The sequence below is a fragment of the Oncorhynchus mykiss genome, chromosome 22, assembly GCF_013265735.2.
Source record: "Oncorhynchus mykiss isolate Arlee chromosome 22, USDA_OmykA_1.1, whole genome shotgun sequence".
NCBI classification, from domain to species: domain Eukaryota; kingdom Metazoa; phylum Chordata; class Actinopteri; order Salmoniformes; family Salmonidae; genus Oncorhynchus; species Oncorhynchus mykiss.
This window is the reverse complement of record NC_048586.1, coordinates 50,717,891-50,788,892: the sequence shown is the minus strand read 5'-3', so window position 1 is coordinate 50,788,892 and position 71,002 is coordinate 50,717,891. Positions and strand designations below refer to the sequence as shown.

Below are 71,002 nucleotides of genomic sequence, written 5' to 3'. Positions count from 1 at the left end.
CACCGGGGTCTAAGGTGGGTTCTGTTTCACCGGGGTGTAAGGTGGGTTCTGTTTCACCGGGGTCTAAGGTGGGTTCTGTTTCACCGGGGTCTAAGGTGGGTTCTGTTTCACCGGGGTCTAAGGTGGGTTCTGTTTCACCGGGGTCTAAGGTGGGTTCTGTTTACCGGGGTCTACGGTGGGCTCTGTTTCACCGGGGTCTAAGGTGGGCTCGGTTTCACCGGGGTCTAAGGTGGGTCCTGTTTCATCGGGGTCTACGGTGGGTCCTGTTTCACCGGGGTCTACAGTGGGTCCTGTTTCACCGGAGTCTACAGTGGGTTCTGTTTCACCGGTGTCTACGGTGGGCTCTGTTTCACCGGTGTCTACGGTGGGTTCTGTTTCACAAGGGTCTACGGTGGGTTCTGTTTCACCGGGGTCTACGGTGGGCTCTGTTTTACCGGGGTCTACTGTGGGTCCTGTTTCACCGGGGACTACGGTGGGTCCTGTTTCACCGGGGAATAAGGTGGGTCCTGTTTCACCGGGGAATAAGGTGGGTCCTGTTTCACCGGGGTCTACGGTGGGTCCTGTTTCACCGGGGTCTACTGTGGGTCCTGTTTCACCGGGTCTACGGTGGGTTCTCTTTCACCGGTGTCTACGGTTGGCTCTTTTGCCGGGGTCTACGGTGGGCTCTTTTACCGGGGTCTACGGTGGGCTCTGTTTCACCGGGGTCTACGGTGGGTTCTGTTTCACCAGGGTCTAAGGTGGGTTCTGTTTACCGGGGTCTACGGTGGGCTCTGTTTCACCAGGGAATAAGGTGGGTCCTGTTTCACCGGGGACTAAGGTGGGTCCTGTTTCGCCGGGGACTACGGTGGGTCCTGTTTAACCGGGGTCTAAGGTGGGTTCTGTTTCACCGGGGTCTACGGTGGGTCCTGTTTCACCGGGGTCTACGGTGGGCTCTGTTTCACCGGGGTCTACGGTGGGTTCTCTTTCACCGGTGTCTACGGTGGGCTCTGTTTCACCGGTGTCTACGGTGGGTTCTGTTTCACCAGGGTCTACGGTGGGTCCTGTTTCACCGGGGAATAAGGTGGGTCCTGTTTCACCGGGGTCTAAGGTGGGTCCTGTTTCACCGGGGACTACGGTGGGTCCAGTTTCACCGGGGTCTAAGGTGGGTCCTGTTTCACCGGGGACTACGGTGGGTTCTGTTTACCGGGGTCTACGGTGGGCTCTGTTTCACCGGGGTCTAAGGTGGGCTCTGTTTCACCGGGGTCTAAGGTGGGCTCGGTTTCACCGGGGAATAAGGAGGGCTCTGTTTCACCGGGGAATAAGGTGGGTCCTGTTTCACCGGGGACTAAGGTGGGTCCTGTTTCGCCGGGGACTACGGTGGGTCCTGTTTAACCGGGGTCTAAGGTGGGTTCTGTTTCACCGGGGTCTACGGTGGGTCCTGTTTCACCGGGGTCTACGGTGGGCTCTGTTTCACCGGGGTCTACGGTGGGTTCTCTTTCACCGGTGTCTACGGTGGGCTCTGTTTCACCGGTGTCTACGGTGGGTTCTGTTTCACCAGGGTCTACGGTGGGTCCTGTTTCACCGGGGAATAAGGTGGGTCCTGTTTCACCGGGGTCTAAGGTGGGTCCTGTTTCACCGGGGACTACGGTGGGTCCAGTTTCACCGGGGTCTAAGGTGGGTCCTGTTTCACCGGGGACTACGGTGGGTTCTGTTTACCGGGGTCTACGGTGGGCTCTGTTTCACCGGGGTCTAAGGTGGGCTCTGTTTCACCGGGGTCTAAGGTGGGCTCGGTTTCACCGGGGAATAAGGAGGGCTCTGTTTCACCGGGGTCTAAGGTGGGTCCTGTTTCACCTGGGTCTACGATGGGCTCTGTTTTATCAGGGTCTAAGGTGGGTCCTGTTTCACCGGGGTCTACGGTGGGCTCTGTTTTACCGGGGTCTACGATGGGCTCTGTTTTACCGGGGTCTACGGTGGGCTCTGTTTTACCGGGTTCTACGGTGGGTCCTGTTTCACCGGGGACTACGGTGGGTCCTGTTTCACCAGGGAATAAGGTGGGTCCTGTTTCACCGGGGTCTACGGTGGGCTCTGTTTCACCGGGGTCTAAGGTGGGTTCTGTTTCGCCGGGGTCTAAGATGGGCTCTGTTTTACCGGGGTCTAAGGTGGGTTCTGTTTCACCGGGGTCTAAGGTGGGTTCTGTTTCACCGGGGTCTCCGGTGGGTTCTGTTTTACCGGGGTCTACGGTGGGCTCTGTTTTACCGGGGTCTACGGTGGGCTCTGTTTTACCTGTGTCTACGGTGGGCTCTTTTACCGGGGTCTAAGGTGGGTTCTGCTTCACCGGGGTCTAAGGTGGGCTCGGTTTCACCAGGGAATAAGGAGGGCTCTGTTTCACCGGGGTCTAAGGTGGGTTCTGTTTTACCGGGGTCTACGGTGGGCTCTGTTTCACCAGGGTCTAAGGTGGGCTCTGTTTCACCGGGGAATAAGGTGGGTCCTGTTTCACCGGGGTCTACGGTGGGTCCTGTTTCACCGGGGTCTAAGGTGGGTCCTGTTTTACCGGGGTCTACGGTGGGCTCTGTTTTACCGGGGTCTACGGTGGGTCCTGTTTCACCGGGGACCACGGTGGGTCCTGTTTCACCGGGGAATAAGGTGGGTCCTGTTTCACCAGGGTCTACGGTGGGTCCTGTTTCACCGGGGTCTAAGGTGGGTTCTGTTTCACCGGGGTCTACGGTGGGTTCTGTTTCACCGGTGTCTACGGTGGGCTCTGTTTCACCGGTGTCTACGGTGGGTTCTGTTTCACCAGGGTCTACGGTGGGTTCTGTTTCACCGGGGTCTACGGTGGGCTCTGTTTTACCGGGGTCTACGGTGGGCTCTGTTTTACCGGGGTCTACGGTGGGCTCTGTTTTACCGGGGTCTAAGGTGGGTCCTGTTTCACCGGGGTCTACGGTGGGTCCTGTTTCACCGGGGTCTACGGTGGGTCCTGTTTCACCGGGGTCTACGGTGGGTTCTGTTTCACCGGTGTCTACGGTGGGCTCTGTTTCACCGGTGTCTACGGTGGGTTCTGTTTCACCAGGGTCTACTGTGGGTTCTGTTTCACCAGGGTCTACGGTGGACTCTGTTTTACCGGGGTCTACGGTGGGCTCTGTTTCACCGGGGAATAAGGTGGGTTCTGTTTCACCGGGGTCTAAGGTGGGCTCGGTTTCACCGGGGAATAAGGAGGGCTCTGTTTCACCGGGGTCTAAGGTGGGTCCTGTTTCACCTGGGTCTACGGTGGGCTCTGTTTTATCGGGGTCTAAGGTGGGTCCTGTTTCACCGGGGTCTACGGTGGGCTCTGTTTTACCGGGGTCTACGATGGGCTCTGTTTTACCGGGGTCTACGGTGGGCTCTGTTTTACCGGGTTCTACGGTGGGTCCTGTTTCACCGGGGACTACGGTGGGTCCTGTTTCACCAGGGAATAAGGTGGGTCCTGTTTCACCGGGGTCTACGGTGGGTCCTGTTTCACCGGGGTCTACGGTGGGTCCTGTTTCACCGGGGTCTACGGTGGGTTCTGTTTCACCGGTGTCTACGGTGGGCTCTGTTTCACCGGTGTCTAAGGTGGGTTCTGTTTCACCGGGGTCTACGGTGGGTTCTGTTTCACCGGGGTCTACGGTGGGCTCTGTTTTACCGGGGTCTACGGTGGGCTCTGTTTTACCGGGGTCTACGGTGGGCTCTGTTTTACCGGGGTCTATGGTGGGCTCTGTTTTACCGGGGTCTACGGTGGGTCCTGTTTCACCGGGGACTACGGTGGGTCCTGTTTCACCGCGGAATAAGGTGGGTCCTGTTTTACCGTGGTCTATGGTGGGCTCTGTTTTACCGGGGTCTACGGTGGGCTCTGTTTTACCGGGGTCTACGATGGGCTCTGTTTCACCGGGGTCTAAGGTGGGTTCTGTTTCACCGGGGTCTAAGGTGGGTTCTGTTTCGCCGGGGTCTAAGATGGGCTCTGTTTTACCGGGGTCTACGGTGGGCTCTGTTTTACCGGGGTCTACGGTGGGCTCTTTTACCGGGGTCTAACGTGGGTTCTGCTTCACCGGGGTCTAAGGTGGGCTCGGTTTCACCAGGGAATAAGGAGGGCTCTGTTTCACCGGGGTCTAAGGTGGGTTCTGTTTTACCGGGGTCTACGGTGGGCTCTGTTTCACCAGGGTCTAAGGTGGGCTCTGTTTTACCGGGGTCTGAGGTGGGTCCTGTTTCACCGGGGAATAAGGTGGGTCCTGTTTCACCGGGGTCTACGGTGGGTCCTGTTTCACCGGTGTCTACTGTGGGTCCTATTTCACCGGGTCTACGGTGGGTTCTCTTTCACCGGTGTCTACGGTTGGCTCTTTTGCCGGGGTCTACGGTGGGCTCTTTTACCGGGGTCTACGGTGGGCTCTGTTTCACCGGGGTCTACGGTGGGTTCTGTTTCACCAGGGTCTAAGGTGGGTTCTGTTTACCGGGGTCTACGGTGGGCTCTGTTTCACCGGGGTCTAAGGTGGGCTCTGTTTCACCGGGGAATAAGGTGGGTTCTGTTTCACCGGGGTCTAAGGTGGGCTCGGTTTCACCGGGGAATAAGGAGGGCTCTGTTTCACCGGGGTCTAAGGTGGGTCCTGTTTCACCGGGGTCTACGGTGGGCTCTGTTTTACCGGGGTCTGAGGTGGGCTCTGTTTTACCGGGGTCTACGATGGGCTCTGTTTTACCGGGGTCTACGGTGGGCTCTGTTTTACCGGGTTCTACGGTGGGTCCTGTTTCACCGGGGACTACGGTGGGTCCTGTTTCACCAGGGAATAAGGTGGGTCCTGTTTCACCGGGGTCTACGGTGGGTCCTGTTTCACCGGGGTCTACGGTGGGTCCTGTTTCACCGGGGTCTACGGTGGGTTCTGTTTCACCGGTGTCTACGGTGGGCTCTGTTTCACCGGTGTCTAAGGTGGGTTCTGTTTCACCGGGGTCTACGGTGGGTTCTGTTTCATCGGGGTCTACAGTGGGCTCTGTTTTACCGGGGTCTACGGTGGGCTCTGTTTTACCGGGGTCTACGGTGGGCTCTGTTTTACCGGGGTCTACGGTGGGTCCTGTTTCACCGGGGACTACGGTGGGTCCTGTTTCACCGGGTCTACGGTGGGTTCTCTTTCACCGGTGTCTACGGTGGGCTCTGTTTCAACGGTGTCTACGGTGGGTTCTGTTTCACCAGGGTCTACGGTGGGTCCTGTTTCACCGGGGACTACGGTGGGTCCTGTTTCAACGGGGTCTAAGGTGGGTCCTGTTTCACCGGGGACTAAGGTGGGTCCTGTTTCGCCGGGGACTACGGTGGGTCCTGTTTAACCGGGGTCTAAGGTGGGTTCTGTTTCACCGGGGTCTACGGTGGGTCCTGTTTCACCGGTGTCTACGGTGGGCTCTGTTTCACCGGTGTCTACGGTGGGTTCTGTTTCACCGGGGACTACGGTGGGTCCTGTTTCACCGGGTCTACGGTGGGTTCTCTTTCACCGGTGTCTACGGTGGGCTCTGTTTCACCGGTGTCTACGGTGGGTTCTGTTTCACCAGGGTCTACGGTGGGTCCTGTTTCACCGGGGAATAAGGTGGGTCCTGTTTCACCGGGGTCTAAGGTGGGTCCTGTTTCACCGGGGACTACGGTGGGCTCTGTTTCACCGGGGTCTAAGGTGGGCTCTGTTTCACCGGGGAATAAGGTGGTTTCTGTTTCACCGGGGTCTAAGGTGGGCTCGGTTTCACCGGGGAATAAGGAGGGCTCTGTTTCACCGGGGTCTAAGGTGGGTCCTGTTTCACCTGGGTCTACGGTGGGCTCTGTTTTATCAGGGTCTAAGGTGGGTCCTGTTTCACCGGGGTCTACGGTGGGCTCTGTTTTACCGGGGTCTACGATGGGCTCTGTTTTACCGGGGTCTACGGTGGGCTCTGTTTTACCGGGTTCTACGGTGGGTCCTGTTTCACCGGGGACTACGGTGGGTCCTGTTTCACCAGGGAATAAGGTGGGTCCTGTTTCACCGGGGTCTACGGTGGGCTCTGTTTCACCGGGGTCTAAGGTGGGCTCTGTTTCACCGGGGAATAAGGTGGTTTCTGTTTCACCGGGGTCTAAGGTGGGCTCGGTTTCACCGGGGAATAAGGAGGGCTCTGTTTCACCGGGGTCTAAGGTGGGTCCTGTTTCACCTGGGTCTACGGTGGGCTCTGTTTTATCAGGGTCTAAGGTGGGTCCTGTTTCACCGGGGTCTACGGTGGGCTCTGTTTTACCGGGGTCTACGATGGGCTCTGTTTTACCGGGGTCTACGGTGGGCTCTGTTTTACCGGGTTCTACGGTGGGTCCTGTTTCACCGGGGACTACGGTGGGTCCTGTTTCACCAGGGAATAAGGTGGGTCCTGTTTCACCGGGGTCTACGGTGGGCTCTGTTTTACCGGGGTCTACGATGGGCTCTGTTTCACCGGGGTCTAAGGTGGGTTCTGTTTCACCGGGGTCTAAGGTGGGTTCTGTTTCGCCGGGGTCTAAGATGGGCTCTGTTTTACCGGGGTCTAAGGTGGGTTCTGTTTCACCGGGGTCTAAGGTGGGTTCTGTTTCACCGGGGTCTCCGGTGGGTTCTGTTTTACCGGGGTCTACGGTGGGCTCTGTTTTACCGGGGTCTACGGTGGGCTCTGTTTCACCGGGGAATAAGGTGGGTTCTGTTTCACCGGGGTCTAAGGTGGGCTCGGTTTCACCGGGGAATAAGGAGGGCTCTGTTTCACCGGGGTCTAAGGTGGGTCCTGTTTCACCTGGGTCTACGGTGGGCTCTGTTTTATCGGGGTCTAAGGTGGGTCCTGTTTCACCGGGGTCTACGGTGGGCTCTGTTTTACCGGGGTCTACGATGGGCTCTGTTTTACCGGGGTCTACGGTGGGCTCTGTTTTACCGGGTTCTACGGTGGGTCCTGTTTCACCGGGGACTACGGTGGGTCCTGTTTCACCAGGGAATAAGGTGGGTCCTGTTTCACCGGGGTCTACGGTGGGTCCTGTTTCACCGGGGTCTACGGTGGGTCCTGTTTCACCGGGGTCTACGGTGGGTTCTGTTTCACCGGTGTCTACGGTGGGCTCTGTTTCACCGGTGTCTAAGGTGGGTTCTGTTTCACCGGGGTCTACGGTGGGTTCTGTTTCACCGGGGTCTACGGTGGGCTCTGTTTTACCGGGGTCTACGGTGGGCTCTGTTTTACCGGGGTCTACGGTGGGCTCTGTTTTACCGGGGTCTATGGTGGGCTCTGTTTTACCGGGGTCTACGGTGGGTCCTGTTTCACCGGGGACTACGGTGGGTCCTGTTTCACCGCGGAATAAGGTGGGTCCTTTTTTACCGTGGTCTATGGTGGGCTCTGTTTTACCGGGGTCTACGGTGGGCTCTGTTTTACCGGGGTCTACGGTGGGTCCTGTTTCACCGGGGACCACGGTGGGTCCTGTTTCACCGGGGACCACGGTGGGTCCTGTTTCACCGGGGAATAAGGTGGGTCCTGTTTCACCAGGGTCTACGGTGGGTCCTGTTTCACCGGGGTCTAAGGTGGGTTTAGTTTCACCGGGGTCTACGGTGGGTTCTGTTTCACCGGTGTCTACGGTGGGCTCTGTTTCACCGGTGTCTACGGTGGGTTCTGTTTCACCAGGGTCTACGGTGGGTTCTGTTTCACCGGGGTCTACGGTGGGCTCTGTTTTACCGGGGTCTACGGTGGGCTCTGTTTTACCGGGGTCTACGGTGGGCTCTGTTTTACCGGGGTCTAAGGTGGGTCCTGTTTCACCGGGGTCTACGGTGGGTCCTGTTTCACCGGGGTCTACGGTGAGTCCTGTTTCACCGGGGAATAAGGTGGGTCCTGTTTCACCGGGGTCTACGGTGGGTCCTGTTTCACCGGGGTCTAAGGTGGGTCCTGTTTTACCGGGGTCTACGGTGGGCTCTGTTTTACCGGGGTCTACGGTGGGCTCTGTTTTACCGGGGTCTACGGTGGGTCCTGTTTCACCGGGGAAGAAGGTGGGTCCTGTTTCACCAGGGTCTACGGTGGGTCCTGTTTCACCGGGGTCTACGGTGGGTCCTGTTTCACCGGGGTCTACGGTGGGTTCTGTTTCACCGGTGTCTACGGTGGGCTCTGTTTCACCGGTGTCTACGGTGGGTTCTGTTTCACCAGGGTCTACTGTGGGTTCTGTTTCACCAGGGTCTACGGTGGACTCTGTTTTACCGGGGTCTACGGTGGGCTCTGTTTCACCGGGGAATAAGGTGGGTCCTGTTTCACCGGGGTCTACGGTGGGTCCTGTTTCACCGGTGTCTACTGTGGGTCCTATTTCACCGGGTCTACGGTGGGTTCTCTTTCACCGGTGTCTACGGTTGGCTCTTTTGCCGGGGTCTACGGTGGGCTCTTTTACCGGGGTCTACGGTGGGCTCTGTTTCACCGGGGTCTACGGTGGGTTCTGTTTCACCAGGGTCTAAGGTGGGTTCTGTTTACCGGGGTCTACGGTGGGCTCTGTTTCACCGGGGTCTAAGGTGGGCTCTGTTTCACCGGGGAATAAGGTGGGTTCTGTTTCACCGGGGTCTAAGGTGGGCTCGGTTTCACCGGGGAATAAGGAGGGCTCTGTTTCACCGGGGTCTAAGGTGGGTCCTGTTTCACCGGGGTCTACGGTGGGCTCTGTTTTACCGGGGTCTGAGGTGGGTCCTGTTTCACCGGGGTATACGGTGGGCTCTGTTTTACCGGGGTCTACGATGGGCTCTGTTTTACCGGGGTCTACGGTGGGCTCTGTTTTACCGGGTTCTACGGTGGGTCCTGTTTCACCGGGGACTACGGTGGGTCCTGTTTCACCAGGGAATAAGGTGGGTCCTGTTTCACCGGGGTCTACGGTGGGTCCTGTTTCACCGGGGTCTACGGTGGGTCCTGTTTCACCGGGGTCTACGGTGGGTTCTGTTTCACCGGTGTCTACGGTGGGCTCTGTTTCACCGGTGTCTAAGGTGGGTTCTGTTTCACCGGGGTCTACGGTGGGTTCTGTTTCACCGGGGTCTACAGTGGGCTCTGTTTTACCGGGGTCTACGGTGGGCTCTGTTTTACCGGGGTCTACGGTGGGCTCTGTTTTACCGGGGTCTACGGTGGGTCCTGTTTCACCGGGGACTACGGTGGGTCCTGTTTCACCGGGTCTACGGTGGGTTCTCTTTCACCGGTGTCTACGGTGGGCTCTGTTTCAACGGTGTCTACGGTGGGTTCTGTTTCACCAGGGTCTACGGTGGGTCCTGTTTCACCGGGGACTACGGTGGGTCCTGTTTCAACGGGGTCTAAGGTGGGTCCTGTTTCACCGGGGACTAAGGTGGGTCCTGTTTCGCCGGGGACTACGGTGGGTCCTGTTTAACCGGGGTCTAAGGTGGGTTCTGTTTCACCGGGGTCTACGGTGGGTCCTGTTTCACCGGGGTCTACGGTGGGCTCTGTTTCACCGGTGTCTACGGTGGGCTCTGTTTCACCGGTGTCTACGGTGGGTTCTGTTTCACCGGGGACTACGGTGGGTCCTGTTTCACCGGGTCTACGGTGGGTTCTCTTTCACCGGTGTCTACGGTGGGCTCTGTTTCACCGGTGTCTACGGTGGGTTCTGTTTCACCAGGGTCTACGGTGGGTCCTGTTTCACCGGGGAATAAGGTGGGTCCTGTTTCACCGGGGTCTAAGGTGGGTCCTGTTTCACCGGGGACTACGGTGGGTCCAGTTTCACCGGGGTCTAAGGTGGGTCCTGTTTCACCGGGGACTACGGTAGGTTCTGTTTACCGGGGTCTACGGTGGGCTCTGTTTCACCGGGGTCTAAGGTGGGCTCTGTTTCACCGGGGAATAAGGTGGTTTCTGTTTCACCGGGGTCTAAGGTGGGCTCGGTTTCACCGGGGAATAAGGAGGGCTCTGTTTCACCGGGGTCTAAGGTGGGTCCTGTTTCACCTGGGTCTACGGTGGGCTCTGTTTTATCAGGGTCTAAGGTGGGTCCTGTTTCACCGGGGTCTACGGTGGGCTCTGTTTTACCGGGGTCTACGATGGGCTCTGTTTTACCGGGGTCTACGATGGGCTCTGTTTTACCGGGGTCTACGGTGGGCTCTGTTTTACCGGGTTCTACGGTGGGTCCTGTTTCACCGGGGACTACGGTGGGTCCTGTTTCACCAGGGAATAAGGTGGGTCCTGTTTCACCGGGGTCTACGGTGGGCTCTGTTTCACCGGGGTCTAAGGTGGGCTCTGTTTCACCGGGGAATAAGGTGGTTTCTGTTTCACCGGGGTCTAAGGTGGGCTCGGTTTCACCGGGGAATAAGGAGGGCTCTGTTTCACCGGGGTCTAAGGTGGGTCCTGTTTCACCTGGGTCTACGGTGGGCTCTGTTTTATCAGGGTCTAAGGTGGGTCCTGTTTCACCGGGGTCTACGGTGGGCTCTGTTTTACCGGGGTCTACGATGGGCTCTGTTTTACCGGGGTCTACGGTGGGCTCTGTTTTACCGGGTTCTACGGTGGGTCCTGTTTCACCGGGGACTACGGTGGGTCCTGTTTCACCAGGGAATAAGGTGGGTCCTGTTTCACCGGGGTCTACGGTGGGCTCTGTTTTACCGGGGTCTACGATGGGCTCTGTTTCACCGGGGTCTAAGGTGGGTTCTGTTTCACCGGGGTCTAAGGTGGGTTCTGTTTCGCCGGGGTCTAAGATGGGCTCTGTTTTACCGGGGTCTAAGGTGGGTTCTGTTTCACCGGGGTCTAAGGTGGGTTCTGTTTCACCGGGGTCTCCGGTGGGTTCTGTTTTACCGGGGTCTACGGTGGGCTCTGTTTTACCGGGGTCTACGGTGGGCTCTGTTTCACCGGGGAATAAGGTGGGTTCTGTTTCACCGGGGTCTAAGGTGGGCTCGGTTTCACCGGGGAATAAGGAGGGCTCTGTTTCACCGGGGTCTAAGGTGGGTCCTGTTTCACCTGGGTCTACGGTGGGCTCTGTTTTATCGGGGTCTAAGGTGGGTCCTGTTTCACCGGGGTCTACGGTGGGCTCTGTTTTACCGGGGTCTACGATGGGCTCTGTTTTACCGGGGTCTACGGTGGGCTCTGTTTTACCGGGTTCTATGGTGGGTCCTGTTTCACCGGGGACTACGGTGGGTCCTGTTTCACCAGGGAATAAGGTGGGTCCTGTTTCACCGGGGTCTACGGTGGGTCCTGTTTCACCGGGGTCTACGGTGGGTCCTGTTTCACCGGGGTCTACGGTGGGTTCTGTTTCACCGGTGTCTACGGTGGGCTCTGTTTCACCGGTGTCTAAGGTGGGTTCTGTTTCACCGGGGTCTACGGTGGGTTCTGTTTCACCGGGGTCTACGGTGGGCTCTGTTTTACCGGGGTCTACGGTGGGCTCTGTTTTACCGGGGTCTACGGTGGGCTCTGTTTTACCGGGGTCTATGGTGGGCTCTGTTTTACCGGGGTCTACGGTGGGTCCTGTTTCACCGGGGACTACGGTGGGTCCTGTTTCACCGCGGAATAAGGTGGGTCCTTTTTTACCGTGGTCTATGGTGGGCTCTGTTTTACCGGGGTCTACGGTGGGCTCTGTTTTACCGGGGTCTACGATGGGCTCCGTTTCACCAGGGTCTAAGGTGGGCTCTGTTTCACCGGGGAATAAGGTGGGTCCTGTTTCACCGGGGTCTACGGTGGGTCCTGTTTCACCGGGGTCTAAGGTGGGTCCTGTTTTACCGGGGTCTACGGTGGGCTCTGTTTTACCGGGGTCTACGGTGGGCTCTGTTTTACCGGGGTCTACGGTGGGTCCTGTTTCACCGGGGACCACGGTGGGTCCTGTTTCACCGGGGACCACGGTGGGTCCTGTTTCACCGGGGAATAAGGTGGGTCCTGTTTCACCAGGGTCTACGGTGGGTCCTGTTTCACCGGGGTCTAAGGTGGGTTTAGTTTCACCGGGGTCTACGGTGGGTTCTGTTTCACCGGTGTCTACGGTGGGCTCTGTTTCACCGGTGTCTACGGTGGGTTCTGTTTCACCAGGGTCTACGGTGGGTTCTGTTTCACCGGGGTCTACGGTGGGCTCTGTTTTACCGGGGTCTACGGTGGGCTCTGTTTTACCGGGGTCTACGGTGGGCTCTGTTTTACCGGGGTCTAAGGTGGGTCCTGTTTCACCGGGGTCTACGGTGGGTCCTGTTTCACCGGGGTCTACGGTGAGTCCTGTTTCACCGGGGAATAAGGTGGGTCCTGTTTCACCGGGGTCTACGGTGGGTCCTGTTTCACCGGGGTCTAAGGTGGGTCCTGTTTTACCGGGGTCTACGGTGGGCTCTGTTTTACCGGGGTCTACGGTGGGCTCTGTTTTACCGGGGTCTACGGTGGGTCCTGTTTCACCGGGGAAGAAGGTGGGTCCTGTTTCACCAGGGTCTACGGTGGGTCCTGTTTCACCGGGGTCTACGGTGGGTCCTGTTTCACCGGGGTCTACGGTGGGTTCTGTTTCACCGGTGTCTACGGTGGGCTCTGTTTCACCGGTGTCTACGGTGGGTTCTGTTTCACCAGGGTCTACTGTGGGTTCTGTTTCACCGGGGTCTACGGTGCACTCTGTTTTACCGGGGTCTACGGTGGGCTCTGTTTCACCGGGGAATAAGGTGGGTTCTGTTTCACCGGGGAATAAGGAGGGCTCTGTTTCACCGGGGTCTAAGGTGGGTCCTGTTTCACCTGGGTCTACGGTGGGCTCTGTTTTATCGGGGTCTAAGGTGGGTCCTGTTTCACCGGGGTCTACGGTGGGCTCTGTTTTACCGGGGTCTACGATGGGCTCTGTTTTACCGGGGTCTACGGTGGGCTCTGTTTTACCGGGTTCTACGGTGGGTCCTGTTTCACCGGGGTCTACGGTGGGCTCTGTTTCACCGGGGAATAAGGTGGGTTCTGTTTCACCGGGGAATAAGGAGGGCTCTGTTTCACCGGGGTCTAAGGTGGGTCCTGTTTCACCGGGGTCTACGGTGGGCTCTGTTTTACCGGGGTCTACGGTGGGCTCTGTTTTACCGGGGTCTATGGTGGGCTCTGTTTTACCGGGGTCTACGGTGGGTCCTGTTTCACCGGGGACTACGGTGGGTCCTGTTTCACCGCGGAATAAGGTGGGTCCTGTTTTACCGTTGTCTATGGTGGGCTCTGTTTTACCGGGGTCTACGGTGGGCTCTGTTTTACCGGGGTCTACGATGGGCTCTGTTTCACCGGGGTCTAAGGTGGGTTCTGTTTCACCGGGATCTAAGGTGGGTTCTGTTTCGCCGGGGTCTAAGATGGGCTCTGTTTTACCGGGGTCTAAGGTGGGTTCTGTTTCACCGGGGTCTAAGGTGGGTTCTGTTTCACCGGGGTCTCCGGTGGGTTCTGTTTTACCGGGGTCTACGGTGGGCTCTGTTTTACCGGGGTCTACGGTGGGCTATGTTTTACCGGGGTCTACGGTGGGCTCTTTTACCGGGGTCTAAGGTGGGTTCTGCTTCACCGGGGTCTAAGGTGGGCTCGGTTTCACCAGGGAATAAGGAGGGCTCTGTTTCACCGGGGTCTAAGGTGGGTTCTGTTTTACCGGGGTCTACGGTGGGCTCTGTTTCACCAGAGTCTAAGGTGGGCTCTGTTTCACCGGGGAATAAGGTGGGTCCTGTTTCACCAGGGTCTACGGTGGGTCCTGTTTCACCGGGGTCTAAGGTGGGTCCTGTTTTACCGGGGTCTACGGTGGGCTCTGTTTTACCGGGGTCTACGGTGGGCTCTGTTTTACCGGGGTCTACGGTGGGTCCTGTTTCACCGGGGACCACGGTGGGTCCTGTTTCACCGGGGAATAAGGTGGGTCCTGTTTCACCAGGGTCTACGGTGGGTCCTGTTTCACCGGGGTCTAAGGTGGGTTCTGTTTCACCGGGGTCTACGGTGGGTTCTGTTTCACCGGTGTCTACGGTGGGCTCTGTTTCACCGGTGTCTACGGTGGGTTCTGTTTCACCAGGGTCTACGGTGGGTTCTGTTTCACCGGGGTCTACGGTGGGCTCTGTTTTACCGGGGTCTACGGTGGGCTCTGTTTTACCGGGGTCTACGGTGGGCTCTGTTTTACCGGGGTCTAAGGTGGGTCCTGTTTCACCGGGGACTACGGTGGGTCCTGTTTAACCGGGGTCTAAGGTGGGTTCTGTTTCACCGGGGTCTACGGTGGGTCCTGTTTCACCGGGGTCTACGGTGGGTCCTGTTTCACCGGGGAATAAGGTGGGTCCTGTTTCACCGGGGTCTACGGTGGGTCCTGTTTCACCGGGGTCTAAGGTGGGTCCTGTTTTACCGGGGTCTACGGTGGGCTCTGTTTTACCGGGGTCTACGGTGTGCTCTGTTTTACCGGGGTCTACGGTGGGTCCTGTTTCACCGGGGACTACGGTGGGTCCTGTTTCACCGGGGAATAAGGTGGGTCCTGTTTCACCAGGGTCTACGGTGGGTCCTGTTTCACCGGGGTCTACGGTGGGTCCTGTTTCACCGGGGTCTACGGTGGGTTCTGTTTCACCGGTGTCTACGGTGGGCTCTGTTTCACCGGTGTCTACGGTGGGTTCTGTTTCACCAGGGTCTACTGTGGGTTCTGTTTTACCGGGGTCTACGGTGGGCTCTGTTTTACCGGGGTCTACGGTGGGCTCTGTTTTACCGGGGTCTACGGTGGGCTCTGTTTTACCGGGGTCTACGGTGGGCTCTGTTTTACCGGGGTCTAAGGTGGGTCCTGTTTCACCGGGGACTACGGTGGGTCCTGTTTAACCGGGGTCTACGGTGGGTCCTGTTTCACCGGGGTCTAAGGTGGGTTCTGTTTCACCAGGGTCTACGGTGGGTCCTGTTTCACCGGGGTCTACGGTGGGTCCTGTTTCACCGGGGTCTAAGGTGGGCTCTGTTTTACCGGGGTCTACGATGGGCTCTATTTCACCGGGGTCTAAGGTGGGTTCTGTATCACCGGGGTCTAAGGTGGGTTCTGTTTTGCCGGGGTCTAAGATGGGCTCTGTTTTACCGGGGTCTAAGGTGGGTTCTGTTTCACCGGGGTCTAAGGTGGGTTCTGTTTCACCGGGGTCTAAGGTGGGTTCTGCTTCACCGGGGTCTAAGGTGGGCTCGGTTTCACCGGGGAATAAGGAGGGCTCTGTTTCACCGGGGTCTAAGGTGGGTTCTGTTTTTACCGGGGTCTACGGTGGGCTCTGTTTCACCGGGGAATAAGGTGGGTCCTGTTTCACCGGGGTCTACGGTGGGTCCTGTTTCACCGGGGTCTAAGGTGGGTCCTGTTTTACCGGGGTCTACGGTGGGCTCTGTTTTACCGGGGTCTACGGTGGGCTCTGTTTTACCGGGGTCTAAGGTGGGTCCTGTTTCACCGGGGACTACGGTGGGTCCTGTTTAACCGGGGACTACGGTGGGTCCTGTTTAACCGGGGTCTAAGGTGGGTTCTGTTTCACCGGGGTCTACGGTGGGTTCTGTTTTACCGGGGTCTAAGGTGGGTTCTGTTTCACCGGGGTCTAAGGTGGGTTCTGTTTCACCGGGGTCTAAGGTGGGTTCTGTTTCACCGGGGTCCACGGTGGGCTCTTTTGCCGGGGTCTACGGTGGGCTATGTTTCACCGGGGTCTAAGGTGGGTTCTGTTTCACCGGGGTGTAAGGTGGGTTCTGTTTCACCGGGGTCTAAGGTGGGTTCTGTTTCACCGGGGTCTAAGGTGGGTTCTGTTTACCGGGGTCTACGGTGGGCTCTGTTTCACCGGGGTCTAAGGTGGGCTCTGTTTCACCGGGGAATAAGGTGGGTTCTGTTTCACCGGGGTCTAAGGTGGGCTCGGTTTCACCGGGGAATAAGGTGGGTCCTGTTTCACCGGGGTCTACGGTGGGTCCTGTTTCACCGGGGTCTAAGGTGGGTCCTGTTTTACCGGGGTCTACGGTGGGCTCTGTTTTACCGGGGTCTACGGTGGGCTCTGTTTTACCGGGGTCTAAGGTGGGTCCTGTTTCACCGGGGACTACGGTGGGTCCTGTTTAACCGGGGACTACGGTGGGTCCTGTTTAACCGGGGTCTAAGGTGGGTTCTGTTTCACCGGGGTCTACGGTGGGTTCTGTTTTACCGGGGTCTAAGGTGGGTTCTGTTTCACCGGGGTCTAAGGTGGGTTCTGTTTCACCGGGGTCTAAGGTGGGTTCTGTTTCACCGGGGTCCACGGTGGGCTCTTTTGCCGGGGTCTACGGTGGGCTATGTTTCACCGGGGTCTAAGGTGGGTTCTGTTTCACCGGGGTGTAAGGTGGGTTCTGTTTCACCGGGGTCTAAGGTGGGTTCTGTTTCACCGGGGTCTAAGGTGGGTTCTGTTTACCGGGGTCTACGGTGGGCTCTGTTTCACCGGGGTCTAAGGTGGGCTCTGTTTCACCGGGGAATAAGGTGGGTTCTGTTTCACCGGGGTCTAAGGTGGGCTCGGTTTCACCGGGGAATAAGGAGGGCTCTGTTTCACCGGTGTCTAAGGTGGGTCCTGTTTCACCGGGGTCTACGGTGGGTCCTGTTTCACCGGGGTCTACAGTGGGTCCTGTTTCACCGGGGTCTAAGGTGGGCTCTGTTTTACCGGGGTCTACGGTGGGCTCTGTTTTACCGGGGTCTAAGGTGGGTCCTGTTTCACCGGGGACTACGGTGGGTCCTGTTTAACCGGGGTCTAAGGTGGGTTCTGTTTCACCAGGGTCTACGGTGGGTCCTGTTTCACCGGGGTCTACGGTGGGTCCTGTTTCACCGGGGTCTAAGGTGGGCTCTGTTTTACCGGGGTCTACGGTGGGTCCTGTTTCACCGGGGTCTAAGGTGGGCTTTGTTTTACCGGGGTCTACGATGGGCTCTATTTCACCGGGGTCTAAGGTGGGTTCTGTATCACCGGGGTCTAAGGTGGGTTCTGTTTTGCCGGGGTCTAAGATGGGCTCTGTTTTACCGGGGTCTAAGGTGGGTTCTGTTTCACCGGGGTCTAAGGTGGGTTCTGTTTCACCGGGGTCTAAGGTGGGTTCTGCTTCACCGGGGTCTAAGGTGGGCTCGGTTTCACCGGGGAATAAGGAGGGCTCTGTTTCACCGGGGTCTAAGGTGGGTTCTGTTTTTACCGGGGTCTACGGTGGGCTCTGTTTCACCAGGGTCTAAGGTGGGCTCTGTTTCACCGGGGAATAAGGTGGGTCCTGTTTCACCGGGGTCTACGGTGGGTCCTGTTTCACCGGGGTCTAAGGTGGGTCCTGTTTTACCGGGGTCTACGGTGGGCTCTGTTTTACCGGGGTCTACGGTGGGCTCTGTTTTACCGGGGTCTAAGGTGGGTCCTGTTTCACCGGGGACTACGGTGGGTCCTGTTTAACCGGGGACTACGGTGGGTCCTGTTTAACCGGGGTCTAAGGTGGGTTCTGTTTCACCGGGGTCTACGGTGGGTTCTGTTTTACCGGGGTCTAAGGTGGGTTCTGTTTCACCGGGGTCTAAGGTGGGTTCTGTTTCACCGGGGTCTAAGGTGGGTTCTGTTTCACCGGGGTCCACGGTGGGCTCTTTTGCCGGGGTCTACGGTGGGCTATGTTTCACCGGGGTCTAAGGTGGGTTCTGTTTCACCGGGGTGTAAGGTGGGTTCTGTTTCACCGGGGTCTAAGGTGGGTTCTGTTTCACCGGGGTCTAAGGTGGGTTCTGTTTCACCGGGGTCTAAGGTGGGTTCTGTTTACCGGGGTCTACGGTGGGCTCTGTTTCACCGGGGTCTAAGGTGGGCTCTGTTTCACCGGGGTCTAAGGTGGGCTCTGTTTCACCGGGGAATAAGGTGGGTTCTGTTTCACCGGGGTCTAAGGTGGGCTCGGTTTCACCGGGGAATAAGGAGGGCTCTGTTTCACCGGGGTCTAAGGTGGGCTCTGTTTCACCGGGGTCTAAGGTGGGCTCTGTTTCACCGGGGAATAAGGTGGGTTCTGTTTCACCGGGGTCTAAGGTGGGCTCGGTTTCACCGGGGAATAAGGAGGGCTCTGTTTCACCGGTGTCTAAGGTGGGTCCTGTTTCACCGGGGTCTACGGTGGGTCCTGTTTCACCGGGGTCTACAGTGGGTCCTGTTTCACCGGGGTCTAAGGTGGGCTCTGTTTTACCGGGGTCTACGGTGGGCTCTGTTTTACCGGGGTCTAAGGTGGGTCCTGTTTCACCGGGGACTACGGTGGGTCCTGTTTAACCGGGGTCTAAGGTGGGTTCTGTTTCACCAGGGTCTACGGTGGGTCCTGTTTCACCGGGGTCTACGGTGGGTCCTGTTTCACCGGGGTCTAAGGTGGGCTCTGTTTTACCGGGGTCTACGATGGGCTCTATTTCACCGGGGTCTAAGGTGGGTTCTGTATCACCGGGGTCTAAGGTGGGTTCTGTTTTGCCGGGGTCTAAGATGGGCTCTGTTTTACCGGGGTCTAAGGTGGGTTCTGTTTCACCGGGGTCTAAGGTGGGTTCTGTTTCACCGGGGTCTAAGGTGGGCTCTGTTTTACCGGGGTCTACGATGGGCTCTATTTCACCGGGGTCTAAGGTGGGTTCTGTATCACCGGGGTCTAAGGTGGGTTCTGTTTTGCCGGGGTCTAAGATGGGCTCTGTTTTACCGGGGTCTAAGGTGGGTTCTGTTTCACCGGGGTCTAAGGTGGGTTCTGTTTCACCGGGGTCTAAGGTGGGTTCTGCTTCACCGGGGTCTAAGGTGGGCTCGGTTTCACCGGGGAATAAGGAGGGCTCTGTTTCACCGGGGTCTAAGGTGGGTTCTGTTTTTACCGGGGTCTACGGTGGGCTCTGTTTCACCAGGGTCTAAGGTGGGCTCTGTTTCACCGGGGAATAAGGTGGGTCCTGTTTCACCGGGGTCTACGGTGGGTCCTGTTTCACCGGGGTCTAAGGTGGGTCCTGTTTTACCGGGGTCTACGGTGGGCTCTGTTTTACCGGGGTCTACGGTGGGCTCTGTTTTACCGGGGTCTAAGGTGGGTCCTGTTTCACCGGGGACTACGGTGGGTCCTGTTTAACCGGGGACTACGGTGGGTCCTGTTTAACCGGGGTCTAAGGTGGGTTCTGTTTCACCGGGGTCTACGGTGGGTTCTGTTTTACCGGGGTCTAAGGTGGGTTCCCTTTCACCGGGGTCTAAGGTGGGTTCTGTTTCACCGGGGTCTAAGGTGGGTTCTGTTTCACCGGGGTCCACGGTGGGCTCTTTTGCCGGGGTCTACGGTGGGCTATGTTTCACCGGGGTCTAAGGTGGGTTCTGTTTCACCGGGGTGTAAGGTGGGTTCTGTTTCACCGGGGTCTAAGGTGGGTTCTGTTTCACCGGGGTCTAAGGTGGGTTCTGTTTCACCGGGGTCTAAGGTGGGTTCTGTTTACCGGGGTCTACGGTGGGCTCTGTTTCACCGGGGTCTAAGGTGGGCTCTGTTTCACCGGGGAATAAGGTGGGTTCTGTTTCACCGGGGTCTAAGGTGGGCTCGGTTTCACCGGGGAATAAGGAGGGCTCTGTTTCACCGGTGTCTAAGGTGGGTCCTGTTTCACCGGGGTCTACGGTGGGTCCTGTTTCACCGGGGTCTACAGTGGGTCCTGTTTCACAAGGGTCTACGGTGGGTTCTGTTTCACCGGGGTCTACGGTGGGCTCTGTTTTACCGGGGTCTATGGTGGGCTCTGTTTTACCGGGGTCTACGGTGGGCTCTGTTTTACCGGGGTCTACTGTGGGTCCTGTTTCACCGGGGACTACGGTGGGTCCTGTTTCACCGGGGAATAAGGTGGGTCCTGTTTCACCGGGGAATAAGGTGGGTCCTGTTTCACCGGGGTCTACGGTGGGTCCTGTTTCACCGGGGTCTACTGTGGGTCCTGTTTCACCGGGTCTACGGTGGGTTCTCTTTCACCGGTGTCTACGGTTGGATCTTTTGCCGGGGTCTACGGTGGGCTCTTTTACCGGGGTCTACGGTGGGCTCTGTTTCACCGGGGTCTACGGTGGGTTCTGTTTCACCAGGGTCTAAGGTGGGTTCTGTTTACCGGGGTCTACGGTGGGCTCTGTTTCACCGGGGTCTAAGGTGGGCTCTGTTTCACCGGGGAATAAGGTGGGTTCTGTTTCACCGGGGTCTAAGGTGGGCTCGGTTTCACCGGGGAATAAGGAGGGCTCTGTTTCACCGGGGTCTAAGGTGGGTCCTGTTTCACCGGGGTCTACGGTGGGCTCTGTTTTACCGGGGTCTGAGGTGGGTCCTGTTTCACCGGGGTCTACGGTGGGCTCTGTTTTACCGGGGTCTACGATGGGCTCTGTTTTACCGGGGTCTACGGTGGGCTCTGTTTTACCGGGTTCTACGGTGGGTCCTGTTTCACCGGGGACTACGGTGGGTCCTGTTTCACCAGGGAATAAGGTGGGTCCTGTTTCACCGGGGTCTACGGTGGGTCCTGTTTCACCGGGGTCTACGGTGGGTTCTGTTTCACCGGTGTCTACGGTGGGCTCTGTTTCACCGGTGTCTAAGGTGGGTTCTGTTTCACCGGGGTCTACGGTGGGTTCTGTTTCACCGGGGTCTACAGTGGGCTCTGTTTTACCGGGGTCTACGGTGGGCTCTGTTTTACCGGGGTCTACGGTGGGCTCTGTTTTACCGGGGTCTACGGTGGGTCCTGTTTCACCGGGGACTACGGTGGGTCCTGTTTCACCGGGTCTACGGTGGGTTCTCTTTCACCGGTGTCTACGGTGGGCTCTGTTTCAACGGTGTCTACGGTGGGTTCTGTTTCACCAGGGTCTACGGTGGGTCCTGTTTCAACGGGGTCTAAGGTGGGTCCTGTTTCACCGGGGACTAAGGTGGGTCCTGTTTCGCCGGGGACTACGGTGGGTCCTGTTTAACCGGGGTCTAAGGTGGGTTCTGTTTCACCGGGGTCTAAGGTGGGTCCTGTTTCACCGGGGACTACGGTGGGTTCTGTTTACCGGGGTCTACGGTGGGCTCTGTTTCACCGGGGTCTAAGGTGGGCTCTGTTTCACCGGGGAATAAGGTGGGTTCTGTTTCACCGGGGTCTAAGGTGGGCTCGGTTTCACCGGGGAATAAGGAGGGCTCTGTTTCACCGGGGTCTAAGGTGGGTCCTGTTTCACCTGGGTCTACGGTGGGCTCTGTTTTATCGGGGTCTAAGGTGGGTCCTGTTTCACCGGGGTCTACGGTGGGCTCTGTTTTACCGGGGTCTACGATGGGCTCTGTTTTACCGGGGTCTACGGTGGGCTATGTTTTACCGGGTTCTACGGTGGGTCCTGTTTCACCGGGGACTACGGTGGGTCCTGTTTCACCAGGGAATAAGGTGGGTCCTGTTTCACCGGGGTCTACGGTGGGTCCTGTTTCACCGGGGTCTACGGTGGGTCCTGTTTCACCGGGGTCTACGGTGGGTTCTGTTTCACCGGTGTCTACGGTGGGCTCTGTTTCACCGGTGTCTAAGGTGGGTTCTGTTTCACCGGGGTCTACGGTGGGCTCTGTTTTACCGGGGTCTACGGTGGGCTCTGTTTTATCGGGGTCTACGGTGGGCTCTGTTTTACCGGGGTCTACGGTGGGCTCTGTTTTACCGGGGTCTACGGTGGGTCCTGTTTCACCGGGGACTACGGTGGGTCCTGTTTCACCGCGGAATAAGGTGGGTCCTGTTTTACCGTGGTCTATGGTGCGCTCTGTTTTACCGGGGTCTACGGTGGGCTCTGTTTTACCGGGGTCTACGATGGGCTCTGTTTCACCGGGGTCTAAGGTGGGTTCTGTTTCACCGGGGTCTAAGATGGGTTCTGTTTTACCGGGGTCTACGGTGGGCTCTGTTTTACCGGGGTCTAAGGTGGGTTCTGTTTCACCGGGGTCTAAGGTGGGTTCTGTTTCACCGGGGTCTAAGGTGGGTTCTGTTTCACCGGGGTCCACGGTGGGCTCTTTTGCCGGGGTCTACGGTGGGCTATGTTTCACCGGGGTCTAAGGTGGGTTCTGTTTCACCGGGGTGTAAGGTGGGTTCTGTTTCACCGGGGTCTAAGGTGGGTTCTGTTTCACCGGGGTCTAAGGTGGGTTCTGTTTACCGGGGTCTACGGTGGGCTCTGTTTCACCGGGGTCTAAGGTGGGCTCTGTTTCACCGGGGAATAAGGTGGGTTCTGTTTCACCGGGGTCTAAGGTGGGCTCGGTTTCACCGGGGAATAAGGAGGGCTCTGTTTCACCGGGGTCTACGGTGGGTCCTGTTTCACCGGGGTCTACAGTGGGTCCTGTTTCACCGGGGTCTAAGGTGGGCTCTGTTTTACCGGGGTCTACGGTGGGCTCTGTTTTACCGGGGTCTAAGGTGGGTCCTGTTTCACCGGGGACTACGGTGGGTCCTGTTTAACCGGGGTCTAAGGTGGGTTCTGTTTCACCAGGGTCTACGGTGGGTCCTGTTTCACCGGGGTCTACGGTGGGTCCTGTTTCACCGGGGTCTAAGGTGGGCTCTGTTTTACCGGGGTCTACGATGGGCTCTATTTCACCGGGGTCTAAGGTGGGTTCTGTATCACCGGGGTCTAAGGTGGGTTCTGTTTTGCCGGGGTCTAAGATGGGCTCTGTTTTACCGGGGTCTAAGGTGGGTTCTGTTTCACCGGGGTCTAAGGTGGGTTCTGTTTCACCGGGGTCTACAGTGGGCTCTGTTTTACCGGGGTCTACGGTGGGCTCTGTTTTACCGGGGTCTACGGTGGGCTCTGTTTTACCGGGGTCTACGGTGGGTCCTGTTTCACCGGGGACTACGGTGGGTCCTGTTTCACCGGGTCTACGGTGGGTTCTCTTTCACCGGTGTCTACGGTGGGCTCTGTTTCACCGGTGTCTACGGTGGGTTCTGTTTCACCAGGGTCTACGGTGGGTCCTGTTTCACCGGGGACTACGGTGGGTCCTGTTTCAACGGGGTCTAAGGTGGGTCCTGTTTCACCGGGGACTAAGGTGGGTCCTGTTTCGCCGGGGACTACGGTGGGTCCTGTTTAACCGGGGTCTAAGGTGGGTTCTGTTTCTCCGGGGTCTACGGTGGGTCCTGTTTCACCGGGGTCTACGGTGGGCTCTGTTTTACCGGGGTCTATGGTGGGCTCTGTTTTACCAGGGTCTACGGTGGGTTCTGTTTCACCGGGGTCTACGGTGGGCTCTGTTTTACCGGGGTCTATGGTGGGCTCTGTTTTACCGGGGTCTACGGTGGGCTCTGTTTTACCGGGGTCTACTGTGGGTCTTGTTTCCCCGGTGTCTACGGTGGGTCCTGTTTCACCGGGGAATAAGGTGGGTCCTGTTTCACCGGGGAATAAGGTGGGTCCTGTTTCACCGGGGTCTACGGTGGGTCCTGTTTCACCGGGGTCTACTGTGGGTCCTGTTTCACCGGGTCTACGGTGGGTCCTGTTTAACCGGGGTCTAAGGTGGGTTCTGTTTCACCGGGGTCTACGGTGGGTCCTGTTTCACCGGGGTCTACGGTGGGCTCTGTTTTACCGGGGTCTATGGTGGGCTCTGTTTTACCGGGGTCTACGGTGGGTTCTGTTTCACCGGGGTCTACGGTGGGCTCTGTTTTACCGGGGTCTATGGTGGGCTCTGTTTTACCGGGGTCTACGGTGGGCTCTGTTTTACCGGGGTCTACTGTGGGTCTTGTTTCACCGGGGACTACGGTGGGTCCTGTTTCACCGGGGAATAAGGTGGGTCCTGTTTCACCGGGGAATAAGGTGGGTCCTGTTTCACCGGGGTCTACGGTGGGTCCTGTTTCACCGGGGTCTACTGTGGGTCCTGTTTCACCGGGTCTACGGTGGGTTCTCTTTCACCGGTGTCTACGGTTGGCTCTTTTGCCGGGGTCTACGGTGGGCTCTTTTACCGGGGTCTACGGTGGGCTCTGTTTCACCGGGGTCTACGGTGGGTTCTGTTTCACCAGGGTCTAAGGTGGGTTCTGTTTACCGGGGTCTACGGTGGGCTCTGTTTCACCGGGGTCTAAGGTGGGCTCTGTTTCACCGGGGAATAAGGTGGGTTCTGTTTCACCGGGGTCTAAGGTGGGCTCGGTTTCACCGGGGAATAAGGAGGGCTCTGTTTCACCGGGGTCTAAGGTGGGTCCTGTTTCACCGGGGTCTACGGTGGGCTCTGTTTTACCGGGGTCTGAGGTGGGTCCTGTTTCACCGGGGTCTACGGTGGGCTCTGTTTTACCGGGGTCTACGATGGGCTCTGTTTTACCGGGGTCTACGGTGGGCTCTGTTTTACCGGGGTCTACTGTGGGTCCTGTTTCACCGGGGACTACGGTGGGTCCTGTTTCACCGGGGAATAAGGTGGGTCCTGTTTCACCGGGGAATAAGGTGGGTCCTGTTTCACCGGGGTCTACGGTGGGTCCTGTTTCACCGGGGTCTACTGTGGGTCCTGTTTCACCGGGTCTACGGTGGGTTCTCTTTCACCGGTGTCTACGGTTGGCTCTTTTGCCGGGGTCTACGGTGGGCTCTTTTACCGGGGTCTACGGTGGGCTCTGTTTCACCGGGGTCTACGGTGGGTTCTGTTTCACCAGGGTCTAAGGTGGGTTCTGTTTACCGGGGTCTACGGTGGGCTCTGTTTCACCGGGGTCTAAGGTGGGCTCTGTTTCACCGGGGAATAAGGTGGGTTCTGTTTCACCGGGGTCTAAGGTGGGCTCGGTTTCACCGGGGAATAAGGAGGGCTCTGTTTCACCGGGGTCTAAGGTGGGTCCTGTTTCACCGGGGTCTACGGTGGGCTCTGTTTTACCGGGGTCTGAGGTGGGTCCTGTTTCACCGGGGTCTACGGTGGGCTCTGTTTTACCGGGGTCTACGATGGGCTCTGTTTTACCGGGGTCTACGGTGGGCTCTGTTTTACCGGGTTCTACAGTGGGTCCTGTTTCACCGGGGACTACGGTGGGTCCTGTTTCACCAGGGAATAAGGTGGGTCCTGTTTCACCGGGGTCTACGGTGGGTCCTGTTTCACCGGGGTCTACGGTGGGTTCTGTTTCACCGGTGTCTACGGTGGGCTCTGTTTCACCGGTGTCTAAGGTGGGTTCTGTTTCACCGGGGTCTACGGTGGGTTCTGTTTCACCGGGGTCTACAGTGGGCTCTGTTTTACCGGGGTCTACGATGGGCTCTGTTTTACCGGGGTCTACGGTGGGCTCTGTTTTACCGGGGTCTACGGTGGGTCCTGTTTCACCGGGGACTACGGTGGGTCCTGTTTCACCGGGTCTACGGTGGGTTCTCTTTCACCGGTGTCTACGGTGGGCTCTGTTTCACCGGTGTCTACGGTGGGTTCTGTTTCACCAGGGTCTACGGTGGGTCCTGTTTCACCGGGGACTACGGTGGGTCCTGTTTCAACGGGGTCTAAGGTGGGTCCTGTTTCACCGGGGACTAAGGTGGGTCCTGTTTCGCCGGGGACTACGGTGGGTCCTGTTTAACCGGGGTCTAAGGTGGGTTCTGTTTCACCGGGGTCTACGGTGGGTCCTGTTTCACCGGGGTCTACGGTGGGCTCTGTTTTACCGGGGTCTATGGTGGGCTCTGTTTTACCGGGGTCTACGGTGGGTTCTGTTTCACCGGGGTCTACGGTGGGCTCTGTTTTACCGGGGTCTATGGTGGGCTCTGTTTTACCGGGGTCTACTGTGGGTCCTGTTTCCCCGGTGTCTACGGTGGGTCCTGTTTCACCGGGGAATAAGGTGGGTCCTGTTTCACCGGGGAATAAGGTGGGTCCTGTTTCACCGGGGTCTACGGTGGGTCCTGTTTCACCGGGGTCTACTGTGGGTCCTGTTTCACCGGGTCTACGGTGGGTTCTCTTTCACCGGTGTCTACGGTTGGCTCTTTTGCCGGGGTCTACGGTGGGCTCTTTTACCGGGGTCTACGGTGGGCTCTGTTTCACCGGGGTCTACGGTGGGTTCTGTTTCACCAGGGTCTAAGGTGGGTTCTGTTTACCGGGGTCTACGGTGGGCTCTGTTTCACCGGGGTCTAAGGTGGGCTCTGTTTCACCGGGGAATAAGGTGGGTTCTGTTTCACCGGGGTCTAAGGTGGGCTCGGTTTCACCGGGGAATAAGGAGGGCTCTGTTTCACCGGGGTCTAAGGTGGGTCCTGTTTCACCGGGGTCTACGGTGGGCTCTGTTTTACCGGGGTCTGAGGTGGGTCCTGTTTCACCGGGGTCTACGGTGGGCTCTGTTTTACCGGGGTCTACGATGGGCTCTGTTTTACCGGGGTCTACGGTGGGCTCTGTTTTACCGGGTTCTACGGTGGGTCCTGTTTCACCGGGGACTACGGTGGGTCCTGTTTCACCAGGGAATAAGGTGGGTCCTGTTTCACCGGGGTCTACGGTGGGTCCTGTTTCACCGGGGTCTACGGTGGGTTCTGTTTCACCGGTGTCTACGGTGGGCTCTGTTTCACCGGTGTCTAAGGTGGGTTCTGTTTCACCGCGGTCTACGGTGGGTTCTGTTTCACCGGGGTCTACAGTGGGTTCTGTTTCACCAGGGTCCACGGTGGGTCCTGTTTCACCGGGGACTACGGTGGGTCCTGTTTCAACGGGGTCTAAGGTGGGTCCTGTTTCACCGGGGACTAAGGTGGGTCCTGTTTCGCCGGGGACTACGGTGGGTCCTGTTTAACCGGGGTCTAAGGTGGGTTCTGTTTCACCGGGGTCTACGGTGGGTCCTGTTTCACCGGGGTCTACGGTGGGCTCTGTTTCACCGGGGTCTACGGTGGGTTCTCTTTCACCGGTGTCTACGGTGGGCTCTGTTTCACCGGTGTCTACGGTGGGTTATGTTTCACCAGGGTCTACGGTGGGTCCTGTTTCACCGGGGAATAAGGTGGGTCCTGTTTCACCGGGGTCTAAGGTGGGTCCTGTTTCACCGGGGACTACGGTGGGTCCTGTTTCACCGGGGAATAAGGTGGGTCCTGTTTCACCGGGGAATAAGGTGGGTCCTGTTTCACCGGTGTCTACGGTGGGCTCTGTTTCACCGGTGTCTAAGGTGGGTTCTGTTTCACCGGGGTCTACGGTGGGTCCTGTTTCACCAGGGAATAAGGTGGGTCCTGTTTCACCGGGGTCTACGGTGGGTCCTGTTTCACCGGTGTCTACGGTGGGCTCTGTTTCACCGGTGTCTAAGGTGGGTTCTGTTTCACCGGGGTCTACGGTGGGTTCTGTTTCACCGGGGTCTACGGTGGGTTCTGTTTCACCAGGGTCTACGGTGGGTCCTGTTTCACCGGGGACTACGGTGGGTCCTGTTTCACCGGGGTCTACGGTGGGTCCTGTTTCACCGGGGACTACGGTGGGTCCTGTTTCAACGGGGTCTAAGGTGGGTTCTGTTTCACCGGGGTCTACGGTGGGTTCTGTTTCACCGTGGAATAAGGTGGGTCCTGTTTCACCGGGGACTACGGTGGGTCCTGTTTCACCGGGGACTACGGTGGGTCCTTTTTAACCGGGGTCTAAGGTCGGTTCTGTTTCACCGGGGTCTACGGTGGGTCCTGTTTCACCGGGGACTACGGTGGGTCCTGTTTCACCGGGGAATAAGGTGGGTCCTGTTTCACCGGGGAATAAGGTGGGTCCTGTTTCACCGGGGTCTACGGTGGGTCCTGTTTCACCGGGGTCTACTGTGGGTCCTGTTTCACCGGGGTCTACGGTGGGTTCTCTTTCACCGGTGTCTACGGTGGGCTCTGTTTCACCGGGGTCTACGGTGGGCTCTGTTTTAACGGGGTCTAAGTTGGGTTCTGTTTCACCGGGGTCTAAGGTGGGTCCTGTTTCACCGGGGACTACGGTGGGTCCTGTTTCACCGGGGTCTAAGGTGGGTCCTGTTTCACCGGGGACTACGGTGGGTCCTGTTTAACCGGGGTCTAAGGTGGGTTCTGTTTCACCGGGGTCTACGGTGGGTCCTGTTTCACCGGGGTCTACGGTGGGCTCTGTTTTACCGGGGTCTTCGGTGGGCTCTGTTTCACCTGGGTCTACGGTGGGTCCTGTTTCACCGGGTTCTACGGTGGGTCCTGTTTCACCGGGGTCTACGGTGGGCTCTGTTTCACCGGGGTCTACGGTGGGCTCTGTTTTACCGGGGTCTACGGTGGGCTCTGTTTTACCGGGGTCTAAGGTGGGTTCTGTTTCACCTGGGTCTAAGGTGGGTTCTGTTTCACCGGGGTCTAAGGTGGGTTCTGTTTCACCGGGGTCTACGGTGGGCTCTTTCACCGGGGTGTAAGGTGGGTTCTGTTTCACCGGGGTCTAAGGTGGGCTCTGTTTCACCGGGGTCTACGGTGGGCTCTGTTTTAACGGGGTCTAAGGTGGGTTCTGTTTCACCGGGGTCTAAGGTGGGTTCTGTTTCACCGGGGTCTAAGGTGGGTTCTGTTTTACCAGGGTCTACGGTGGGCTCTGTTTCACCGGGGTCTAAGGTGGGCTCTGTTTCACCGGGGAATAAGGTGGGTTCTGTTTCACCGTGGTCTAAGGTGGGCTCGGTTTCACCGGGGAATAAGGAGGGCTCTGTTTCACCGGGGTCTAAGGTGGGTTCTGTTTTACCGGGGTCTACGGTGGGCTCTGTTTCACCGGGGTCTAAGGTGGGCTCTGTTTTACCGGGGAATAAGGTGGGTTCTGTTTCACCGGGGTCTAAGGTGGGTTCTGTTTCACCGGGTTCTAAGGTGGGTTCTGTTTCACTGGGGTCTAAGGTGGGTTCTGTTTTACCGGGGTCTACGGTGGGCTCTGTTTCACCGGGGTCTAAGGTGGGCTCTGTTTCACCGGGGAATAAGGTGGGTTCTGTTTCACCGGAGTCTAATGTGGGTTCTGTTTCACCGGGGTCTACGATTGGTCCTGTTTCACCGGGGTCTAAGGTGGGTCCTGTTTCACCGGGGTCTACCCCAGTGGTGTTGATTGTTGGAGATTTTAACCTTGCAGGATGCTGAGTGTTTAAATGATTTTTGTACAAATCTAAATTTGACCCAGCTGGAAAGCCTACTCTTCCAAACTTAAAGGACGAAATCGACTGATCGATCTGATTTATTTTATTTACAATCAATTTACAAAAAGTATTTACAATTATTTACCATTTTTTACAATTTCCAATCTGACAGAAACTCCCTCTAAATGAAGTTTATTTGTCACGTGATGAATACAACATGTGTAGTCGACCTCACAGTGAAATGCTGAATACAACAGGTGTACAGTGCTTTGCGAAAGTATTCGGCCGCCTTGAACTTTGCGACCTTTTGCCACATTTCAGGCTTCAAACATAAAGATATAAAACTGTATTTTTTTGTGAAGAATCAACAACAAGTGGGACACAATCATGAAGTGGAACGACATTTATTGGATATTTCAAACTTTTTTAACAAATCAAAAACTGAAAAATTGGGTGTGCAAAATTATTCAGCCCCTTTACTTTCAGTGCAGCAAACTCTCTCCAGAAGTTCAGTGAGGATCTCTGAATGATCCAATCTTGACCTAAATGACTAATGATGATAAATACAATCCACCTGTGTGTAATCAAGTCTCCGTATAAATGCACCTGCACTGTGATAGTCTCAGAGGTCCGTTAAAAGCGCAGAGAGCATCATGAAGAACAAGGAACACACCAGGCAGGTCCGAGATACTGTTGTGAAGAAGTTTAAATCCGGATTTGGATACAAAAAGATTTCCCAAGCTTTAAACATCCCAAGGAGCACTGTGCAAGCAATAATATTGAAATGGAAGGAGTATCAGACCACTGCAAATCTACCAAGACCTGGCCGTCCCTCTAAACTTTCAGCTCATACAAGGAGAAGACTGATCAGAGATGCAGCCAAGAGGCCCATGATCACTCTGGATGAACTGCAGAGATCTACAGCTGAGGTGGGAGACTCTGTCCATAGGACAACAATCAGTCGTATATTGCACAAATCTGGCCTTTATGGAAGAGTGGCAAGAAGAAAGCCATTTTTTAAAGATATCCATAAAAAGTGTAGTTGAAAGTTTTCCACAAGCCACCTGGGAGACACACCAAACATGTGGAAGAAGGTGAACTTTTTGGCAACAATGCAAAACGTTATGTTTGGCGTAAAAGCAACACAGCTGAACACACCATGCCCACTGTCAAACATGGTGGTGGCAGCATCATGGTTTGGGCCTGCTTTTCTTCAGCAGGGACAGGGAAGATGGTTAAAATTGATGGAAAGATGGATGGAGCCAAATACAGGACCGTTCTGGAAGAAAACCTGATGGAGTCTGCAAAAGACCTGAGACTGGGACGGAGATTTGTCTTCCAACAAGACAATGATCCAAAACATAAAACAAAATCTACAATGGAATGGTTCAAAAATAAACATATCCAGGTGTTAGAATGGCCAAGTCAAAGTCCAGACATGAATCCAATCGAGAATCTGTGGAAAGACCTGAAAACTGCTGTTCACAAATGCTCTCCATCCAACCTCACTGAGCTCGAGCTGTTTTGCAAGGAGGAATGGGAAAAAATGTCAGTCTCTCGATGTGCAAAACTGATAGAGACATACCCCAAGCGACTTACAGCTGTAATCGCAGCAAAAGGTGGCGCTACAAAGTATTAACTTAAGGGGGCTGAATAATTTTGCACGCCCAATTTTTCAGTTTTTGATTTGTTAAAAAAGTTTGAAATATCCAATAAATGTCGTTCCACTTCATGATTGTGTCCCACTTGTTGTTGATTCTTCACAAAAAAATACAGTTTTATATCTTTATGTTTGAAGCCTGAAATGTGGCAAAAGGTCGCAAAGTTCAAGGGGGCCGAATACTTTCGCAAGGCACTGTAGTAGACCTCACAGTGAAATGCTGAATACAACAGGTGTAGTAGACCTTACAGTGAAATGCTGAATACAACAGGTATAGTAGACCTTACAGTGAAATGCTGAATACAACAGGTGTAGTAGACCTCACAGTGAAATGCTGAATACAACAGGTGTAGTAGACCTTACAGTGAAATGCGGAATACAACAGGTGTAGTAGACCTCACAGTGAAATGCTGAATACAACAGGTGTAGTAGACCTCAGTGAAATGCTGAATACAACAGGTGTAGTAGACCTTACAGTGAAATGCTGAATACAACAGGTGTAGTAGACCTGACAGTGAAATGCTGAATACAACAGGTGTAGTAGACCTTACAGTGAAATGCTGAATACAACAGGTGTAGTAGACCTGACAGTGAAATGCTGAATACAACAGGTGTAGTAGACCTGACAGTGAAATGCTGAATACAACAGGTGTAGTAGACCTGACAGTGAAATGCTGAATACAACAGGTGTAGTAGACCTCACAGTGAAATGCTGAATACAACAGGTATAGTAGACCTTACAGTGAAATGCTGAATACAACAGGTGTAGTAGACCTGACAGTGAAATGCTGAATACAACAGGTGTAGTAGACCTGACAGTGAAATGCTGAATACAACAGGTGTAGTAGACCTCACAGTGAAATGCTGAATACAACAGGTGTAGTAGACCTCACAGTGAAATGCTGAATACAACAGGTGTAGTAGACCTGACAGTGAAATGCTGAATACAACAGGTGTAGTAGACCTCACAGTGAAATGCCTACTTACAGGCTCTAACCTATAGTGAGGAGAAAAAAAAGTGTGTGTGTGTGTCTGGGTAAGTAAAGAAATAAAACAGCAGTACAAAGACATTTGAAAATATGAGGGAGGGTGGGGGGGAGGGAATGCAGATAGCCGGTTAGCCACTGTGCGGGGGCACTGATTGGTCGGCCCAATTGAGGTAGTATTTACATGAATGTATAGATGTAACATCATTAACTAAGATAAGAATCATAAGTTACCCTACCCGTTCTCAAGAATGGACAACACTAGCGATCCCCTCCAGTCTCCACAGATATGGGAAAAATCAGCGATTTGTATATTTTTGCCCCTAATTTATGGGATAATCTGCAGAGTTCACTGTAGTTAGATGTGCTGGTGCCAACTCAGGCAGTTTACATTATTGATTGAGGACCTCTATGTAGTTGAATGGGATTGATTTCATTAAACATGTTTATTTAGTTATTGTGTGCTGAATTATATTGTTTTACACACAGATAAATGTGTATGTTTTATTGTTTGGTTGTTATTGTAAAGAGATTGTTCATCTCAAAAGGACTCCAATGTTTAAATAAAAGGTTAAAAAAATGAAAATAAATACATTTTATATAATGCAATTCTGTTGGTCAGAACCCTATGATGATCCGGTTGGCGTTGAGGACACACCCACGGGCTGTGTTATGTTGTGTTTTCTATCATAGTATTTGCTCGAAGTGACTGGTTTGATAAACTGGAAAAACCTGACTCCTACTGAGTTTCAGACATGAGAATGTAATGTACTGCTATCTTGTGCAGAATATCTGTCCATGTAGCTTATTATCAAAATGTACGTTTCTATTGGAGTGTCTTTTTTTATGTATTACATATTACATGTATTCATTAAATGTCATCGAAACGTTGTCTTTTTCAGTTGCTATGGTAATGTTTTTTTTAAAATTATTTTATGAGAATGTGACACAAGACTAAAGTCTTCTGTTGAAACAGAATGAGGTAATGTGGTCTTGGGAAGAAGAGACCAGAGGGCGGTGATGACCATGTCGGGCTGCTGTTACCAGGCAACTCAGACAAGGCAGTCTGTGATTCTCCCCTATCCTACTTTTCCTGTTCACAATCCCACACGTGACAATGACCACAGGAGTTGGCAACACAGCAACAACAGATCCATGGACCAGGCTAACCCTTCTCCATCACCAGACCTGTAGTCAGTGTGATCTCTGCCTCAGATGCCTCAGCAGTAATCCTCTCCTATGAGGATTTAACCAGGATTAGGCAGCAGTATCCTCAGCTGGGGCTCAGAGCTGCCCTCCCCCACCAACTACTGAGGTAGGCAGACCTATGGCACCATGTTCCCTGTAGTACACTGTACAGGAAGAAAAGGTGCCTTTTGGGACTTAACCTTTATATCCTCAGCCAGGCCCTGAGCCGTGCTAGAATGGGGAGAGAACAGGCGGTAAGTAACAGGCGGTAAGTAACAGGTGGTAAGAACAGACTGGGCTGCTGTTACCAGGCAACTCAGACAAGGCAGTCTGTGATTCTCCCCTATCCTACTTTTCCTGTTCACAATCCCACACGTGACAATGACCACAGGAGTTGGCAACACAGCAACAACAGATCCATGGACCAGGCTAACCCTTCTCCATCACTCAGTAGTCAGTGTGATCTCTGCCTCAGATGCCTCAGCAGTAATCAGGCGGTAAGTCACAGGCAGTAAGTCAGGTGGGAACAACAGACGTTCCAGGCAGTGAGTCACAGGTGGGAACAACAGACGTTCCAGGCGGTAAGTCACAGGTGGGAACAACAGACGTTAAGTAACAGGTGGTAAGAACAGACGTTAAGTCACAGGTGGTAAGTAACAGGTGGTAAGAACAGACGTTCCAGGCAGTAAGTCACAGGTGGGAACAACAGACGTTCCAGGCGGTAAGTCACAGGTGGGAACAACAGACGTTCCAGGCGGTAAGTCACAGGTGGGAACAACAGACGTTAAGTAACAGGTGGTAAGAACAGACGTTCCAGGCGGTAAGTCACAAACACTTTTTCCTCCTCTGGAGACCTGGGCTGTAGGAGGAGGTGGGTCTCGTGTTTGTGGCTAATTATTTAACTGGGTTGAATACAGAGACATCAGGTAGACCTGAGTTATTAGGCTTTAGTTATTGGTTAGTTTTGTTAGTTTTTTTTATGTGTTTGCAAGGATCCACAACAGTTGTTGTTTTGTATATGCAAAAATCCAGTGTTGCATGTTTAGTGTGTAGTTTGATCTGCTGTCAGTGATTGAAGCTCTGGAAGACTTTGTACAGTTATTAGTCAACAAAACAATTGTAGTCTGATTGTCTTTGTGCCTCATACACTGTCATATTAAGTATATTGCTGATTGTTCAACACGTCTATTCCCATGCCCAGGTTAGTGGTTCAATTCCCATGTCCAGGTTAGTGGTTCTATTCCCATGCCCAGGTTAGTGGTTCAATTCCCATGCCCAGGTTAGTGGTTCAATTCCCATGCCCAGATTAGTGGTTCTATTCCCATATTCAGGTTAGTGGTTCTGTTCCCATGCCCAGGTTAGTGGTTATATTCCCATGCCCAGGTTAGTGGTTCTATTCCCATGCCCAGGTTAGTGGTTATATTCCCATGCCCAGGTTAGTGGTTCTATTCCCATGTCCAGGTTAGTGGTTCTATTCCCATGCCCAGGTTAGTGGTTCTATTCCCATGTCCAGGTTAGTGGTTCTATTCCCATGTCCAGGGTAGTGGTTCTATTCCCATGCCCAGGTTAGTGGTTATATCTTAAAAAACATCTCGTTATTTATTTTCTCTCTGACCAGCACGATCCAAAATGACAATTAGTACCCTAGATATGTAATTGTGTTGGTGTCGTCAGCAAACTGTCAGCTGATGTGGTGCCACCCTCGTAGTGTCTTTTAATATGGTCAACCCTCGTAGTGTCATCTAATATGGTCAACCCTCGTAGTGTCATCTAATATGGTCAACCCTCGTAGTGTCAGCTAATATGGTCAACCCTCGTAGTGTCAGCTAATATGGTCAACCCTCGTAGTGTCATCTAATATGGTCAACCCTCGTAGTGTCAGCTAATATGGTCAACCCTCGTAGTGTCATCTAATATGGTCAACCCTCGTAGTGTCAGCTAATATGGTCAACCCTCGTAGTGTCAGCTAATATGGTCAACCCTCGTAGTGTCATCTAATATGGTCAACCCTCGTAGTGTTTTTTAATATGGTCAACCCTCGTAGTGTCAGCTAATATGGTCAACCCTCGTAGTGTCATCTAATATGGTCAACCCTCGTAGTGTCATCTAATATGGTCAACCCTCGTAGTGTCAGCTAATATGGTCAACCCTCGTAGTGTCAGCTAATATGGTCAACCCTCGTAGTGTCATCTAATATGGTCAACCCTCGTAGTGTCATCTAATATGGTCAACCCTCGTAGTGTTTTTTAATATGGTCAACCCTCGTAGTGTCAGCTAATATGGTCAACCCTCGTAGTGTCATCTAATATGGTCAACCCTCGTTGTGTCATCTAATATGGTCAACCCTCGTAGTGTCAGCTAATATGGTCCACCCTCGTAGTGTCAGCTAATATGGTCAACCCTCGTAGTGTTTTTTAATATGGTCAACCCTCGTAGTGTCAGCTAATATGGTCAACCCTCGTAGTGTCATCTAATATGGTCCACCCTCGTAGTGTCATCTAATATGGTCAACCCTCGTAGTGTCATCTAATATGGTCAACCGTCGTAGTGTCAGCTAATATGGTCAACCCTCGTAGTGTCATCTAATATGGTCAACCCTCGTAGTGTCAGCTAATATGGTCAACCCTCGTAGTGTCAGCTAATATGGTCAACCCTCGTAGTGTCATCTAATATGGTCAACCCTCGTAGTGTCAGCTAATATGGTCAACCCTCGTAGTGTCAGCTAATATGGTCAACCCTCGTAGTGTCATCTAATATGGTCAACCCTCGTAGTGTTTTTTAATATGGTCAACCCTCGTAGTGTCATCTAATATGGTCAACCCTCGTAGTGTCATCTAATATGGTCAACCCTCGTAGTGTCAGCTAATATGGTCAACCCTCGTAGTGTCATCTAATATGGTCAACCCTCGTAGTGTTTTTTAATATGGTCAACCCTCGTAGTGTCATCTAATATGGTCAACCCTCGTAGTGTCATCTAATATGGTCAACCCTCGTAGTGTCAGCTAATATGGTCCACCCTCATGGTGCCAGCTGATGTCACCATAGTGTCATCATTGAGCCCTTGTATACGTGAAAAGCAGACTATAGGAGAGATAATAGGATCACTTCCTATAGACCTAAATGGCTCTAGTGGTCCCTCTCTCTCTCTTCCTCTCTCTCACTCACTCACTCTCCCTTCTCTCTCGCTAGCTGCCTCCCGTTTCTCTCTGAAGCCCGGTTAGAGTAGGCCTCTCCGTAGGGGGAATAGGGAGGAGGTAATTATCATAGACCTAGTTTACCGAGTTAATACACTCATTCTGTTCTCTATCAGCTACGGGTCTGGTACAGGTTTGACAGCTAGCCAACCGATAGGCTGTCACAACCTAATCAACCTGCTTATAGCCAACCAATAGGCTGTCACAACCAACCTGCTTATCCTCGGGTCAATCTAAGCTGTTTCTGAGAAGAGTCTCGTCTCAGTGCTAGGAGACAGTCCAGTGGGTGACACCATAGGAGACGTGCGGTCGGAGAGGGAAGCCAAAGAAGTAGTACCTTTTGGATGATTGAAGTGGACTAACATACTTTTGTTGATTTGTATCTGATATTATTGTTGTTGTTTTCTCCTCTGGACTCTTTTCATGGTTGTTGCCGAACGCAGTCAAGACAGAGCCGGTGAGTCTGTCTGTCTGCCTGTCTGTCTGTCTGCCCTGCCTGTCTGTCTGTCTGTCTGTCTCTGTCTGTCTGTCTCTGTCTGTCTGCCTGTCTCTGTCTGCCTGCCTGTCTGTCTATCTGGTTGTCTGTCTGCCTGTCTGCCTGCCTGCCTGTCTGTCTGTCTGTCTGTCTGTCTGTCTGTCTGTCTGTCTGTCTGTCTGTCTGTCTGCCTGTCTCTGTCTGCCTGTCTCTGTCTGCCTTTCTCTGTCTGTCTGTCTGTCTGTCTGTCTGTCTGTCTGTCTTGTATTGTTACTCTGAAAGACACGTTTCTTTGTTTACCAGACGGTCTATACTTACTAGATGTACTGTACGTGTCATATATACACTGAGTGGACAAAGCATTAGGTACACCTGCTCTTTCCATGACAGAGACTGACCAGGTGAAAGCTATGATCCCTTATTGATGTCACTTGTTAAATCCACCTCTCTCAATGTAGATGAAGGGATGAGACAGGTTAAAGAAGGATTGACAAGCCTTGAGACATGGATAGTGTGTGTGTGTCATTCAGAGGGTGAATGGGCAAGACTAAAGATTGAAGTGCCTTTGAACAGGGTATGGTAGCAGGTGCCAGGTGCACCGGTTTGTGTCAAGAACTGCAACATTTCTGGGGTTTTCACACAACAGTTTCCTGTGTGGATCAAGAATGGTCCACCACCCAAAGAACATCCAGCCAACTTGACACAACTGTAGGAAACTTTTTAGTCAACATGGACCAGCATCCCTGTGGAACGCTTTCAACACCTTGTAGAGTCAACATGGACCAGCATCCCTGTGGAACGCTTTCAACACCTTGTAGAGTCAACATGGGCCAGCATCCCTGTGGAACGCTTTCAACACCTTGTAGAGTCAACCTGGACCAGCATCCCTGTGGAACATTTTCAACACCTTGTAGAGTCAACCTGGACCAGCATCCCTGTGGAACGTTTTCAACACCTTGTAGAGTCAACATGGACCAGCATCCCTGTGGAACGCTTTCCAACACTTTGTAGAGTCCACGACCCCGACGAATTGAGGCTGTTCTGAGGGGAAAAGGGGGGAAAATAGGGTGCAACATAATATTAGGAAGGTGTTCCTAATGTTTTGTACACTCAATGTAGATTGACTGCATAGACATGTGTTTAGTGTGTTCAGTTGTCTGCAAGGTCCATTGTGTCACTGCCCTCAGATACCTTATGTTAATGAGAGATATGTTAATGAGATATATGTTAATGAGAGATATGTTAATGAGAGATAGCTACTTAAACCCTATTAAACGTTTGATCAATGAACTTCATTGTTTGATTGATCCATCCAGACGTGATGCCAATCACCAAATCAACCAAGAAGAAGAAATGGAAGAAGGAAGCCGGTGATGTGGAGGACCCAGAAGGTGGGTGGGCTGATAAAGAATATATACTCTGATTAAAGGGACAATCTGCAATTGAAACAATAACAAAGTGGACACTCCCCCCGCCTCTGTTTTGGTAAAAAAAAAGAAAAAAAAAGCTTTCTTTTAACCAATCATCAGTCATCTGAGTCGGTGCACGTTGATTGCCCTTCTCTATGTGAAAGTAAGTAGTTAACTTATTCTCTGAAAAAAATAGCATTGCATTTGGTCAAAGACAATTCTCTCCATTTTACTAAGAGCAATCTGATTGGACGGCTGTTAGTCAACAAAAGGTGCTTTACTATTTGTAGAATAATAGTGAAGATATTGAAACTATGAAATAACACATATGGAATCATGTAGTAACCAAAAAAAGTGTGAAACACATCAAAATATATTTTTATTTGAGGTTCTTCAAAGTAGCCACCTTTTGCCTTGATGACAGCTTTGCACACTCTTGGCATTCTCTCAACCAGCTTCATGAGGTAGTCACCTGGAACTTGCCTTGTTAAAAGTTAATTTGTGAGCCAATCAGTTGTGTTGTGACAAGACCGAGTCCATATTATGGTAAGAACTGCTCAGATAAGCAAAGAGAAACAACAGTCCATCATTACTTAAAGACATGAAGGTCAGTCAATCTGGAAAATGTCAAAAACTTTGAAAGTTTCTTCAAGTGCAGTCGCAGAAACGATCTAGTGCTATGATGAAACTGGCTCTCATGAGGACTGCCACAGGAAATGAAGACCCTGAGTTACCTCTGCTGCAGAGGATACGTTCATTGGAGTTACCAGCCTCAGAAATTGCAGCCCAAATAAATGCTTCACAGAGTTCAAGTAACAGACACATCTCAACATCAACTGTTCAGAGGAGACTGGGTGAATCAGACCTTCGTGGTCGAATTGCTGCAAAGAACACTACTAAAGCACACCAGTAAGAAGAGACTTGCTTGGGCCAAGAAACACGAGCAATGGACATTAGACTGGTGGAAATCTATCCATTGGTCTGATGAGTCCACATTTGAGATTTTTGGTTCCAACTGCCGTGTCTTTGTGAGACGCAGAGTAGGTAAACTGCTGATCTCTGCATGTGTAGTTCCCACCGTGAAGCATGGAGGAGGAGGTGTGTTGGTGACACTGAATCAGCATGGCTACCACAGCATTCTGCAGCGATACGCCATCCCTTCTGGTTTGCGCTTAGTGGGACAATAATTTGTTCCTCAACAGGACAATGACCCAAAACACACCTCCAGGCTGAGTAAGGGCTATTTGACCAAGGAGAGTGATGGAGTGCTGCATCAGATGACCCGGCCTCAAACCAACTGAGATGAGTTAGGACGAGTTGGACCGCAGAGTGAAGGAAAAGCAGCCAGCAAGAGATGGTTAGGGATGAGTTGGACTGAATAAAGTGAATAAAAAGTAGACAACAAGTGCTCAGCATATGTGGGAACTCCTTCAAGACAGTTGGAAAAGCATTCCTCATGAAGCTGGTTGAGAGAATGCCAAGAGTGTGCACAGCTGTCATCAAGGGTGGCTACTTTAAAGAATGTCAAATATAAAATATATTTTGATTTGTTTAATACTTTTTTGGTTACTTCATAGTTTTGATGTCTTCACTAACTTGACCAAATTCAATTATTTTGACCTTTATTTAACTAGGCAAGTCAGTTGAACAAATTCTTATTTACAATGACAGCCTACTAAGGAACAGTGGATTAACTGCCTTGTTCAGGGGCAGAACAACAGATCTTTTACCTTGTCAGCTCAGAGATCCAGCAACCTTTCGGTTACTGGCCCAACGCTCTAACCACTAGGCTACCTGCCTCCCCTCTAACCACTAGGCTACCTGCCTCCCCTACACTCTAACCACTAGGCTACCTGCCTCCTCTACACTCTAACCACTAGGCTACCTGCCACCTCTACACTCTAACCACTAGGCTACCTGCCTCCCCTACACTCTAACCACTAGGATACCTGCCACCTCTACACTCTAACCACTAGTCTACCTGCCACCTCTACACTCTAACCACTAGGATACCTGCCTCCCCTACACTCTAACCACTAGTCTACCTGCCACCTCTACACTCTAACCACTAGTCTACCTGCCACCTCTACACTCTAACCACTAGGATACCTGCCTCCTCTACACTCTAACCACTAGGCTACCTGCCACCTCTACACTCTAACCACTAGTCTACCTGCCACCTCTACACTCTAACCACTAGGCTACCTGCCGCCTCTACACTCTAACCACTAGGCTACCTGCCGCCTCTACACTCTAACCACTAGGCTACCTGCCGCCTCTACACTCTAACCACTAGGTTACCTGCCTCCCCTACACTCTAACCACTAGGCTACCTGCCACCTCTACACTCTAACCACTAGTCTACCTGCCACCTCTACACTCTAACCACTAGGCTACCTGCCGCCTCTACACTCTAACCACTAGGCTACCTGCCGCCTCTACACTCTAACCACTAGGATACCTGCCTCCTCTACACTCTAACCACTAGGTTACCTACCTCCTCTACACTCTAACCACTAGGTTACCTACCTCCTCTACACTCTAACCACTAGGATACCTGCCTCCTCTACACTCTAACCACTAGGTTACCTACCTCCTCTACACTCTAACCACTAGGTTACCTACCTCCTCTACACTCTAACCACTAGGATACCTGCCTCCTCTACACTCTAACCACTAGGTTACCTACCTCCTCTACACTCTAACCACTAGGTTACCTGCCTCCTCTACACTCTAACCACTAGGTTACCTACCTCCTCTACACTCTAACCACTAGGTTACCTACCTCCTCTACACTCTAACCACTAGGATACCTGCCTCCTCAGCAATCCTTCTCTTTCTTTTATACAAAAATATGATGGTTTACTGTTGTCTTTTTACTTTGAGTTTTTTCACTTTCCTAGTGAAATAGTTATTGAAATGATTGTCAATATCTAAATATTTTGTTATAAATGACCCATCAACTTCAATGGACAATGGCGATAAATGTAGTTTTCTGCACATTATGATTCTACAGATGTTAGATCGTAACGCGATCACTCTTTTGTCACAGAGAATTTTCCTGTTGCATCAGGAAATTCAAACGAGCCTCGTCAATTCTTGAAAATGAGCAGTTATCTTTCCATGCGGAGGATGTCTAGTCATCAGGCCTGTTATCAAAGTAATATTTTCTCTGGCTCGCTCAAACGCTAGGTCCTACTACTGCAACATTCAAATGTCATTTAAAAAAAATCTGAAATGAAGCCATGCACATCAACAACCGTAGTTTTACACAGCTTAATAACACAAGATAGATATTGGTCTCCACTAGGCTACAACATACTAGTGTCAAGTGTATACTAAGGTCAAATTTGAGTTCAATCGTGGCCTGGGGTGGTGTAGTGGTTGGGGCTGTTGCCTTCAGCGTGCCCATATAGGCCTACGCCCTTCTGGCACAAATAACTCCCCCCGATTTGACTGAATTTAGTTACACAGTTTAAATGTGGAGAGTCCAGACTGATTTTTTTTGTATTGATGGTGTATAAAGTAACCAGTTGTCATACTTCGGTAAAAGTAAAGATACCTTAATAGTAAATGACTCAAGAAATAGTTATAATAAACATTCATAAAAAATACAAGTGTCATACATCGTCTTAAAGATGAACTTCTTGTTAATCCAGCCGCTGTTTCAGATTTCAAAAAGGCTTTACGGCGAAAACATACCATGCGATTATCTGTGGACAGCGCCCCATGTACAAAAGTGGAAGAGTCAATAAAGTCAGAAATAGGGACAAAATGAATCACTTACCTTTGATGATCTTCATATGGTTGAACTCACAAGACTCGCAGTTACACAGTAAATGTTTGTTTTGTTCGATAAAGTCACTCTTTATGTCCCAAAAACTCAGGTTTTTTTGCACGTTTTGTTCAGTAATCCAATGGCTCCAAGGTGGTCACAACATGCAGACGAATACATACTAAAAGTACCAGCGATGTTTATAATTAATCCTCAGGTTGTTTATTGTCTTTATAATCAATAATATTTATATCGGATAATACCGTTTTCAATAGAAAGGAAAAATAACAAACCGCGCGCAAATCAGGTCTGCATACGTCCTCTGACCAAAATGGCTTTTAACTCATAGTTTTTCAAAATAAAAGCCTGAAACTATGTCTAAAGACTGTTCACATCTAGTGGAAGCCATGGGAACTGCAATCTGATTATTAACCCATTGGATTCTCTATAGGCATGGAGTTGAAAAACAGCCACATGAAAATAATTCCACTTCCTGGATGGATTTTTCTCAGGTTGTCGCCTGCCTTATCAGTTCTCTTATACTCACATAAATTATTTTAACAGTTTTGGAAACTTTAGAGTGTTTTCTATCCAAATCTACCAATTTTATGCATATCCTAGCTTCTGGGCCTGAGTAACAGGCAGTTTACTTTGGGCACGCTTTTCATCTGGAGGTGAAAATACTGCCCCTTACCCAAGAGAGGTTAAGTATCAAAAGTAAAACTATAAATTATTTTTTAATTCCTTATTAAGCAAATCAGACTGCAATGTTTTCTTGTTAATCTTTATGGATAGCCCTGCGGCACACAAATGAAGCATGTGTGTTTACTGAGTCCACCAGATCAGAGGCAGTAGGGATGACCAGGGATGTTCTCTGTTTAGTGAGTCCACCAGATCAGAGGCAGTAGGGATGATCAGGGATGTTCTCTGTTTAGTGAGTCCTCCAGATCAGAGACAGTAGGGATGACCAGGGATGTTCTCTGTTTAGTGAGTCCTCCAGATCAGACAGTAGGGATGACCAGGGATGTTCTCTGTTTAGTGAGTCCTCCAGATCAGAGGCAGTAGGGATGACCAGGGATGTTCTCTGTTTAGTGAGTCCTCCAGATCAGAGGCAGTAGGGATGACCAGGGATGTTCTCTGTTTAGTGAGTCCTCCAGATCAGAGGCAGTAGGGATGATTGTAACATCAGGTGGCTGTTTTTTGAACCCCCAAAAATAAACATTGTAGAATCATCTGCACAACTGGACAGTTTTTTTGTGTTTTGGGAGTCCAACCCTGGAGATCTACTGTCCTGTAGTCCAACACTCTTCCTGGAGATCTACTGTCCTGTAGGTTATGAGTCCAACCCTGGAGATCTACTGTCCTGTAGGTTATCAGTCCAACACTCTTCCTGGAGATCTACTGTCCTGTAGGTTATCAGTCCAACACTCTTCCTGGAGATCTACTGTCCTGTAGGTTATCAGTCCAACACTCTTCCTGGAGATCTACTGTCCTGTAGGTTATCAGTCCAACACTCTTCCTGGAGATCTACTGTCCTGTAGGTTATCAGTCCAACCCTCTTCCTGGAGATCTACTGTCCTGTAGGTTATGAGTCCAACACTCTTCCTGGAGATCTACTGTCCTGTAGGTTGAGAGTCCAACCCTCTTCCTGGAGATCTACTGTCCTGTAGGTTATGAGTCCAACCCTCTTCCTGGAGATCTACTGTCCTGTAGGTTATGAGTCCAACACTCTTCCTGGAGATCTACTGTCCTGTAGGTTATCAGTCCAACACTCTTCCTGGAGATCTACTGTCCTGTAGGTTATGAGTCCAGCACTCTTCCTGGAGATATACTGTCCTGTAGGTTTTCAGTCCAACCCTCTTCCTGGAGATCTACTGTCCTGTAGGTTATGAGTCCAACACTCTTCCTGGAGATCTACTGTCCTGTAGGTTGAGAGTCCAACCCTCTTCCTGGAGATCTACTGTCCTGTAGGTTATGAGTCCAACCCTCTTCCTGGAGATCTACTGTCCTGTAGGTTATCAGTCCAACACTCTTCCTGGAGATCTACTGTCCTGTAGGTTATGAGTCCAACCCTCTTCCTGGAGATCTACTGTCCTGTAGGTTATGAGTCCAACCCTCTTCCTGGAGATCTACTGTCCTGTAGGTTATGAGTCCAACACTCTTCCTGGAGATCTACTGTCCTGTAGGTTATCAGTCCAACACTCTTCCTGGAGATCTACTGTCCTGTAGGTTATGAGTCCAACACTCTTCCTGGAGATCTACTGTCCTGTAGGTTATCAGTCCAACCCTAATTTAGTATATCTGATTCAGCTAGTTAAGGTCTTTGTTGAGCAGCTAATTAGTAGAAATAGGTGATGTTATCATCGCAGTGTTACATAAAACCCTAACTAGAACTTACTGGGAATCTTATTAACTAATGTCATGGGAATGTTCCCGGGTTTGCTGGGATGACATAATTTCCAATGAACTCTGAACTCCTCCAACTATTGACTCCAGCAAAAACTGATCATCAACAACGGCACATATTAGTTAAAAATAAATAAAAGTGTGTAAACATTGATATGATATTTTATGCTGAAACATTAAACATGAACCTTATTCACTAAGTAGATAGGTTATATTTAGGATCATGTTTTACAGCTTTGTCATTCTAAGTTCTAGTAATGTATTATTTTTTTAAATTTACTTTACGTGTTATAAAAAATCCATCAAATCCTAAAAGTTTTCACAATTCTGCTACTTTACTGGAAACCTTTTGCCAACTCATGTCTGTATACTGAACTAAGTGTCCTCCTCAGTGTGTTCTGCTGTCTGCTACCCAGGCAGCCCTCCAGAGCCAGGTATTGAGATGGAGGTACTGGCCAGTAGGAGGCAGTCAGAGACGATCCCTCTGACCCCTGAACCACAGGAAGTTCCACCACAGAAGAGGAAGAAGAAAAAGAAAGCTCAGACCCAAGGTACCTTAGGTTCTGTTACCCTAGGATCTGTTACTCTAGGTTCTAGGTTCTGTTACCCTAGTACCCTAGGATCTGTTACTCTAGGTTCTAGGTTCTGTTACCCTAGTACCCTAGGTAATGTTACTCTAGGTTATGTTACCCTAGGTACTGTTACCCTAGAATCTGTTACTCTAGGTTCTAGGTTCTGTTACCCTAGTACCATAGGATCTGTTACTCTAGGTTCTAGGTTCTGTTACCCTAGTACCCTAGGTTCTGTTACCCTAGGATCTGTTACTCTAGGATCTGTTACTCTAGGTTCTGTTACCCTAGTACCCTAGGTAATGTTACTCTAGGTTCTGTTACCCTAGGTACTGTTACCCTAGGTTCTAGGTTCTGTTACCCTAGTACCCTAGGTTCTGTTACCCTAGGATCTGTTACTCTAGGTTCTAGGTTATGTTACCCTAGTACCCTAGGTAATGTTACTCTAGGTTATGTTACCCTAGGTACTGTTACCCTATAATCTGTTACTCTAGGTTCTAGGTTCTGTTACCCTAGTACCATAGGATCTGTTACTCTAGGTTCTAGGTTCTGTTACCCTAGTACCCTAGGTTCTGTTACCCTAGGATCTGTTACTCTAGGATCTGTTACTCTAGGTTCTGTTACCCTAGTACCCTAGGTAATGTTACTCTAGGTTCTGTTACCCTAGGTACTGTTACCCTAGGTTCTAGGTTCTGTTACCCTAGTACCCTAGGTTCTGTTACCCTAGGATCTGTTACTCTAGGTTCTAGGTTATGTTACCCTAGTACCCTAGGTAATGTTACTCTAGGTTATGTTACCCTAGGTACTGTTACCCTAGAATCTGTTACTCTAGGTTCTAGGTTCTGTTACCCTAGTACCATAGGATCTGTTACTCTAGGTTCTAGGTTCTGTTACCCTAGTACCCTAGGTTCTGTTACCCTAGGATCTGTTACTCTAGGATCTGTTACTCTAGGTTCTGTTACCCTAGTACCCTAGGTAATGTTACTCTAGGTTATGTTACCCTAGGTACTGTTACCCTAGGTTCTAGGTTCTGTTACCCTAGTACCCTAGGTTCTGTTACCCTAGGATCTGTTACTCTAGGTTCTAGGTTCTGTTACCCTAGTACCCTAGGTTCTGTTACCCTAGGATCTGTTACTCTAGGTTCTAGGTTCTGTTACCCTAGTACCCTAGGATCTGTTACTCTATGATATGTTACCTAGTACCCTAGGTTCTGTTACCCTAGTACCCTAGGTTATGTTACCCTAGGATCTGTTACTCTAGGTTCTAGGTTCTGTTACCCTAGGTACTGTTACCCTAGGTTATGTTACCCTAGGATCTGTTACTCTAGGTTCTGTTACCCTAGTACCCTAGGTAATGTTACTCTAGGTTCTGTTACCCTAGGTACTGTTACCCTAGGTTCTGTTATCCTAGTACCCTAGGTTCTGTTACCCTAGGTTCTGTTACTCTAGGTTCTGTTACCCTAGTACACTAGGTTCTGTTACCCTAGTACCCTAGGTTATGTTAACCTAGGTACTGTTACTCTAGGTTATGTTACCCTAGTACCCTAGGTTCTGTTACCCTAGTACCCTAGGTTATGTTACCCTAGTACCCTAGGTTATGTTACCCTAGGTTCTGTTACCCTATGTTCTGTTACCCTAGTACCCTAGGTTCTGTTACCCTAGGTACTGTTACCCTAGGTTCTGTTACCCTAGCACCCTAGGTTCTGTTACCCTAGCACCCTAGGTTCTGTTACCCTAGGTTCTGTTACCCTAGGTTCTGTTACCCTAGGTTCTGTTACACTAGGTTCTGTTACCCTAGGTACTGTTACCCTAGGTTCTGTTACCCTAGGTTCTGTTACCCTAGGTACTGTTACCCTAGGTTCTGTTACCCTAGGTACTGTTACCCTAGGTTCTGTTACCCTAGGTACTGTTACCCTAGGTTCTGTTACCCTAGCACCCTAAATAAACTGAAGTAAAAAAAAGTAACACAGTAAAATAACAATAGCGAGGCTATATACCTGGGGTACCGAGTCAATGTGCAGGGGTACAGGTTAGTCAAAGTAACAATATGTACATGTAGGTAGGGGTAAAGGGACTATGCATAGCAGCAGTAGCAGCAGTGTCAAACATGCAAATAGTGTTATGGCTTGGGGGTAGAAGCTGTTAAGGAGCCTTTTGGACCTAGACTTGGCGCTCCGTGCGGTAGCAAAGAGAAGGTGGCTGGAGTCTTTGACAATTGTCAGGGCCTTCCTCTGACACCACCTGGTATAGAGGTCCTGGATGGCAGGAAGCTTGGCCCCAGTGATGTACTGGGCCGTACGCACTACCCTCTGTAGTGCCTTATGGTCGGATGACGAGCAGTTGCCACAACGGGCAGTGATGCAGCCAGGCAAGATGCTCTCGATGGTGCAGCTGTAAAAATCTTTGAGGATCTGGGAACCATGACAAATATTTTCAGCCTCCTGGGGGGGGAATAGGTGTGGTCGTGTCCTCTTCACAACTGTCTTGTTGTGTTTGGACCAATGATAGTCTGTCTTGTCGTGGTTGGACCAATGATAGTCTGTCTTGTCGTGGTTGGACCAATGATAGTCTGTCTTGTTGTGTTTGGACCAATGATAGTCTGTCTTGTCGTGTTTGGACCAATGATAGTCTGTCTTGTCGTGGTTGGACCAATGATAGTCTGTCTTGTCGTGTTTGGACCAATGATAGTCTGTCTTGTCGTGGTTGGCCAATGCAACAGTAGGCCTATAACTTCCATTGCTCTTTCACACTGAATAAGGGTGATTATTGAAGGGGGAGATTCGTAAATTATGGTTATGAAATAAACAAAAACTTGTTTCTCACAATTGTAGCAGGTTGTGAACGCCACAAACAACGTTACCACTGCGAGAATGAGAACGGTAAATTACTGTAATTAATACATGCATGAACAGAAATGAATGTAACCAAATGACAGGGGTTAATTGTATGTTTAGTCCTGGTGACGTAATGGAGAATTGATCAAAATCTACAATCAACGGGCAAACAATTCACACATTGAGAGCCCACGAATTGGCTGGAGACGGTGGAGCACATTCTGGCGAGAGAGACACACACACCTCTCCCTTTCTTCTTGTCTCAACATTTTAAATGATGCTCGAGCCACCTTATCTTCACATATCTTAGATGTTTTTCATGTTTGGTCATCTTGGTCATCACTATAATGTTCTGTTAAGATACATCACCATAATGTTCTGTTAAGATACATCACCATAATGTTCTGTTAAGATACATCACTATAATGTTCTGTTAAGATACATCACTATAATGTTCTGTTAAGATACATCACCATAATGTTCTGTTAAGATACATCACCATAATGTTCTGTTAAGATACATCACCATAATGTTCTGTTAAGATACATCACCATAATGTTCTGTTAAGATACATCACTATAATGTTCTGTTAAGATACATCACCATAATGTTCTGTTAAGATACATCACTATAATGTTCTGTTAAGATACATCACTATAATGTTCTGTTAAGATACATCACCATAATGTTCTGTTAAGATACATCACCATAATGTTCTGTTAAGATACATCACCATAATGTTCTGTTAAGATACATCACTATAATGTTCTGTTAAGATACATCACCATAATGTTCTGTTAAGATACATCACCATAATGTTCTGTTAAGATACATCACTATAATGTTCTGTTAAGATACATCACCATAATGTTCTGTTAAGACACATCACCATAATGTGATTTCTGTCATTCTGAACGCTGTGTCAGGACACCCTATTGGGTTTTACACCCCAATGCATATGGATCCAGTAAATTTCACAAACGTCTGGTAAAGTAAAATAAAATAATACTATCTTCCCGGTCACGTTGTCCGGCGTCACATCTTCCTAACAGTAACCCTCCTAACGGTAACCCTCCTAACGGTAACCCTGCTGCTTTGTGGCCTGGGTTTCCAGATGTTGCCTGGACTAAAGAGATCTCCATTGAGAAAGGACAAGGCTTAAAGTCATGCTTTTGTATCCTTTTAGGCCAGTAGTTTTGAAAGTAGTGCTTACAAAGCCTAAATGGGTCCCTCATAATTGTGCACTACGTCATCAATTTCATATATGTTACGTCCTACAAAAAAATAAATATATATATATGTTTATCCGTAAAATAAGTTCTGAATTTGTAATTGCTTAAGCCTCACGGACTGCATGTTTAATCTGTGTCTAGGTAGCTGGTCCTGTATGTCTAAGCCTTTTATTTATCAGACTACAGCCAGCCCAAAGAGATACTCTGCCTGGTGTGTAGACTGCATGTTTAATCTGTGTCTAGGTAGCTTATTTATCAGACTACAGCCAGCCCAAAGAGATACTCTGCCTGGTGTGTAGACTGCATGTTTAATCTGTGTCTAGGTAGTTTATTTATCAGACTACAGCCAGCCCAAAGAGATGCTCTGCCTGGTGTGTAGACTGCATGTTTAATCTGTGTCTAGGTAGCTGGTCCTGTATGTCTAAGCCTTTTATTTATCAGACTACAGCCAGCCCAAAGAGATACTCTGCCTGGTGTGTAGACTGCATGTTTAATCTGTGTCTAGGTAGCTTATTTATCAGACTACAGCCAGCCCAAAGAGATACTCTGCCTGGTGTGTAGACTGCATGTTTAATCTGTGTCTAGGTAGCTTATTTATCAGACTACAGCCAGCCCAAAGAGATACTCTGCCTGGTGTGTAGACTGCATGTTTAATCTGTGTCTAGGTAGTTTATTTATCAGACTACAGCCAGCCCAAAGAGATACTCTGCCTGGTGTGTAGACTGCATGTTTAATCTGTGTCTAGGTAGTTTATTTATCAGACTACAGCCAGCCCAAAGAGATACTCTGCCTGGTGTGTAGACTGCATGTTTAATCTGTGTCTAGGTAGTTTATTTATCAGACTACAGCCAGCCCAAAGAGATACTCTGCCTGGTGTGTAGACTGCATGTTTAATCTGTGTCTAGGTAGTTTATTTATCAGACTACAGCCAGCCCAAAGAGATACTCTGCCTGGTGTGTAGACTGCATGTTTAATCTGTGTCTAGGTAGTTTATTTATCAGACTACAGCCAGCCCAAAGAGACACTCTGCCTGGTGTGTAGACTGCATGTTTAATCTGTGTCTAGGTAGCTGGTCCTGTATGTCTAAGCCTTTTATTTATCAGACTACAGCCAGCCCAAAGAGATACTCTGCCTGGTGTGTAGACTGCATGTTTAATCTGTGTCTAGGTAGTTTATTTATCAGACTACAGCCAGCCCAAAGAGATACTCTGCCTGGTGTGTAGACTGCATGTTTAATCTGTGTCTAGGTAGTTTATTTATCAGACTACAGCCAGCCCAAAGAGACACTCTGCCTGGTGTGTAGACTGCATGTTTAATCTGTGTCTAGGTAGTTTATTTATCAGACTACAGCCAGCCCAAAGAGACACTCTGCCTGGTGTGTAGACTGCATGTTTAATCTGTGTCTAGGTAGTTTATTTATCAGACTACAGCCAGCCCAAAGAGATACTCTGCCTGGTGTGTAGACTGCATGTTTAATCTGTGTCTAGGTAGTTTATTTATCAGACTACAGCCAGCCCAAAGAGATACTCTGCCTGGTGTGTAGACTGCATGTTTAATCTGTGTCTAGGTAGTTTATTTATCAGACTACAGCCAGCCCAAAGAGACACTCTGCCTGGTGTGTAGACTGCATGTTTAATCTGTGTCTAGGTAGTTTATTTATCAGACTACAGCCAGCCCAAAGAGACACTCTGCCTGGTGTGTAGACTGCATGTTTAATCTGTGTCTATGTAGCTTATTTATCAGACTACAGCCAGCCCAAAGAGATACTCTGCCTGGTGTGTAGACTGCATGTTTAATCTGTGTCTATGTAGCTTATTTATCAGACTACAGCCAGCCCAAAGAGATACTCTGCCTGGTGTGTAGACTGCATGTTTAATCTGTGTCTAGGTAGTTTATTTATCAGACTACAGCCAGCCCAAAGAGATACTCTGCCTGGTGTGTAGACTGCATGTTTAATCTGTGTCTAGGTAGTTTATTTATCAGACTACAGCCAGCCCAAAGAGATACTCTGCCTGGTGTGTAGACTGCATGTTTAATCTGTGTCTAGGTAGTTTATTTATCAGACTACAGCCAGCCCAAAGAGATACTCTGCCTGGTGTGTAGACTGCATGTTTAATCTGTGTCTAGGTAGTTTATTTATCAGACTACAGCCAGCCCAAAGAGACACTCTGCCTGGTGTGTAGACTGCATGTTTAATCTGTGTCTAGGTAGCTGGTCCTGTATGTCTAAGCCTTTTATTTATCAGACTACAGCCAGCCCAAAGAGATACTCTGCCTGGTGTGTAGACTGCATGTTTAATCTGTGTCTAGGTAGTTTATTTATCAGACTACAGCCAGCCCAAAGAGATACTCTGCCTGGTGTGTAGACTGCATGTTTAATCTGTGTCTAGGTAGTTTATTTATCAGACTACAGCCAGCCCAAATAGATGTGTAGACTGTTGTCACAGTTGGTTGCAGCTGGACATAGTTGCTCGTTCGTTAGTTGGTCCTGATTTAACACAAAGAGTCTACCACGGACTGTACCACTCTATAATTAGTTGTATAGATGTATAGAAAGCCTTTAAACCTCTCTCATGCCCATGTGTAATTATCTATTCTCAAATGGCTGGTAAATTATGTCTATCTATCTATCTAATCTTATCTATTTTATATAATCTTATCTAATCTGTTTTATCTGTCTTATCTATCTATCTATCTATATTATCTAATCTATCAATCTTATCTTTTGTGCCTTGCGAAAGTATTCGGCCCCCTTGAACTTTGCGACCTTTTGCCACATTTCAGGCTTCAAACATAAAGATATAAAACTGTATTTTTTTGTGAAGAATCAACAACAAGTGGGACACAATCATGAAGTGGAACGACATTTATTGGATATTTCAAACTTTTTTAACAAATCAAAAACTGAAAAATTGGGCGTGCAAAATTATTCAGCCCCTTTACTTTCAGTGCAGCAAACTCTCTCCAGAAGTTCAGTGAGGATCTCTGAATGATCCAATGTTGACCTCAATGACTAATGATGATAAATACAATCCACCTGTGTGTAATCAAGTCTCCGTATAAATGCACCTGCACTGTGATAGTCTCAGAGGTCCGTTAAAAGCGCAGAGAGCATCATGAAGAACAAGGAACACACCAGGCAGGTCCGAGATACTGTTGTGAAGAAGTTTAAACCCGGATTTGGATACAAAAAGATTTCCCAAGCTTTAAACATCCCAAGGAGCACTGTGCAAGCGATAATATTGAAATGGAAGGAGTATCAGACCACTGCAAATCTACCAAGACCTGGCCGTCCCTCTAAACATTCAGCTCATACAAGGAGAAGACTGATCAGAGATGCAGCCAAGAGGCCCATGATCACTCTGGATGAACTGCAGAGATCTACAGCTGAGGTGGGAGACTCTGTCCATAGGACAACAATCAGTCGTATATTGCACAAATCTGGCCTTTATGGAAGAGTGGCAAGAAGAAAGACATTTCTTAAAGATATCCATAAAAAAGTGTAGTTTAAAGTTTGCCACAAACCACCTGGGAGACACACCAAACATGTGGAAGAAGGTGCTCTGGTCAGATGAAACCAAAATTGAACTTTTTGGCAACAATGCAAAACGTTATGTTTGGCGTAAAAGCAACACAGCTCATCACCATGAACACACCATCCCCACTGTCAAACATGGTGGTGGCAGCATCATGGTTTGGGCCTGCTTTTCTTCAGCAGGGACAGGGAAGATGGTTAAAATTGATGGGAAGATGGATGGAGCCAAATACAGGACCATTCTGGAAGAAAACCTGATGGAGTCTGCAAAAGACCTGAGACTGGGACGGAGATTTGTCTTCCAACAAGACAATGATCCAAAACATAAAGCAAAATCTACAATGGAATGGTTCAAAATAAACATATCCAGGTGTTAGAATGGCCAAGTCAAAGTCCAGACCTGAATCCAATCGAGAATCTGTGGAAAGACCTGAAAACTGCTGTTCACAAATGCTCTCCATCCAACCTCACTGAGCTCGAGCTGTTTTGCAAGGAGGAATGGGAAAAAATGTCAGTCTCTCGATGTGCAAAACTGATAGAGACATACCCCAAGCGACTTACAGCTGTAATCGCAGCAAAAGGTGGCGCTACAAAGTATTAACTTAAGGGGGCTGAATAATTTTGCACGCCCAATTTTTCAGTTTTGATTTGTTAAAAAAGTTTGAAATATCCAATAAATGTCGTTCCACTTCATGATTGTGTCCCACTTGTTGTTGATTCTTCACAAAAACATACAGTTTTACATCTTTATGTTTGAAGCCTGAAATGTGTCAAAAGGTCGCAAAGTTCAAGGGGGCCGAATACTTTCGCAAGGCACTGTATCTATCAATCTTATCTTATCTATCTATCTCAGACATGGAGGAGCCGGAGCTGGTGAATGGGGATGGGATGGACCAGCACACGGACGGGGAGGAACAAGCCGTCACCAGGACAAAAACCAAGAGGAAGAAGTGAGTTCTGGACTGCTGCAGGCCAGACCCTCCATAGCTTGGTACCACATCTGTTTGGGCGGTTTGTAAAGCCACGTGGTCATTGTGACCATAGGAAAACAGCACAAGCAGATCTGCGACCAGGCTAGACCCGGGCTAAAGCAACTGCTACAGAACATATGAAAAAGAGAACATTGTGATGAATCTAACATCCAGCATCGAACTACGGGGACGTTCCAGGTCACCTATATTGAATACGTGTTCCAGGAACCCCCATCCATGTGCCTTAATGACCTGTTGATGATATATCTGCACGGTAAGCGACCTGGAACGTCTTCATAATCTCCATCTTGACACGTTACTATCTGCACCCGCCTCTCCCCCCCCCCCCCCCCCCCCCACCCACACAACAGGAAGTCCAAGATTGACATGCATTACGCCAATGACCTGGGTGTGGAGGAAGGTGACATCGTCAGTGGTTTGCACCATGCTATCCCCCAGCATTCCCTGTTTTCTTCTCCTCTGGGCCACAGCCAGCCTGTCGGCAAAGTGTTTGTGGAGAGAAACAGTGAGTGTCCTGTCTCTCTTATTTTAACATAAAATCGGAACGTGCAACCAAATCTTGAGGTGTCGGCAGAGACTTATATCTCTAAACAACGGTAGAACGGCGCTGCAAACTCTCACAAAGTATTTCACTTCTTAAAGTAAATCACTAGTCTAGACTAGTCTGCCTGTCTGCCTGCAACTAGCTGTCTGTCTGCCTGCGACTAGCTGTCTGTCTGCCTGTGACTAGTCTGCCTGTCTACCTGCAACTAGCTGTCTGTCTGCCTGTCTGCCTGCAACTAGCTGTCTGTCTGCCTGCGACTAGTCTGCCTGTCTGCCTGCGACTAGCTGTCTGTCTGCCTGCGACTAGTCTGCCTGTCTACCTGCAACTAGCTGTCTGTCTGCCTGCAACTAGTCAGCCTGTCTGCCTGCAACTAGTCTGCCTGTCTGCCTGCGACTAGCTGTCTGCCTGCGATTAGCTGTCTGTCTGCATGTGACTAGTCTGCCTGTCTGCCTGCAACTAGCTGTCTGTCTGCCTGTGACTAGTCTGCCTGTCTGCCTGCGACTAGCTGTCTGTCTGCCTGTGACTAGTCTGCCTGTCTGCCTGCAACTAGCTGTCTGTCTGCCTGCAACTAGCTGTCTGTCTGCCTGCAACTAGCTGTCTGTCTGCCTGTGACTAGTCTGCCTGTCTGCCTGCCTGCAACTAGCTGTCTGTCTGCCTGTGACTAGTCTGCATGTCTGCATGCAACTAGCTGTCTGTCTGCCTGTGACTAGTCTGCCTGTCTGCCTGCGACTAGCTGTCTGTCTGCCTGTGACTAGTCTGCCTGCAACTAGCTGTCTGTCTGCCTGTGACTAGTCTGCCTGTCTGCCTGCAACTAGCTGTCTTGTCTGCCTGTGACTAGTCTGCCTGTCTGCCTGCAACTAGTCTGCCTGTCTGCCTGCAACTAGCTGTCTGTCTGCCTGTGACTAGTTGTCTGTCTGCCTGCAACTAGCTGTCTGTCTGCCTGTGACTAGTCTGCCTGTCTGCCTGCAACTAGCTGTCTGTCTGCCTGTGACTAGTCTGCCTGTCTGCCTGTGACTAGTCTGCCTGTCTGCCTGCAACTAGCTGTCTGTCTGCCTGTCTGCCTGCAACTAGCTGTCTGTCTGCCTGTGACTAGTCTGCCTGTCTGCCTGCGACTAGGCTGCCTGTCTGCCTGTGACTAGTTGTCTGTCTGCCTGCGACTAGCTGTCTGTCTGCCTGTGACTAGTCTGCCTGTCTGCCTGTGACTAGTCTGCCTGTCTGCCTGCGACTAGCTGTCTGTCTGCCTGTCTGCCTGCAACTAGCTGTCTGTCTGCCTGCAACTAGCTGTCTGTCTGTCTGCAACTAGCTGTCTGTCTGCCTGTGACTAGTCTGCCTGTCTGCCTGCAGCTAGCTGCCTGTCTGCCTGCAACTAGCTGGCAGACCACTAGTCTAGGACTAAAAGTATTTCAACGGAGAGCTTCGTAGTCCTGGACTAGACTACATCTGTGTCCGGGGAAACTGGATCTCTCCTTTTGAACTCAGACCCTGGTCAGGAGTTTAACCAGTTGTTGTCTCGATGTTCTTTCAGAGCGTTTCCAGGCGACTGACCCGCCCAAACACAATGCACATCTACCTGACCACATGGAGGATTACATGGAGGTCAGACCCCTCTGGACGACCAGGGACGTAGCTATGAGAGTACACAGTGGCTTCAGGTGAGTTACACAGTGGCTTCAGGTGAGCTTACATGCCTTGCAGAGGGCTTGGATGTGACACAGTGGCTTCAGGTGAGCTTACATGCCTTGCAGAGGGCTTGGATGTGACACAGTGGCTTCAGGTGAGCTACATGCCTTGCAGAGGGCTTGGATGTGACACAGTGGCTTCAGGTGAGCTACATGCCTTGCAGAGGGCTTGGATGTGACACAGTGGCTTCAGGTGAGCTTACATGCCTTGCAGAGGGCTTGGATGTGACACAGTGGCTTCAGGTGAGCTACATGCCTTGCAGAGGGCTTGGATGTGACACAGTGGCTTCAGGTGAGCTTACATGCCTTGCAGAGGGCTTGGATGTGACACAGTGGCTTCAGGTGAGCTATATGCCTTGCAGAGATCTTGGATGTGATAACTGACACTTTATCTAATTATCTCTCTCTCTCTCTCTCTCTGTGTGTGTGTCTCTCTCCAGAGTGATAGGTCTGTTTTCCCATGGCTTCCTGGCTGGCTATGCAGTGTGGAACACTGTGGTGGTGTATGTTTTGGCTGGGGAGCAGTTCACCACCCTACCTAACCTGCTACAGCAGTACCACTCCTTGGCCTACCCTGCTCAGTCTCTCCTCTACCTACTGTTGGCTATCAGCACAGTGTCTGCCTTCGACAGGTAAGGATCATGGGTCAAACCTTCTGTTTCTGTATCTCTCTGTGAGCACTTTGATATAGAAACGTTGTCCTCTCGTGTCAGAGGTTGGTCTAGGGGTCAACACATGTCCCCCCCTGGACTACACACACCCCACCCCCCCCCCCCCCCAACAGCGGGGGATTGAATCACAGTAGTACCAGTTTTCAATACTGTTCCTGTAGTATAGTGTCTATCCTGTAGTCTAATTTCTATACTGTTCCTGTAGTCTAGTTTCTATACTGTTCCTGTAGTCTAGTTTTTATACTGTTCCTGTAGTCTAGTTTTTATAATGTTCCTGTAATCTAGTTTCTATCCTGTTCCTGTAGTCTAGTTTCTATACTATTCCTGTAGTCTAGTTTCTAAACTGTTCCTGTAGTCTAGTTTCTATACTGTTCCTGTAGTCTAGTTTCTATCCTGTAGTCTAGTTTCTATACTGTTCCTGTAGTCTAGTTTCTATACTGTTCCTGTAGTCTAGTTTCTATACTGTTCCTGTAGTCTAGTTTCTATCCTGTAGTCTAGTTTCTATACTGTTCCTGTAGTCTAGTTTCTATACTGTTCCTGTAGTCTAGTTTCTATACTGTTCCTGTAGTCTAGTTTCTAAACTGTTCCTGTAGTCTAGTTTCTATACTGTTCCTGTAGTCTAGTTTCTATACTATTCCTGTAGTCTAGTTTCTATACTGTTCCTGTAGTCTGGTTTCTATACTGTTCCTGTAGTCTAGTTTCCATACTGTTCCTGTAGTCTAGTTTCTATACTGTAGTCTAGTTTCTATACTGTTCCTGTAGTCTAGTTTCTATACTGTTCCTGTAGTCTAGTTTCTATACTGTTCCTGTAGTCTAGTTTCTATACTGTTCCTGTAGTCTAGTTTCTATACTGTAGTCTAGTTTCTATACTGTAGTCTAGTTTCTATACTGTTCCTGTAGTCTAGTTTCTATACTGTTCCTGTAGTCTGGTTTCTATACTGTTCCTGTAGTCTAGTTTCTATACTGTAGTCTTGTTTCTATACTGTTCCTGTAGTCTAGTTTCTATACTGTTCCTGTAGTCTAGTTTCTATACTGTTCCTGTAGTCTTGTTTCTATACTGTTCCTGTAGTCTAGTTTCTATACTGTTCCTGTAGTCTAGTTTCTAGACTGTTCCTGTAGTCTAGTTTCTATACTGTAGTCTAGTCTCTATACTGTTCCTGTAGTCTAGTTTCTATACTGTTCCTGTAGTCTAGTTTCTATACTGTAGTCTAGTTTCTATACTGTTCCTGTAGTCTAGTTTCTATACTGTTCCTGTAGTCTAGTTTCTATACTGTAGTCTAGTTTCTATACTGTTCCTGTAGTCTAGTTTCTATACTGTTCCTGTAGTCTAGTTTCTATACTGTAGTCTTGTTTCTATACTGTTCCTGTAGTCTAGTTTCTATACTGTTCCTGTAGTCTAGTTTCTATACTGTTCCTGTAGTCTAGTTTCTATACTGTAGTCTAGTTTCTATACTGTTCCTGTAGTCTAGTTTCTATACTGTTCCTGTAGTCTAGTTTCTATACTGTAGTCTAGTTTCTATACTGTTCCTGTAGTCTAGTTTCTATACTATTCCTGTAGTCTAGTTTCTATACTGTTCCTGTAGTCTAGTTTCTATACTGTTCCTGTAGTCTAGTTTCTATACTGTAGTCTAGTTTCTATACTGTTCCTGTAGTCTAGTTTCTATACTGTAGTCTTGTTTCTATACAGTTCCTGTAGTCTAGTTTCTATAATGTAGTCTAGTTTCTATCCTGTAGTCTAGTTTCTATTCTGTTCCTGTAGTCTAGTTTCTATACTGTTCCTGTAGTCTAGTTTCTATACTGTTCCTGTAGTCTAGTTTCTATACTGTAGTCTAGTTTCTATACTGTTCCTGTAGTCTAGTTTCTATACTGTTCCTGTAGTCTAGTTTCTATACTGTAGTCTAGTTTCTATACTGTTCCTGTAGTCTAGTTTCTATACTATTCCTGTAGTCTAGTTTCTATACTGTTCCTGTAGTCTAGTTTCTATACTGTTCCTGTAGTCTAGTTTCTATACTGTTCCTGTAGTCTAGTTTCTATACTGTTCCTGTAGTCTAGTTTCTATACTGTTCCTGTAGTCTAGTTTCTATACTGTTCCTGTAGTCTAGTTTCTATACTGTTACTGTAGTCTACTTTCTATACAGTTCCTGTAGTCTAGTTTCTATAATGTAGTCTAGTTTCTATCCTGTAGTCTAATTTCTATACTGTTCCTGTAGTCTAGTTTCCATACTGTTCCTGTAGTCTAGTTTCTATACTGTTCCTGTAGTCTAGTTTCTATACTGTTCCTGTAGTCTACTTTCTATACAGTTCCTGTAGTCTAGTTTCTATAATGTAGTCTAGTTTCTATCCTGTAGTCTAATTTCTATACTGTTCCTGTAGTCTAGTTTCTATACTGTTCCTGTAGTCTAGTTTCTGTACTGTAGTCTAGTTTCTATACTGTTCATGTAGTCTAGTTTCCATACTGTTCCTGTAGTCTAGTTTCTATACTGTTCCTGTAGTCTAGTTTCCATACTGTTCCTGTAGTCTAGTTTCCATACTGTTCCTGTAGTCTAGTTTCCATACTGTTCCTGTAGTCTGGTTTCTATACTGTTCCTGTAGTCTAGTTTCTATACTGTTCCTGTAGTCTAGTTTCTATACTGTTCCTGTAGTCTAGTTTCTATACTGTTCCTGTAGTCTAGTTTCTATACAGTAGTATAGTTTCTATACTGTTCCTGTAGTCTAGTTTCTATTCTGTTCCTGTAGTCTAGTTTCTATACTGTTACTGTAGTCTAGTTTCTATACTGTTCCTGTAGTCTAGTTTCTATACTGTAGTCTAGTTTCTATACTGTTCCTGTAGTCTAGTTTCCATACTGTTCCTGTAGTCTAGTTTCCATACTGTTCCTGTAGTCTAGTTTCTATACTATTCCTGTAGTCTAGTTTCTATACTGTTCCTGTAGTCTAGTTTCTATACAGTTCCTGTAGTCTAGTTTCTATACTGTAGTCTAGTTTCTATACTGTTCCTGTAGTCTAGTTTCTATACTGTAGTCTAGTCTCTATACTGTTCCTGATGTCTAGTTTCTATACTGTTCCTGTAGTCTAGTTTCTATACTGTTCCTGTAGTCTAGTTTCTATACTGTTACTGTAGTCTGGTTTCTATACTGTTCCTGTAGTCTAGTTTCTATACTGTAGTCTAGTTTCTATATTGTTCCTGTAGTCTAGTTTCTATACTGTAGTCTAGTTTCTATACTGTTCCTGTAGTCTAGTTTCTAAACTGTAGTCTAGTTTCTATACTGTTCCTGTAGTCTAGTTTCTATACTTTTCCTGTAGTCTAGTTTCTATACTGTAGTCTAGTTTCTATACTGTTCCTGTAGTCTAGTTTCTATAATGTTCCTGTAGTCTAGTTTCTATACTGTAGTCTAGTTTCTATACTGTTCCTGTAGTCTAGTTTCTATACTGTTCCTGTAGTCTAGTTCTATACTGTTCCTGTAGTCTAGTTTCTATACTATTCCTGTAGTCTAGTTTCTATACTGTTCCTGATGTCTAGTTTCTATACTGTTCCTGTAGTCTAGTTTCTATACTGTTCCTGTAGTCTAGTTTCTATACTGTTCCTGTAGTCTAGCTGCTCCGTTTTCTGATATCCATGCTCTGTGTTGTAGGGTGAACCTGGCGAAGGCCTCCATGGCTCTAAGAGGATTCCTCACTCTGGACCCGGCCGCTCTGGCCTCCTTCTGTAGGTTCCTCTTCTTACTAGTTCATTACAACATCCTATGATCTGTAGCCTCTTCTGTTAGTTAACCGCATAGTAGACAAAACATATTCTGTGAGATATGATGTTTTCTCCTTCCTTCTCTGGTGTTTCCAGTGTACTTTACAGCGCTCATCCTGTCCCTCAGTCAGCAGATGACCAGCGATCGTATCAACCTCTACCCCACTGCCAACGAGACCCTGTGGTGAGCACTGCACAGCTCTGTGGTGGAGGTCTACAATGGCAACCTATTCCCTATATAGTGACCAGGGCCCATAGCAACCCATCCCTATATAGTGACCAGGGCCCATAGCAACCTATTCCCTATATAGTGACCAGGGCCCATAGCAACCCATCCCTATATAGTGACCAGGGCCCATAGCAACCTATTCCCTATATAGTGACCAGGGCCCATAGCAACCCATCCCTATATAGTGACCAGGGCCCATAGCAACCTATTCCTATATAGTGACCAGGGCACATAGCAACCCATCCCTATATAGTGACCAGGGCCCATAGCAACCCATCCCTATATAGTGACCAGGGCCCATAGCAACCCATCCCTATATAGTGACCAGGGCCCATGGCAACCTATCCCTTACATAGTGACCAGGGCCCATAGCAACCCATCCCTATATAGTGACCAGGGCCCATGGCAACCTATCCCTTACATAGTGACCAGGGCCCATAGCAACCCATCCCTATATAGTGACCAGGGCCCATGGCAACCTGTCCCTTACATAGTGACCAGGGCCCATAGCAACCCATCCCTATATAGTGACCAGGGCCCATGGCAACCTGTCCCTTACATAGTGACCAGGGCCCATAGCAACCCATCCCTATATAGTGACCAGGGCCCATAGCAACCTGTCCCTTACATAGTGACCAGGGCCCATAGCAACCCATCCCTATATAGTGACCAGGGCCCATGGCAACCTGTCCCTTATAATTCCAAAGGGAATAGGGTCCTAATTGGGATGCAGGTATTATTATCTATCCGACTGTTACCCCAGACACATGGCTGTAGTCTGCTATTGGGTTACTAATACTGAAGACTGTTACCCCAGACACATGGCTGTAGTCTGCTATTGGGTTACTAATACTGTTACCCCAGACACATGGCTGTAGTCTGCTATTGGGTTACTAATACTGAAGACTGTTACCCCAGACACATGGCTGTAGTCTGCTATTGGGTTACTAATACTGAAGACTGTTACCCCAGACACATGGCTGTAGTCTGCTATTGGGTTACTAATACTGTTACCCCAGACACATGGCTGTAGTCTGCTATTGGGTTACTAATACTGAAGACTGTTACCCCAGACACATGGCTGTAGTCTGCTATTGGGTTACTAATACTGAAGACTGTTACCCCAGACACATGGCTGTAGTCTGCTATTGGGTTACTAATACTGAAGACTGTTACCCCAGACACATGGCTGTAGTCTGCTATTGGGTTACTAATACTGAAGACTGTTACCCCAGACACATGGCTGTAGTCTGCTATTGGGTTACTAATACTGAAGACTGTTACCCCAGACACATGGCTGTAGTCTGCTATTGGGTTACTAATACTGTTACCCCAGACACATGGCTGTAGTCTGCTATTGGGTTACTAATACTGTTACCCCAGACACATGGCTGTAGTCTGCTATTGGGTTACTAATACTGTTACCCCAGACACATGGCTGTAGTCTGCTATTGGGTTACTAATACTGAAGACTGTTACCCCAGACACATGGCTGTAGTCTGCTATTGGGTTACTAATACTGTTACCCCAGACACATGGCTGTAGTCTGCTATTGGGTTACTAATACTGAAGACTGTTACCCCAGACACATGGCTGTAGTCTGCTATTGGGTTACTAATACTGAAGACTGTTACCCCAGACACATGGCTGTAGTCTGCTATTGGGTTACTAATACTGAAGACTGTTACCCCAGACACATGGCTGTAGTCTGCTATTGGGTTACTAATACTGAAGACTGTTACCCCAGACACATGGCTGTAGTCTGCTATTGGGTTACTAATACTGAAGACTGTTACCCCAGACACATGGCTGTAGTCTGCTATTGGGTTACTAATACTGTTACCCCAGACACATGGCTGTAGTCTGCTATTGGGTTACTAATACTGTTACCCCAGACACATGGCTGTAGTCTGCTATTGGGTTACTAATACTGAAGACTGTTACCCCAGACACATGGCTGTAGTCTGCTATTGGGTTACTAATACTGAAGACTGTTACCCCAGACACATGGCTGTAGTCTGCTATTGGGTTACTAATACTGAAGACTGTTACCCCAGACACATGGCTGTAGTCTGCTATTGGGTTACTAATACTGAAGACTGTTACCCCAGACACATGGCTGTAGTCTGCTATTGGGTTACTAATACTGTTACCCCAGACACATGGCTGTAGTCTGCTATTGGGTTACTAATACTGTTACCCCAGACACATGGCTGTAGTCTGCTATTGGGTTACTAATACTGAAGACTGTTACCCCAGACACATGGCTGTAGTCTGCTATTGGGTTACTAATACTGAAGACTGTTACCCCAGACACATGGCTGTAGTCTGCTATTGGGTTACTAATACTGAAGACTGTTACCCCAGACACATGGCTGTAGTCTGCTATTGGGTTACTAATACTGAAGACTGTTACCCCAGACACATGGCTGTAGTCTGCTATTGGGTTACTAATACTGAAGACTGTTACCCCAGACACATGGCTGTAGTCTGCTGTTGGGTTACTAATACTGAAGACTGTTACCCCAGACACATGGCTGTAGTCTGCTATTGGGTTACTAATACTGAAGACTGTTACCCCAGACACATGGCTGTAGTCTGCTGTTGGGTTACTAATACTGAAGACTGTTACCCCAGACACATGGCTGTAGTCTGCTATTGGGTTACTAATACTGTTACCCCAGACACATGGCTGTAGTCTGCTATTGGGTTACTAATACTGAAGACTGTTACCCCAGACACATGGCTGTAGTCTGCTATTGGGTTACTAATACTGAAGACTGTTACCCCAGACACATGGCTGTAGTCTGCTATTGGGTTACTAATACTGAAGACTGTTACCCCAGACACATGGCTGTAGTCTGCTATTGGGTTACTAATACTGTTACCCCAGACACATGGCTGTAGTCTGCTATTGGGTTACTAATACTGAAGACTGTTACCCCAGACACATGGCTGTAGTCTGCTATTGGGTTACTAATACTGTTACCCCAGACACATGGCTGTAGTCTGCTATTGGGTTACTAATACTGAAGACTGTTACCCCAGACACATGGCTGTAGTCTGCTATTGGGTTACTAATACTGAAGACTGTTACCCCAGACACATGGCTGTAGTCTGCTATTGGGTTACTAATACTGTTACCCCAGACACATGGCTGTAGTCTGCTATTGGGTTACTAATACTGTTACCCCAGACACATGGCTGTAGTCTGCTATTGGGTTACTAATACTGAAGACTGTTACCCCAGACACATGGCTGTAGTCTGCTATTGGGTTACTAATACTGAAGACTGTTACCCCAGACACATGGCTGTAGTCTGCTATTGGGTTACTAATACTGAAGACTGTTACCCCAGACACATGGCTGTAGTCTGCTATTGGGTTACTAATACTGAAGACTGTTACCCCAGACACATGGCTGTAGTCTGCTATTGGGTTACTAATACTGAAGACTGTTACCCCAGACACATGGCTGTAGTCTGCTGTTGGGTTACTAATACTGAAGACTGTTACCCCAGACACATGGCTGTAGTCTGCTATTGGGTTACTAATACTGAAGACTGTTACCCCAGACACATGGCTGTAGTCTGCTGTTGGGTTACTAATACTGAAGACTGTTACCCCAGACACATGGCTGTAGTCTGCTATTGGGTTACTAATACTGTTACCCCAGACACATGGCTGTAGTCTGCTATTGGGTTACTAATACTGAAGACTGTTACCCCAGACACATGGCTGTAGTCTGCTATTGGGTTACTAATACTGAAGACTGTTACCCCAGACACATGGCTGTAGTCTGCTATTGGGTTACTAATACTGAAGACTGTTACCCCAGACACATGGCTGTAGTCTGCTATTGGGTTACTAATACTGTTACCCCAGACACATGGCTGTAGTCTGCTATTGGGTTACTAATACTGAAGACTGTTACCCCAGACACATGGCTGTAGTCTGCTATTGGGTTACTAATACTGTTACCCCAGACACATGGCTGTAGTCTGCTATTGGGTTACTAATACTGAAGACTGTTACCCCAGACACATGGCTGTAGTCTGCTATTGGGTTACTAATACTGAAGACTGTTACCCCAGACACATGGCTGTAGTCTGCTATTGGGTTACTAATACTGTTACCCCAGACACATGGCTGTAGTCTGCTATTGGGTTACTAATACTGTTACCCCAGACACATGGCTGTAGTCTGCTATTGGGTTACTAATACTGTTACCCCAGACACATGGCTGTAGTCTGCTATTGGGTTACTAATACTGTTACCCCAGACACATGGCTGTAGTCTGCTATTGGGTTACTAATACTGAAGACTGTTACCCCAGACACATGGCTGTAGTCTGCTATTGGGTTACTAATACTGAAGACTGTTACCCCAGACACATGGCTGTAGTCTGCTATTGGGTTACTAATACTGAAGACTGTTACCCCAGACACATGGCTGTAGTCTGCTATTGGGTTACTAATACTGAAGACTGTTACCCCAGACACATGGCTGTAGTCTGCTATTGGGTTACTAATACTGAAGACTGTTACCCCAGACACATGGCTGTAGTCTGCTATTGGGTTACTAATACTGTTACCCCAGACACATGGCTGTAGTCTGCTATTGGGTTACTAATACTGTTACCCCAGACACATGGCTGTAGTCTGCTGTTGGGTTACTAATACTGAAGACTGTTACCCCAGACACATGGCTGTAGTCTGCTATTGGGTTACTAATACTGTTACCCCAGACACATGGCTGTAGTCTGCTATTGGGTTACTAATACTGTTACCCCAGACACATGGCTGTAGTCTGCTGTTGGGTTACTAATACTGAAGACTGTTACCCCAGACACATGGCTGTAGTCTGCTATTGGGTTACTAATACTGTTACCCCAGACACATGGCTGTAGTCTGCTATTGGGTTACTAATACTGTTACCCCAGACACATGGCTGTAGTCTGCTATTGGGTTACTAATACTGTTACCCCAGACACATGGCTGTAGTCTGCTATTGGGTTACTAATACTGTTACCCCAGACACATGGCTGTAGTCTGCTATTGGGTTACTAATACTGTTACCCCAGACACATGGCTGTAGTCTGCTATTGGGTTACTAATACTGTTACCCCAGACACATGGCTGTAGTCTGCTATTGGGTTACTAATACTGTTACCCCAGACACATGGCTGTAGTCTGCTATTGGGTTACTAATACTGAAGACTGTTACCCCAGACACATGGCTGTAGTCTGCTATTGGGTTACTAATACTGTTACCCCAGACACATGGCTGTAGTCTGCTATTGGGTTACTAATACTGAAGACTGTTACCCCAGACACATGGCTGTAGTCTGCTATTGGGTTACTAATACTGAAGACTGTTACCCCAGACACATGGCTGTAGTCTGCTATTGGGTTACTAATACTGAAGACTGTTACCCCAGACACATGGCTGTAGTCTGCTATTGGGTTACTAATACTGAAGACTGTTACCCCAGACACATGGCTGTAGTCTGCTATTGGGTTACTAATACTGAAGACTGTTACCCCAGACACATGGCTGTAGTCTGCTATTGGGTTACTAATACTGAAGACTGTTACCCCAGACACATGGCTGTAGTCTGCTGTTGGGTTACTAATACTGAAGACTGTTACCCCAGACACATGGCTGTAGTCTGCTATTGGGTTACTAATACTGAAGACTGTTACCCCAGACACATGGCTGTAGTCTGCTATTGGGTTACTAATACTGAAGACTGTTACCCCAGACACATGGCTGTAGTCTGCTATTGGGTTACTAATACTGAAGACTGTTACCCCAGACACATGGCTGTAGTCTGCTATTGGGTTACTAATACTGAAGACTGTTACCCCAGACACATGGCTGTAGTCTGCTATTGGGTTACTAATACTGTTACCCCAGACACATGGCTGTAGTCTGCTATTGGGTTACTAATACTGAAGACTGTTACCCCAGACACATGGCTGTAGTCTGCTATTGGGTTACTAATACTGAAGACTGTTACCCCAGACACATGGCTGTAGTCTGCTATTGGGTTACTAATACTGAAGACTGTTACCCCAGACACATGGCTGTAGTCTGCTATTGGGTTACTAATACTGAAGACTGTTACCCCAGACACATGGCTGTAGTCTGCTATTGGGTTACTAATACTGAAGACTGTTACCCCAGACACATGGCTGTAGTCTGCTATTGGGTTACTAATACTGTTACCCCAGACACATGGCTGTAGTCTGCTATTGGGTTACTAATACTGTTACCCCAGACACATGGCTGTAGTCTGCTATTGGGTTACTAATACTGTTACCCCAGACACATGGCTGTAGTCTGCTATTGGGTTACTAATACTGAAGACTGTTACCCCAGACACATGGCTGTAGTCTGCTATTGGGTTACTAATACTGAAGACTGTTACCCCAGACACATGGCTGTAGTCTGCTATTGGGTTACTAATACTGTTACCCCAGACACATGGCTGTAGTCTGCTATTGGGTTACTAATACTGAAGACTGTTACCCCAGACACATGGCTGTAGTCTGCTATTGGGTTACTAATACTGAAGACTGTTACCCCAGACACATGGCTGTAGTCTGCTATTGGGTTACTAATACTGAAGACTGTTACCCCAGACACATGGCTGTAGTCTGCTATTGGGTTACTAATACTGAAGACTGTTACCCCAGACACATGGCTGTAGTCTGCTATTGGGTTACTAATACTGAAGACTGTTACCCCAGACACATGACTGTAGTCTGCTATTGGGTTACTAATACTGAAGACTGTTACCCCAGACACATGGCTGTAGTCTGCTATTGGGTTACTAATACTGAAGACTGTTACCCCAGACACATGGCTGTAGTCTGCTATTGGGTTACTAATACTGAAGACTGTTACCCCAGACACATGGCTGTAGTCTGCTATTGGGTTACTAATACTGAAGACTGTTACCCCAGACACATGGCTGTAGTCTGCTATTGGGTTACTAATACTGAAGACTGTTACCCCAGACACATGGCTGTAGTCTGCTATTGGGTTACTAAAACTGTTACCCCAGACACATGGCTGTAGTCTGCTATTGGGTTACTAATACTGAAGACTGTTACCCCAGACACATGGCTGTAGTCTGCTATTGGGTTACTAATACTGTTACCCCAGACACATGGCTGTAGTCTGCTATTGGGTTACTAATACTGAAGACTGTTACCCCAGACACATGGCTGTAGTCTGCTATTGGGTTACTAATACTGAAGACTGTTACCCCAGACACATGGCTGTAGTCTGCTATTGGGTTACTAATACTGAAGACTGTTACCCCAGACACATGGCTGTAGTCTGCTATTGGGTTACTAATACTGAAGACTGTTACCCCAGACACATGGCTGTAGTCTGCCATTGGGTTACTAATACTGAAGACTGTTACCCCAGACACATGGCTGTAGTCTGCCATTGGGTTACTAATACTGAAGCTTCAGACTTCCCTTCCCTTTGGAAATAAAAACAAAACAGCAACAACAAGCGTAATAAACACTGTGTATATATATATATATATATAACGAAGAGCACAAGGTACAACAGAGACATTATTTAAAGCAGAACAGCTGAGTACAGGAGATTGGAGACATACAACAGGACGTGTGGACAAAAGCACTCATCATGGGTCACCTGTTACGTCATCTTCCATCTGTAGCTAGGACAATCTTAATTACCTGCAGGAAACTGTCTGAGCTTTGTGTTGTCTGTGTCCCCCAGCGCCCCTCCCTCTCTCTCAATTCAATTAAATTCATATCAAGAGGCTTTAATTGGCACTGGGAAACATATGTTAATATTGTCAAAGCAAGTGAAGTAGATAATACTTCTCTCTCTCTCTTCCTCTAACCCCCTCCTCTCTCCCTGTCTCTCTCCCTCCCTCCAGGCCCCCTGGTTCAGAGCACCAAATCCTCCAGCCCTGGATAGTGGTCAACCTGGTGATAGCCCTGTTAGTGGGTCTGGCCTGGGCCTTCGTCTCAACGCGACCAGACATGGACTACACCGAAGGTGAGAGCTTTATGAACTCAACTCAAGTTATCGTGTGAATTATCATAATAACTAGCACTAATTACAAACGTCTAACGGTCTGGTTCATAACTATCAACTTTAAACTGAGTGACAATTATTCCCGTGTCTTGTGTCGACAGAGTTTTTAATGGCGATGGCAGTTGAAGACCTCTACCCAAGACATGACGATAACCCAGATCTTTCAGCCTGAAACTCAGTCCGTTATGATCTATTTGGTTCCACAGCAGTTGGAAAGAATCATTTTTAAAGTGTTTTTTTTTGTTTGTATTATGTGTACCATAAAATGATAGAGATTTTCATTCCACAATGTCATTTAAACATAAAATAAAAGGGGATCAAAATAACTGTTTCTGTTTACTGCTGACCTCTAGTGGGATCGTCTGATACCGCAGTATCAAAGTAGTGTAGTGGAGGTTCACGCTGTATAAGGTTGATGGAACAGACCTCTAGTGGGATCTTCTGATACCACAGTGAAGTACATGATGATCCCATGTTCAGTATCAAAGTAGTGTAGTGGAGGTTCACGCTGTATAAGGTTGATGGAACAGACCTCCAGTGGGATCGTCTGATACGGCAGTGATGATGATGATGATCCCATGTTCAGTATCAAAGTAGTGTAGTGGAGGTTCACGCTGATGGGACGGGTTGGATAATGTGATTGGGATAATGGGTTGTTAATATGATTGGGATAATGGGTTGTTATATGACTGGGATAATGACTGGGATAATGGGTTGTTAATATGACTGGGATAATGGGTATGTTTTGCAGCATTGTGTGAAGGATGCTTTGTTGCGATATAGGAAGCCAATTCTAGATTTAATTTTGGATTGGAGATGCTTAATGTGAGTCTGGAAGGAGAGTTTACAGTCTAACCAGACACCTAGGTATTTGTAGTTGTCCACATGTTCTAAGTCAGAACCGTCCAGAGTGGTGATGCTGGACGGGGGGCGTGTGCGGGCAGCAATCGGTTGAAGAGCATGCATTTAGTTTAACTAGCATTTAAAACAAGTTGGAGGCCACGGAAGGAGAGTTGTATGACATTGAAGCTCGTCTGGAGGTTAGTTAACACAGTGTCCAAAGAAGGGCCAGAAGTATACAGAATGGTGTCGTCTGCGTAGAGGTGGATCAGAGAATCACCAGCAGCGAGAGCGACATTATTGATATTTCCAAAGAAAAGAGTTGGCCCGAGAATTGAACCCTGTGGCACCCCCATAGAGACTGCCAGAGGTCCGGACAACAGGCCCTCCGATTTGACACACTGAACTCTGTCAGAGAAGTAGTTGGTGAACTTGCAGCAAGGAGAAGGAGATCCTGATGTAGTTTAAACCAGGGATTCTGAACTGGGGGGTTGGATTTTAAGTGGTCGTGGGATTTATGCAAGAATACAAAAAATGTAATTAAAAAATATTTTGAACTGAAACTTTTATTTTGAAAGGTAACCGCCACACTGAAACTTTTATTTTGAAAGGTAACCGCCACACGGAAACTTTTATTTTGAAAGGATACTGCATTTTTGCATATCGCGCGTGCACGCACAAACACACAATAAAATGTCACTCTGCAACATTGTTTTGTTTTAAAATATGACACGTCCAATCAGATAATACATATCTCCTTCTGAGAGCTATCTTAGATATCTAACTATGCAGATGTGTTCCTCAGGCATTGCACATGTGGATAGTTAGCTGTCATTTAACTCATGTAGGCTAGCTGTCAGAGTATAATCATGGACAGGTTTTTAAAACGTGCAGCTCCCCCTTCATCTACTGCTGCTTCCAATGTTAACAACAACGCGGACAATCCGGTCCCTGTCAAGAAGAGAAAATACCACCCCAATTTATATGGTTTCACCTATATTGAAGACAGGCAGGGTGAGTGTAGACGTCCTATGAGCAACGAGCTGTGTAGACGTCCTATGAGCAACGAGCTGTGTAGACGTCCTATGAGCAACGAGCTGTGTAGACGTCCTATGAGCAACGAGCTGTGTAGACGTCCTATGAGCAACGGGCTGTGTAGACGTCCTATGAGCAACGGGCTGTGTAGACGTCCTATGAGCAACGGGCTGTGTAGACGTCCTATGAGCAACGGGCTGTGTAGACGTCCTATGAGCAACGGGCTGTGTAGACGTCCTATGAGCAACGGGCTGTGTAGACGTCCTATGAGCAACGGGCTGTGTAGACGTCCTATGAGCAACGGGCTGTGTAGACGTCCTATGAGCAACGGGCTGTGTAGACGTCCTATGAGCAACGGGCTGTGTAGACGTCCTATGAGCAACGGGCTGTGTAGACGTCCTATGAGCAACGGGCTGTGTAGACGTCCTATGAGCAACGGGCTGTGTAGACGTCCTATGAGCAACGAGCTGTGTAGACGTCCTATGAGCAACGAGCTGTGTAGACGTCCTATGAGCAACGGGCTGTGTAGACGTCCTATGAGCAACGGGCTGTGTAGACGTCCTATGAGCAACGGGCTGTGTAGACGTCCTATGAGCAACGGGCTGTGTAGACGTCCTATGAGCAACGGGCTGTGTAGACGTCCTATGAGCAACGGGCTGTGTAGACGTCCTATGAGCAACGGGCTGTGTAGACGTCCTATGAGCAACGGGCTGTGTAGACGTCCTATGAGCAACGGGCTGTGTAGACGTCCTATGAGCAACGGGCTGTGTAGACGTCCTATGAGCAACGAGCTGTGTAGACGTCCTATGAGCAACGAGCTGTGTAGACGTCCTATGAGCAACGAGCTGTGTAGACGTCCTATGAGCAACGAGCTGTGTAGACGTCCTATGAGCAACGAGCTGTGTAGACGTCCTATGAGCAACGAGCTGTGTAGACGTCCTATGAGCAACGAGCTGTCTAGACGTCCTATGAGCAACGAGCTGTGTAGACGACCTATGAGCAACGAGCTGTGTAGACGTCCTATGAGCAACGAGCTGTGTAGACGTCCTATGAGCAACGGGCTGTGTAGACGTCCTATGAGCAACGGGCTGTGTAGACGTCCTATGAGCAACGGGCTGTGTAGACGTCCTATGAGCAACGGGCTGTGTAGACGTCCTATGAGCAACGGGCTGTGTAGACGTCCTATGAGCAACGGGCTGTGTAGACGTCCTATGAGCAACGGGCTGTGTAGACGTCCTATGAGCAACGAGCTGTGTAGACGTCCTATG

The 71,002-nt window shown here is 49.4% G+C and overlaps 1 protein-coding gene across 2 annotated transcripts; it reads left to right on the top strand.

The window, feature by feature from the left end:
• Positions 1–35,761: 35,761 nt before the first annotated feature.
• Positions 35,762–68,196, top strand: tmem237a (transmembrane protein 237a). Of its 2 annotated transcripts, none has more exons than XM_036959499.1 (11): positions 35,762–36,139; positions 37,474–37,548; positions 44,164–44,298; positions 52,769–52,865; positions 53,258–53,412; positions 54,977–55,103; positions 55,571–55,762; positions 59,431–59,504; positions 59,637–59,724; positions 67,699–67,820; positions 67,961–68,196. In XM_036959499.1, the coding sequence occupies exons 1-11, from the start codon at positions 36,106–36,108 to the stop codon at positions 68,029–68,031; spliced, it is 1,170 nt and encodes a 389-aa protein (XP_036815394.1). In that variant the 5' UTR covers positions 35,762–36,105; the 3' UTR covers positions 68,032–68,196. The 2 variants fall into 2 exon arrangements, with proteins under 2 accessions (XP_036815394.1, XP_036815393.1); XM_036959498.1 differs by having other exon boundaries at positions 44,140–44,298.
• The last annotated feature ends 2,806 nt before the right edge of the window (positions 68,197–71,002 follow it).

Excerpts from the sequence above, each read along its gene's own strand:
- tmem237a (XM_036959498.1), top strand. The coding sequence starts at position 36,106 with ATGGTTGTTGCCGAACGCAGTCAAGACAGAGCCG. Across the intron at positions 55,104-55,570 it reads AGAGTACACAGTGGCTTCAG|AGTGATAGGTCTGTTTTCCC; the intron begins GTGAGTTACACA and ends GTCTCTCTCCAG. Across the intron at positions 67,821-67,960 it reads AGACATGGACTACACCGAAG|AGTTTTTAATGGCGATGGCA; the intron begins GTGAGAGCTTTA and ends TTGTGTCGACAG.